Source organism: Tympanuchus pallidicinctus, unplaced genomic scaffold (assembly GCF_026119805.1).
Source record: "Tympanuchus pallidicinctus isolate F22 unplaced genomic scaffold, pur_lepc_1.0 scaffold1, whole genome shotgun sequence".
NCBI lineage: Eukaryota > Metazoa > Chordata > Aves > Galliformes > Phasianidae > Tympanuchus > Tympanuchus pallidicinctus.
This window is the reverse complement of record NW_026294618.1, coordinates 83,841,020-83,913,108: the sequence shown is the minus strand read 5'-3', so window position 1 is coordinate 83,913,108 and position 72,089 is coordinate 83,841,020. Positions and strand designations below refer to the sequence as shown.

At 43.6% G+C, this 72,089-nt stretch overlaps 1 protein-coding gene and 1 long non-coding RNA gene across 3 annotated transcripts; one reads left to right on the top strand and one right to left on the bottom strand.

Annotated features, from left to right (window-relative positions):
• Window positions 1-44,266: 44,266 nt before the first annotated feature.
• SIX2 (SIX homeobox 2) lies at window positions 44,267-48,085 on the bottom strand. The gene is made up of 2 exons (XM_052684394.1): window positions 47,441-48,085; window positions 44,267-45,353 (listed from the first exon to the last, which is right to left on the bottom strand). The coding sequence occupies exons 1-2, from the start codon at window positions 47,998-48,000 to the stop codon at window positions 45,050-45,052; spliced, it is 864 nt and encodes a 287-aa protein (XP_052540354.1). The 5' UTR covers window positions 48,001-48,085; the 3' UTR covers window positions 44,267-45,049.
• On the top strand, window positions 48,083-62,715 carry LOC128081293 (uncharacterized). 2 transcript variants are annotated; one of them, XR_008207147.1, is made up of 3 exons: window positions 48,083-48,245; window positions 55,427-55,607; window positions 62,519-62,715. It is a non-coding gene; the product is annotated as an uncharacterized LOC128081293 (long non-coding RNA). The 2 variants fall into 2 exon arrangements; XR_008207142.1 differs by having other exon boundaries at window positions 48,086-48,245; window positions 55,484-55,607.
• Window positions 62,716-72,089: the final 9,374 nt, after the last annotated feature.

The following is a 72,089-nucleotide window of genomic DNA, read 5'->3' as shown; positions in this document are numbered from 1 at the left end:
TATCTGCGATCTTTGTGCCGCTATTAGCAATACAATACGCATTGATCCGCGCAGGAATGATTCCGGATGAATTAGTCCCACAAAGACTCTCCCCCGAAAAAAAAAAAAAGAAAAAAGAAAGGGAGAAAGGGAGAGAGGGAGAGAGAAAGAGAGAGGGAGAGAGAAGGAGAGAAGGAGAGAAGGAGAGAAGGAGAGAAAGAGAAAGAAAGAGAGAGAGAGAGAGAGAGAGAAAGAGAGAAAGAGAGAAAGAAAGAAAGAAAGAAAGGAGTGCATTCCCTCCGCTCCTGCACATGCTGAGATCAAGATTTCTTCCTGGCTGCTAACAGTGATTTTTGGGGAGGTGGAAAGAGGGACAAGGGACTTGGTCACTGAATCTGGGTCAGGAGAGGAAGGCAGCTGTTGCTACCAAAGTTTTCCCTCCGGCTAATGACTTGGTCCTACGCTAGTGAAGTCTCTAAGACTTGTTTCTATCTGCAGGTCGAGAGCAAATGTGGAAGAATCTCCGAACGTTGCACCCCTCCGCTGTGGCCGCAGATGACTCAGCCGCTCGATCCACGTTACCGAGCGCCAGAGCGAGCCGCTCACCGCATGCACTGGGGCTGTGTGTTAGGGGACGGATTTCCGAGCTGCATTGTTCAGCCCGACGCTTCCAAAATAAAAAACCTTCGCACCAAAATAAAGCCCGAATCTAGCCGAAATCAATACTGATCTGGAACCAATCTGTTCCTGCTGGCTGCGTGTGGATCCCGGGGCTGCAAGTGCTCGTGATTACACCGAGTGGGAGGGTCATTTCCTAACAAGGGTGCTCACTGTATCTGAGCTCCAAATTATCCAGAGAGGACAGATGGCCCTTCTGATCTTATAATGAGAGCAGGGAGTGATTATCGGTCTGAACCAAAAAAATGATGCTCTGCTGACATATTTTCACAGTTCTGAAATCTGTGCTTGCACTTATGGCTCGCTTCATATCCCTCTTCGTTTAATTTAAGCATCGTTTGGGATTTTGGAGGGCTGTGTGAAATCCGTTTATTTATCTCTGTCTGCGCGTCTCCGCCTCTCTCTCCGTGTATCTATCTAGGACATGTGTACAGACACAAAACAAAGGAAAGCGAAAGGTCACTTCACAGGAACTCTTAAGCCAAATCACGCTTGGCAAAATATTTATATATAAATATATTTGCCAATAATTAAGAAGCCCAGCTGCCTCTCGGATGCCTAGATTTTCTGTTTGCTTGTTGGCACTTTGCTGGGTCTGCTGCATTCCATCCAATTACTGCAGCACACAGGGAGGCAGCCCGCACCCCAGTGCCTGAAACAAAAAATAAAGAATGCTTGTGTATGCACGTGCATATATAAATAAAATTAAAGCACGAATTAAAATACATAGCTATGTATTTCAAAAGTGTCTGTGGCAGAGAGTAGGATCCTCTATGGAGGACAAATAAAATGGCAACGGATGGGAGATAATTCTTCCATTTGCAAATTATTGTGGATTTTCAGCCTTAAGATAGTGTTGTAGTCCGTCCTTACCCAAAACAGAGTGTTCCCTCGGGAGGCCCGGGTGTATTTCCGAAAGCCCTCCGGTTCCTACCGTGAGTGGGATCCGTGTGCCCAGATCTCCGAGAGGTGAGCTGGCAATTGCAAAGAAGTTTGATCAGGTCAAACAAATTACATCGGGGGACTGTTCCATGGTTACACAGTCATTTCACCCTCTTATTTACACTGTAATATTGCATTACCCTCTAATTGTCGCCTATACTTTTCACTCTCCAAATACGAAAGACAAATATTGAATCCATTTGGGGTTGCAGCACTCTCAGGCGGAACGGGCAGGCAGGGAGTCCTTTAGGCGTGTTCGTGCTGCCATCTACTGCTCGCACACCTGACAGCGGCTCCCTCAGCCCGCAAACTTTTCCCTATTTTCATCGCTCCCACAAAGAAAAAATCGTGCGGCAAACAAGGAGAGATGCAGATAAATAGGAACAGCCTGGCTGATGTTGCCAGCAGCACACGAAGGTCGCCTTACCGTTCATCGTGAGCTCCTTTTTCTTCACCCCTCTCCCTCCTGTTTGCAGAATCAAGTTCTAGATGTAAGATGATTTTGTGCTGGGTACCTTTTATTTTTATTATTATTATTTTTTCGTGTGTGTGCCAAGAGATTCCAAATACATATAGTTTGGGGAAAAAGAAAAAAAAAAAAAAAAAGCAACTAAAACAACACACCATATGATTTGCAGGAAAAAAAAGTTTTAGATCCCCTGTATCATCAGTGTCATCTATGAAGGCAGCTATTCCAAAGCTTTCCCTTTCTTCCTTATCAGACCCCATACGAATCTTGCCCCAAGCCCCAGAAGGAGGTGTGCCATACCGTATAAGCAGTTGTAGTACTTGGCGTGTACGTTGTCAATTCTTTCTGTTAAGCACTTTGTTTTCACAGCAGAAGCATTTTTTCCCCGAGGTATCATCTCAGTTGATTGTCTGTTTATTTCCAAATGACTGCTGATTTGAAATAATGACACCATCTAGTGATTTTATCCCATGAAATACACGTGGTTTATACAAACTCCTTAAATGCTGCGTATTAGGCTAAACAGATAGAGCAATATTTATCATTTCCATCTGTAGTTTGCCTGGGAAAGATCCACAAAGTGCTGAATTATCACTTTAATAACAGCAGTCTTTTAGGTCCCTGTGAGCCCTCTGGTAAAATCTCAGCAACATCTCCATTGCAGATGCTCACTGTGTAGCAACTGCCTCTGTGCTGAGGAGCAGTGTAGGGTCCAGCAGACACCTGAAATCAAGCATCATTTTCCAGAGTCCACCTGCAAAACCTCACTCAGGCAGCACTGTCTCAGCCTCTTGAAAGTGCTGTCACCTCCATGGTCTCATGGTAAACGAAACTATGCAAAATCTCTTACTTTCCATGTGACAGAGACCTGATGTAAAGAGAGAATTCCTGACTGAGAGCATTGACTGTACTCATCCCACTAGAGCAGTGACTTACCTAAATCCTAATTCTTTCAATGCCTTTTTTTGGAGACAAGTTTTTTGGTAGCATTTCTGAGCTTCCTTTCTTTCTCTATTCTTAATTCTGTCAGACTGGCTCAGCCAGATTTCTGCTCCATCTCCTGGCTTCTGGGACACCTGTCCTTTGGTACCAGGGCTCACCATGTAACTAAATGTCAGAACCCAAAGTCTGAAACTCCACTCAGCAGGAGAAGACCGACAATGTAAGTGCTGCAACTCTCAACTTAAGTCACTACACATTTCTCTGAAGGGTCACAGTTGAACGGCATGTTCCTCATGCAAGGAAATGAGCTCAGAGAGGAACAATTACATCTGACATCCTGCAGCTAACCAACTGCATTAACAGCATCAACATACAGATTGATGACAAGGAGGTTGTAGATCCCCATCTCTGGGTGCATGCAAGGCCAGGTTGGATGTGGCTCTGGGCAGCCTGGTCTAGTAGTTGGCAACCCTGCACATAGCAGGGAAGTTGAAACCAGATGGTCATTGTTGTCCCTTTCAACCCAGGCCATTCTATGATTCTGCGATTCCTCTGATTTTGGCTTCTTTCCTGTCTGACACTATTGTGTACTACTATCTTTTACATGATACAGGTCTCACAAAGGATACGCAAAGAACTACAATTTATAAGTCATATAGTCTTAAAGTAGGATCAGAAGTATAATGCTCCCTGAAGGTGCACACTGGTGCTACATCCTCCATATGCACACACTTTGCCTGTTTTGCCAAATTCGTTTCAATGACATTCAAGCAGAGGAGCATTATAGTGCAAGGTGATGATTATCAGAGTCTTTATGAGCTGGCAGAGAGATCCATCTATCTCTCTGTATAGGAACTGCTGAGTCACGGCCTGAACCTCTGATTGATCACCTGAGGTGAGCCATGAGTCAGCCAGAGGAGCACAGGTGAAGGCAATTCACCTGTGCTGCCGGAAGGGGTGGAGCCTGGCACCAGCCCTCCTAGACCTATTTAAGAGCTGGCTACGAGTGGGGAAGGATCTCTTCTGGAGATCACCTCTTCTGGTGTTTTGTGGGTGAGCTCAGCATAAGGGTAAGCCTTCCATTTATTCTCTTTTGTTATCATTGTCCACTTTGCTTAACTCTCTTGATTATACTGTGATTGTAACATCTTGATATCCATTGATTATACACTCTCTAAGATTTCTGGGTGCCTCTCCATCTTTAAGTGTTGCTGTTTCTGATTAAATACTACAATGACAGCCACACCTGTGGGAAGATGTGACAGCTTTTTGGCTCCTGGGAGACTTTAGCCAAGCTGGCCACCCTGGTAGGTGCCTGATGCCTGCCTTTCTCTTATTGCTGATGATCTGAGTTTAGATGCCCAGAGATTCTCTCAGCACATTTGAACAACATCATTACGCAAACAGAACAAGATACTTAAACGTGTTTAGAAGGACTGCTGAAAACTGCTGTGACGCATTTGTAGCACACTCTGCTTTCCCAGTGCGACATCCACATCGCTGCTGTGATCTGTGATCATTCATTTTTTAATCCAATAGTCACTTCCACTTCCACTTGCAAGATACACTAATGCACTATGATACAGTGTACAGCATACACTGGCTGCGTGCATTTAACCTGCGTGTTGCTCTCAGATACCTGTGTCTCATAGGTTGAACAGATGGCTGTCGATGTTACATGATATCTCTGCTAAATGCCTCCCTGCACATGAGAAAGCTATTTTGGGGCACGATAACATATGATCATGTAGGTCCTCTGCGCCTCAGATGCAAGCACAGTTTTTGGAGAGGGAACACAGCTAAGACACATTCTCAGCTTGAGTTGAGGTGGTTGAGGAATGTTTGTATCATTTTATAATTGTGTCTGAATGATTCAGAATTCATGGCAATGGACTCTGCATTTAGACTGTTGGTTAGCTTTATGTAAAAAAAAAAATTATGCTTATTTAAGGGAATCATTTTTTTTTTTTTAAGTGATCATGAGGGACCCTGAAAATCCTACTGGGGAAAAAAAAGTTATTGTTGTTTAAAATAATGCTCAGCATGTGATACTGTGAAGCATCATGAGTAGTCTGAACAACACTGCATCGCTAGCTCACTGTAATATCATTTCTTTTTTTTCCAAGATGGTTTTCAGTACTTCTTGTACTTACATGTAACTGCTACTTTTAAGTCAATCAATGCCAACTGTACAGCATAATTAGAAGATTTTTAAACAGAGGGGGTTTTATTCTATGGAAATGTTCACATTTCAAACTGTTCTTTCTTGACATCAAAAAGGCAAAATTCTGAAACTTTAGAAATTCCATTCCAAAATATTCAATTTCATGAAGACTGGAGCATTTCACGCTGTTATGGCTTTCTTTTGACGTAATAATTTCAGATTTTCTACTCTATTAATCTGAAATATTAAAACCAAAGGGAAAAGCTTCAACAACTTAGAAATGAAATGTTCCAGTATTCTTTGCAATTTTCAGAAACCAGTTTTGAAATTGACAAATTATAACATTTTTCACTAGTTCTAATTATCAGGCGCTAAAGTGGATAGAAGGAAAGGAAACTGACTGCTCTATAAAATAATAATTTACACTGACACTGATCACTCTTATTATGATGATTTATGTGCTAAAATATGTGTATAAGTTATGAAACAAGGAAACATGCTTTTAATTTAAACAGTATTCAGAGCAGGACTATTGAGATATTGAGATCTTAAGAACTCCTTAAGCATTATTTGGTCTAAGCTGAGATACCCCCAATCAGATAAAGCACAATGCAATCAGTAGGATTAATTTCTCTTATTTATTTTGATTTGAAAAAGGAAGAACAGTATTCTATTTACAGTCTAAGGATGCTCTTTGGTGTTTGAAACTATAGTGAGGTTAGGTAGGCAGTAGCTTTGCTATGCTCTTCCACGCATAAATTGCAAACCCTACTCCTGGTGTTGAATGTCTCCTTGGGGATGACTCTGACTTCCCATGTGCACAGTGTTCAGTTAGGAGTCTCACTCCAGAGAAATGTATTTAAATAGTATCTCCTGAAGAATCACCAATCCAAGTTTCACGTTCCTAAATCCCTTGTAGAGCTTTGTACCCTGATGCATAACTGCTCAAGTGCTCAAAAGCTTTTCTGAACATTTCCTTCAAGTTATATTCAGATAATTTCAAGTATTTTTCTGTCCATTCACCTGAATGAAATCTGGTGAACCATTTTCTACTTTCTATGCCTGTACCTGTGGGAAGCATAAAATGGAGCCTGTTTTTCATAGGAGACCAAAGCATATCTGTACTAAATTTGATGCTGCACACTGGATAGCTGAATTTTAAATGAATGTCAGTGATATGCACTTTCAGAAAATGCTCCATGGCCTAACTTTCCTTCAAATATACTGAAGTGGCATCTTGTCTGCCATCCATCAGTTTCTGATGGGGTTAATTTAGCCCTAGCAATCTTAAGCAGAGTAGGAAATATTGTGCATTTTAGAGCTTAGACTTTGACATAATACAACATATACCTTGTTAGGCAATCTAGGTAATCATGTGTTCTGTGGCCTTCAGATGTTCTTGCTGCAACACAGAGGTCCATAAATATTTAGAACAGGGAGTCTATGGCCCATTTATGCCTATTTTATGTAGCACTGTTTTTTTTTCCCGAGGTTTGCTATTTCATGTATGACTGATGACTGCAGCATTTTGATTTTTCAAATAGGAAATATCTGTATTTTTGTCTACTGAGTTTCTTGTAACACAGAACCATTGAGCTGATCAGATGTACTCCGTTTTAATGTTTACAAACTGGAAGACATCAACAAAGATTAGCTAAAGAAAAATAAAGAAATAATATATGACAGTGTTGAGAATGATTCCCAGAATTTTAAATACTTGTTAAAGGCTTTGCTGTATTTCACTTCAATAAACATCATGCTCCAGTTACTACTTGAAACCATAGGGGCATTATCCTGTGCAGCACTTATCAATATTTTAACATGTGAAAGTCAAATGATGTTGAAACATTGAACTATATTTCCATCTGTGCAAGCTAAAATGGTACAAATGCATTCCATGTAATGGAATACTATATCCCTAGTTACTTTCTTACAAGTGATACCTGATTCCTCTGTATTTTTTGTAGTTGTTTCCATTGTTCTGATGGTGCCCAAAGGGAGATTGTTTTTTAAAGATAAAGATTATAGCATTTAAGGAGTTTTTTTTTTTTTGTCGTTGTTGTTTTTGTTTTTTGTTTTACCTGACCTGATTTAAATCCAGAGAAAACAAATTCTTATAATTTGTAACTAATTTCCACTTGCCTTTGCCTTGATGTTAAATCTGTCTTTACACATGCAATTGTTGTGAATGTGGATATTGGTACTGAAGCAAAGACCATGATATTGGCTGAAGTATAATGGCAGGGAACAGCACAAATACAAAGGCTGCTCCAAAAGTAATGCCTCCCATTTTTACTTTGTGATGTTGGCCCATGGCGGTGGTACAGCAGTAGAGTCTGAATCTTCCCACCAATATTCCGTTACGTTCTGTTGTTGTGTGACAGATGGCAGCAGAGGGGCAGTCTGACACAATGATGCCTGATGTGGAAGTGCATTTGGAGTGAAGGTGTGGAATTGGAGTCCTTCGTGTGGAAACAATTTCATCCAATGATATTCATAGAAGCTTGCTGAAAGTTTCTGGATGCTGTGAGCACAGTGAGGTGGTGGGTGACTCTTGTTCATCACTGGTGAGAATGCACAGCTAATAGTAGTGAAAATGTTGAAAAAAAAATAGTATTTTGTAGCTGAGAATTTGCTCTATCAGCTATTGTTATTGTGCTCTTTGTATCTGTTATAGTTTTCATGGAAAAAAAATCAGAAGCATTACTTTTAGAGCAGCCTACATACCTGGTTCCTGTAAGAGATTCTGGGATCTTGGAAAAATGTTTCTTTCCCTTTTTCATTAATACAGTGTCATATGGCAATCAGGACTATGACTTTCAATCCCTGTCCAGCAATCAACAGAAAGTTTATTTTCTTTGGTTTCATATCTTCATACACTGACCTTAAATAATGTACCTTGAATACAGCTGATCAATGGTTGTAATTTTCCGGGGCTTTGCTGACTCTATTTATAAATATTTTCATTCTCTTGGCAAATATACATACTAGCAGTCTTTTACTGTTGTTCAGCAGCGTTTCCAGCAAGGGATTTCAGGGTGCTTCCCACCTACCTGGAACTGGCTTGATCCATTAGCCTGTCAGTAGCTATAAGTTAACCCAGTAAAAGAGGTAAAATCATTTGTTCCATAATGTTCTTCTCACTGTGTGCTCCTAGAACATCTGCACAGCTGGCACAGTTATGAAGCAGATACCATGTGAGAAGAGCTAGGCTAGATACTCACTGTTGTAGGATAATCATAGTGTTGGAGTATGACACGATTTTTTTTTTTTTTTTTTTTTTTGCAATGTTCCACTTCTTCCATGAGTGCTTGTAGGCTGGACATTTTTCCTTCTTGCTTTCCATTGGACCCTGACATCTGCATTTTCCATTAGCCTGTCTGCCTGGCTTCCTCTTTCGCTTTAACTAGAATAGACAGTGTTGTTCTCTGTCATTACTGTGACCCTTTCTCAGACAGTTCTTTTGCTCTTAACTCTTTGGATTAATTGCTTGATGTCTCCCTGTGTTCTTTTACATAAGCTGCAATGAAGGCAAAACAGGTAATGAGAAATGATAGCGGTGACTGGACATGAGACAACATCTCACTCCTATCTTCCAATACAAGCTCAGTACCAACATTCATGGTTTTGTGAAATTTTTAATCTAGAAAACCAGCATTTCTGGAGGTCTGAGATCCCACCCATCCACACGTTGTCTTAATGTACTTAAAATGCTAGGTGAATGCAGTGAGCCTGCTTAGAAATATCACACTCTTTCATGTACCACAAAAAATACAAATCTGCCCCATGATGATGGATGAGGTTCAATGTAAGTAAATACGAAGCCATTCTTATGGAGAGGAAAAAAAAAAGCAGTTCCTGTGCACTCACAGCCTAAATCTCCAGTATATCTCTGCCATAAATAGTTTGTGTTGTTTTGAGCCCCTGCTCTCTAAAAGGTTATAGAAAAACTGAAAAAGATTCAGATAAATGTGACAGAGGTGGTCAAGCATAAGGAGTAATATTGTATAAGCAGTGAAGCTGGAAGATTCAAAGCAAAGAGAAGAAAATATTTCCTTACACAACAAGTCTGGAAACTGTGCAAACTTTCTGCTGCAGGATGCTGTGAATGGCAAAACCCCATCTTGGTTCAAAGAGAGATAAATGAATTAATGAGCTGTCCACCAAGATACATTGAATGCAAATTATTTTCTGTCTGTAAGTCCATGAGCAGCAAACTGTTTGCTATGGAAGTTTGCACTCTTAGAGACAAGTTACAGAACTGGGTGGGAGTTTGCTCTGATTCATGACAGCCACTCTTACCGTTATGTTAGAGTCTGCATTTCCCCATAAAATGATAGCTAGCCAGCAGCTATCCATTCCAGATAAAAATGCAAAACCATATTTGAGTCCCTTCTCTTTGAATCTGGCAGATGGACCAGGCTCTTCCATTGTGCCTAGAGTCATGAACAGCAGAACACATACTCAATCTACTGCCCAGACTCCACTCTAAATGAATTTGGTTATTTGCCAACCAGGAACAAAAAGATATTTTGAATTTTTTAGTGTTGTTGCAAAGGGAATGATGCCTTGAAATGCTGGGTACGTGTCACTTCCTGATGCATTCTGTAACAATCTTTCCTGTGAAATGTGTGTTTTTTTGTTTTTTTTTTTCCCAAGTTCAGATGAGAGAAGGACCCTGTGTCTTGTCATCTTAATTTCACTTTCTGCTTATAGAAACTGTTTTTAAAGAGGTAGGTGGCTGCTTTGGTCAACTATTCTGCGAGTATTAGGATGGGCTCTGGGACACAAAATGTAGCAGAAGGTTAAGCGGTTTCTATACATTTGGATGACTCTTAGTTTGGCAAGGTCATCCTGCACCTGGAAAGGCAGGTAGTAAAATAGCAACCTGTTTTTCTACGTAACATATGGTATCTAACCCCATTGGAGGCTCGTGCTTGGCAAGCAGAAACACTGCAAATTTGATTTAGGCACATATTCAATAGTAGTCATATGGTTTCCACACGCTATGCTTTGGAGACAGGCCAGTGTGCACAAGCATGGGGATATATAATACCAGTAGTATGGAATTCTATTCCTCTTTTCAGTTTTCACTAAAAATTAGGTGTCTTTGTTAGGGAACACAAACCATTCCTTCTGACAAAATAAACCCAAACCTCTGGCCCTCCATTCATCTTCCTTGCATGCATAAAACACGTTATGAGGTCTAAAGGATCAGAAAAAGGACAGAAAAATGCAGTCATAGACTGTCTTCTTTATTCATGTTTAGTTCAGTTCATAATTCACTTCATTATTTGTTTCAATAAATGTTATCTGAAGTTCAGAGGTATGTAGCAGTCCTAAAACAATGGCAGCTGTAAGGAGTTGGCATCTTTGAAAATAAGCCACATTACACATCGGTGTTTGAGGTTTTTTTACCTCAGCTTACCTGCCTAAAAAGAGTAAAATGGTATCTGCCACTTGATGTGGCTGATGCACTGTGGGATTAAACTGGTGACTGGAAAAATGTTTTAAATTCCCATCTGAAAGACAGTATGTATTTGTGAGGTGTTACTGTGTTTAAACTATGAGTAATAACATGCAAGTTCAACCTCACTGCACTATGTGGTGCAGTGTGTTAAAGCAGTGTGTTAACCTTTTGGGTGGAATAGAAGTTTTGGTTCAGGATGGATTAGTGATCTCTCGAAATGCATTAATATATTCAAACATGACCAGACTGATGGATCTGTTTAGTCAAGAGACAAGCTGCCATGGTGTCATTGTCACAGGGAGCAGGAAAGCAAGGAGACTGTGTAAGGGCTAGAGTTGAGACTGCAATTACAACTACTGTCAAACAATTCAACAGCTCAGCAGTTCTTTCCCCTGCTCATCTGTTTGAAGGCAAATGATTACCTGAGATAGCAATTGGACTATTCAGGCAAAGCTGTATTTCATGCTACTTTGTGTGCACCTTCCTGCCAAGAAATTCCAAAAAGAATATACTTATTTTCCATTCTCAGATTTGGAGTTTCATCCATTTTGTTACTGGACTTGAAACTGGGGCTCTCCACTGGGTTGAAATGAGCGTTGCTAATAAGCTAGCCAAGATTTTATCAGAAACATCATGAAGAATAGTTGTGAGCTATTTGGCACATGAAAATTTCTGTGAATTCATACATGGAAAACTATGAGTGTATTTGGGAACTGTGGCTCTGGACACACTATGAAACTCTTCTACTGAACTCAGACAGAAATATCAATATTCAGTAACAGTTGTTCACGTAGCTAACTGGCATGGAGGCTGGCATGAGGCCTCAAGGTATTGAGGATTTGTCTATTCTCTGTTGAGATTTCAGACTTAGTCCTTCCACCACCTAAGCAGAGTATTTGTTACCATGCTTCCTTGAGGTAATATCCTCATTGCCACACTGCTGAGGTTAACCAAAAGTAAAATTTATATTTGGGATTATGCAGTAAGATTGTTATATTACACTTGGGAACTGGCATAGAAACTTGATATACAGTGCTGGCCCGGTTATTTCTTGGCCTTGGTGTCATTTGACCTTACATCCCCATAGTGTTTACCACAATTTGGCCCCTATGATATGAGAAGGAAAAAAAAGAAAGAAAATTCTAGAGAGACTCTGAAATTTGCATTCTTTGATTCTTTAAATTGGAAAGAGAGAAGACATGAAGAAGGCTGACTTCTTGTGTTCAGGACAGCCTGCTGGTGAGAACTGCACTCCAGCTTTAGACTCTTCCCAACACAGTGATGAGACTACCACTGGCAAACATAGTAGCTCTGAACATGTCACTGCAGGGCAGCAAGGTGAGTGGGTGCTCCTAGACCTGCTACTGCATCCTGTTGTATTAGCTGACCTGTAAAAGAACAAAGTGTCCAATTGCTGTGCAATCCCCAAGGCCCAAGAGGAGGGGCAGGAAGGAATGGTATGGCTTTCTGATGGCTGTAAGCTCCAGGGAGTAATTGTGTCTTCCTTGGTTCATGTGATAAGGAAATTCTCCTCAAAAGACAAATCTGTGCCTTTTCACATACACATTATGATGATTCTGGTTTACCTAGCCTACAGGTTCTGGAGGTTGGAGGCAAAACTCTTTCCATAGCACTGAAGATTAACTCCCTGAAACATTCCTCTCTCGGGTTACTTAGTATCTAAAAGGTGACAGAACAGGTCTGCTTGTGAATGATCATTGTTAAATATGCTGTGCAGAAACTCGCATCTGGAACAAGGCATTTCAGCATCTCCCTCCCCTGGAGAGTCAAGAAGTCAGAGTAGCGCATATGTGTGTGAAAAATGAAGGCACATATCAGTGGCACGAGATGAGAAAGGGATCTTCCACAGTTACACTCGCCAACAAGAATGACACTGACATTTGGCACTTCTCTGATGCCTTTCAGCTGAGTATACTAAAGAACTGTGCAAGGATAAAGCCTCTCAGCAAGAGCTATGCTGAGAAAAGCAAACTAGATGGCAGATGAAAGTCACAAAGATAACCCTTCCTAAGCATTCCAGGTTGGGGTGTGGGTGCCTGTATCACAGGCCTGGATGTTTTCTTCTAGTGCATTTAATTCCAAGTTTGAAGTAGCCCCGCTATTTTGTTCACTGATTAGGAAATAAAAGCCTAACAACAGAGATTATATATAGATAAAACATTTGAAATAATTTAGCATATATGTCTCTCACTACACAGACTGTGCACAAACAAGAAACTGCCTTTCTCTCCCTCTTTCTCTCTTCCTTCTTTTTCTTCTCTTTCTTCCATCCTTTCCCAAATACATGCAAGCATGCTCACAATGGGTAATACTGCAAATTGTACAAGTACTGCTGAAGTACAAACCTTAGTAGTTTTTGATTTTCAGAATATCCTTCTGTATACTGAGATCTTTCTACTTTGAATGTAAATATGAGTACAGATCATTTGCTGAGAGAGAGCAGGTAGCATTTGAAAATCAGAACGAGGGATTTCCAGCTTTCCTTTGCTACATGCCCTGTGACAGTACGCTGCTCCTGTATATACAATGGAGCTGACCATGTATTCAGAGGCACCTTTCTGCACAAACTAAGTGCTACAAAAGCACTTTGCACTTGTTCTTCATACTCTATGCCTGGCAATTTTGAGTATAAGCTGCAAATCAGTCAGCAGTGTTAGCTTCAGGAGCATGTACTGCACCACTGCGCAAGTAGGGCTGGCACATGAAGCCACCTCTCAGGGGACTGAAGGAGAAGCCGCAAGCTGCCATTTGCTCTTCTTGCCACAAGACAACTATCTGCTTAAATATGTAGAGAAAATCTCCATTTCCTTGTGTTCTTATGCCGGTACAACTTCAACATGATGGAATATCTTGAAGAACATCAAGTTACTTTTTGAACTGGAATTTATGGAAGATTTCTTATTCCTAAGGAAATGAATAGCATTATTTCAAATGCTGTAAAAAAATGTTCCTGCAAACAAATCTAAACCACTTTCATCACCTTAAGGACCTGAAGTCACTTCTCTCCACCCCTCCCCCTGCAAAGACTACTGATACCTGTGGGCAGGACTGTAGTTAGCTGTAACGGGGCATGAGGAGTCTGCACAGGCACACAGGGTAGCTGTGTCCTTAAGGCACACTTTACTCAGGAAGCTTCTTTGTGAGCTTGCTCAGTTATTTCATATCATACCTGCGCTGAGACCACTGCATTTCAGGCTTTACTCTGGTGGAAACTGGGAAATGATGTTGAGGTTTTGTGCAATGCTGGCACCTCAGCAGGCTACCCAGGGCCCTGTAGAGAATCAGAAGACAGACAGGAGACTGAAAACAGTGGTCTTAAAGTAGTCACCAGAACCACCTCTTTTACTCAGAATAGTTTAATAATTCTCCCCTCAGTACCACCTACACAGCATTTAGAAGATTTAGAATGGCTTTCATAAGCTTTGGATAACCTTGCTGAGGAACTCACCCCAGGTTCACTGTCTTTGTAAGTAGATGCTGAGAAACTGTGCATTAGTTGTCCACTCTGCTAGTCTTTGTATATATTTTCTGCCATTCTTGATAGCAAAAACGTTATTTACACCACTTCCCAGAGCAGCTTTCATCATATCAAGAATATTTTTGCTGCCTTCTCCAGATGCTCCCTTTGAGCAATACTATTCTTGTATTTCCTCTTGTAATGACCCTGAATTCCCCTGTTTCCCCTGAATTCCCCTGTTTTAGCAAGGCAAATATTTATGTTCTTAATTTCCTTCTGCAAGTATTGCTACATGCCCTTAGACTTCTATGGTGGAAATATTGCCTAATGTTTATAAAACTCATTTTCACCTGCTCTCTAATGTATCCAATTCCAAGCATATTCACAAGCATATTCTAATTGTACATCCAGATTTTCCCCGCTGTCCAACAACTCTCATTTTTAGTGCCTAGTTGAAGGCTTCAGTTCTTCACTTTTTGTGGCATCACCACTGCACATAAGTGGCAGCGAGGTGAAATCTGTACTGATACAGAGGGACTGCACAAAGGCAGTATCAGAAGCCAGACTTCCCCGAGCTTTTATAGGAGCACAGTTTAATTAAGGTGAGTTAAAGGTGCTGGGCAATGAAGCTCTCAGTTCTGGCGTGAATTTTATCTACAGCGATTAGGGAAACATTTCATTTGAGCTATTTTGGCATAAGAGGCACTTGCTAAAGCTAAATGAATCTCTTATCCCCATACAGCCCCACTCTGTCTGTGAATCTGCTCTGACCAGCTGCTTGTACTTATTGCCATGCAGCCTGCCCTATTTATGCTTCATTGTGTTCTGTTCTGCATAGATTATTTATCTTTCATGTTGCTGACGTTTTTTTCTACAAAGACATCATTAATATATTGTTACCTGACATAAACACACTCATGAAAACCCCAAGAAAGTATGCAAACACAGTTGTTCTAATGACAAAGCCCCATATTAAAAAGAAAGCAGCTTTATTTTATTGGAAGATATGGAAGGATGTAATGTAGCAGATTAGGTAGTGACACATGAAACAAATGGGCTAATTAATAGCTCATCATTCAAGAGGGAGAGTGTCAGCAGACATAGTTCTTTTCTTTGGCTTTTATTAATGAATTTGCTGGTAGCACCCACAGAAACGTCTTGAGGATTGATATCAAAGGGAGACAACTAGATTAATGCAGATGAAATGCTATGTGCTTCAGAGGAGTGTAATGCATTCCTCTGTACTTCTTATGTATCACAGTATGAAACTCACTCCTTAATTTGCATGAACTCCGTGCAAGGTTCTTGGTCTTTCTCAAAAAATATTAAGACCTCAGTGCTTCAATAACCTTTCTTTTCTTTTCTTTTAAATGAAGGGCTCAGGGTCATTCCTTTGGTATCAGTGTCTCAGTGTGTCACCCTCTAATTCTCACTCTGAATAATGCTGCCCAGAGTGAGAAGAGAAGCCTGCTCATGGGCCTCACCTTCTCCTCCACCTTGTACTTGTTCCTTGCAAAGGCTCTGTTTTGACCCTCCAAAAAAAAATGGAGGAGATTGTTGTCCTCTCTCCCAAGCAGCTGTGATCATGTCCAAGCATTCATTATCCCTGGTAAGATTTTAGGACTCTTTCTTTCTACCTAATTTCTGTTACCAATGCTATATCTCTTCCTACTTATGGCTGTGGAAAGGAGACTAGCTAAGCAAAGTCCAGCCAGGGTGAAAGACAGTCACTTACCAACAGGATTGTGAAATTCCATCAGGATTGTATCCAGCCCTCATTATATTTTAAGGATAAGTGTGTTCTGAATTCTACTTAGCTTCCTTTAAAAATAAAGCCAAAACCAATGAGGTATAAGTATATCCCACCACAATTAATTTATGTATCTAACCCTGACCGCAAGTAGGGTGCACAATAATTAAGAGAGAGAGAATTTATTCAGTTTTCTGGAGCTAAACATGCAGATTCAATTTCTCATTTGAAATCAAATGTGATTTGGTGCATAAGCATGTTTAGAAATCTTTTTGGGAACACATTCTAGAGACCATACAGGTATCTAATTCCAGCTAAAGTCAATGGAGCAGAGCAGCAGTTTGAAGATCTGAAACTTAGGGGGATTTTCAAAAGTGCCCAAGGTACGAATTTCCTATTGCAGAATACTTTCTAGCTGAGCTCCATCGAACAGAATTCGTTCTTTGCTGTCTATTGCTATGAAACACAAGGATCGATTCATTTGACACGGGCTGCACACGTCTATTAAGCTTCCTCTCTCAGGTTTTTTCTTCAACTGGTTCAATAGGTGTCTAACTTAGTGCTTACAAATGCTCCCCCTGAGCATGCCTGCAACTGTTTATGAAGACACTGATGGAGCTGAGAGGGACCTATTAGAAGTTTTTCCAGACTTTACTGTTCCACTTGAAAAGCTAATAGCAGTGTCAGTCATGAGGTTATCCAGGATCCAATTTTATTTTTTTAAAGAGCTGACGGAATATAGCCAGCAGTGAACTCAGAAAACCTATTTCTGACACAAATATCAGCACAGGGAGATGAAAACTAGCTCAACATCAGACTTTTAAAAAAAAAAAAAAAAAAAAAAAAGAACATGACTTAACAAGAATACATTCTTATTAGCAACCAGTTGTCTGTCCTACAGAAAGCAGAGCATGCTAATATATGTAACTATAAAGACAGACTCCAAAATATTTAAGTTCTCGAGCAGAGGTGTTGACAGTTAAATTGAACTTCTGGCAGGCATTTCCAGCATGTAAGGGAGCAAACAGCAACTCTACAGCTTTCAAAACATTTACCAAAGATAATAATTACAAAGCCACATAGTTTCAGAATGACTTTCATTTGTCAGGACAGCTAACAGCAGTGAGGAGCAAAGCCAAGAGAAAAGCCAAATGCTTACAGGAAAATACTGACAAATCACTTGATACAAAGTCAAGCTGCACAGTATTACAGGAGAACACAGGACCTGCCATCTAATTGCAGCAGCTCCACACTTAATCTGTCATGGTGACCTGATGTGGGAAGAACCAGGCTACGGTGAGATTGTACCAAGGAGTGTGGTACAGTCTTGGGGCAAGATTTCCAGCTGGCAGTATCTCTTTACCCTATCATCCTTTCCTAAGCCTGAGTGGATATGGATGGGATTGCAACATCATCCCAGGCAACAAACTCAAAACATGTGGGTCTCAGTGCCAGGGAAAAAAAAAGAAAGAGGCAGAGGGTACCTACAGTAGAACAATGGGAATAACCACCCACATGAGAATGAAAGTGTCTGAGATTTCATCCTCTTCATCTTGATGGGAGCAGTAAAGCGTACTGACCAGTGGGTTTGCCTTGGCAAACCATCCCATTTCTCCTGCTGCCTTCCCTCCTGCTCCCTCTGGCCCTTCCTCTGGCCTTGTTCCTTTTATTCTGCAGCAAAAGTGACTGCTGGCAACCAGCTATCTAGAGCCAGTGCACTACTTATCTAGATCTCACTATGGCCATTGGAGCCTGCTGGAATTAGCATGGGATCAACAAGACATCTCACTTCGCAGACATGTTTGCTAAAGCTGAGCTCATAATACTAGCTCTGGGCTGTGCAAATTTGATATGCCTTTTCACTCATAAATGTTTTTTAAAAAGCAATCACATATCATCCCTATTAATTTCTGTGCAAAATAAACATTATATCTAAATGGAGGAGGAGGTGAATAAACTGATTTAGGTTAAATAACTCCTAGCAAACGTTTCAGGTACAATTTATGTTGTCTGTTGAATTTTTCTTTTTTCTTTTTATCTCTGCTAAACCTAGAGCAGTCTTAGTGCTCTTCTGCTTTCTGTCCTGGAACAGGTCCAGAAATAGCAAAACACCACAGAAGAGGCTGTTCTCAGAGGAGGTCTGGGAGTACAGAATCAGGAAAGAAAGAAATTTTATGAGTAAATCTGTTCATATTTATTTTGTGCTCTGATTATGCAGATTAAGAATGTTTCAATAAGTTTGTGTTATTTGCAGTGCAGAAAGAAGAAAGCCAGGATGTAGGTTCCCTGGACATAGGCTACGCTCAAGATCTTATCCTTGAGCATAGCTCATAGCTACAACAGCTGCCACCAACTGCAGTAGCTGCTGAACTAGGGAGACTAAATGTTGAACATTGTAATAGCAAAGGATATTATATGTGTGTTGTCCAAAATGCAGTTCAGTAAAGAGCGTGTAAGATTTTTCCAGTCTTGCATCCAGGTCAGTGATTTGCTCTAGCGTACCTTTGCATGAAGGATGTTGACGTGTTACTGCAGTACTTCCCCTTCTCTACATTAGTAAGTTAAAAGGAATATTATGCCATTTAATTTCCATACTTCTACTCCTTTATAGTAGTTCTAGAAGTGTACAGTACAGATAGATGATGTCAGGGTCGTTCTGGAGTTTGAGGTAGAAACTGTTCTGGTGTTAGTCCTTACAAAAAGAAAAAAAGTTTTGGTTTGCAGAAAATACCCAGCCTCAATGCAAGTGTAAATGAAGTTGAAGATTTGGTTCATTGAACAGATGCCAAGGAACATAAGTCAATCACAGTTCTGTTAACTCAGCTTTTCTGTGCTGAAACAGAATTATTTACTGTGGGGTTCCGTGGGTGCAGTCTGTACTTCTGTTGTTGCAGGGCACTTCCTATGAAATGCCACTGTAAGTATATGTTGGCAGATAATAAAAAAAGCATGGCATATGGTCAGATTAACTGACTCAGAATAGTTCCTAAATCCAAAATATCTCCCAAGATATTGCCATTCAGGAGTCCTATATTTCTGAAGGGTTTTCTAAAACTAATTTTATCCACAGAAGGCCAGAGTTATGAACTCAGACGTGTAATGAATTTGAAAAAGAAGATGAAGACAGAGAAATAATAAATGGGAGTAGGGGCAGAAAAAAAACGTGGAAGAAAAAGAAAAAGAAGTTGAAGACAAAAAAGGAAATGCAATTCTCCCCTAACCGTGGATTCCTGGACATGAATGGAGGCCTTTGATGGGTCTTGGACTGGTCAAATGATGCTGACAATATTGAAATTTTCTGAAAAAGCATTCAGTTGTGATGGGGACTTGAGGAGATTACCTTTCCTATCATACAAATCTGTCCTTTCAGATATATTAAATTGCTTTTAGCAGCAAAGAACGGTGATCTTCATTAACAGCATTAGGAAAATTAGTATTTTCCTCTAGCATAGAGTTGGCTGGATGAATTTGCAATGACAAAAGTCCACAGAAGCTGTCTCAAAGGCTAAAACACTTTTTTTTTGCTATACTAAGTATTTCTTCTTTTCATTTTGTGTAGATCCTTTGCAAATGTAGGGGAGCATATCTCCAGAGATATGGAGATGCTGGGTCTGCACACACACACAAGAAAATCTATCCTTGGCATAGCATTGAAAGATACATTTCAGATACTATACTAAGCCTAATTGTCCATGCTCTCATATTGTTTCTGTTTGCTCCCATGATGAGTACTCGTCTCCTTAAATAACCTCAACAAGCTCTTGTCATTGTTGCTATCTCTCCACATTCACCCAGCACTGAATGATCAATCATCACCCAGCCTCAGTCACAGAGACTCTGTGGCTTTCTCTCTCACACATGGAAATGATGAGTTTTAGGGCAGACATGAACACTGTGGGCTTTGATACCTCTTGCCAACAAAATGACCATCCAAGCAACTTTTACACAGCCAGTGTCCAATGAGTGAAACGTACCCTGTATACGTGCTGATGGGACTGGTGTCAGATAAGCTCTACAGGGCACATTCCATCAGCATCTGAGCTCCCTTTCATGAGTTTGCTGTCTGTGTGACTGATTGGTCTGATATTAAGGCAGCTTTGGAGCCGCCCTTAGGACATCCCCTGGACTTGGTGATGCTTCTCTTCTAATTATTTCTGGAGAATTACACAGATGGATTGTACAGACGTAATTAGACTTACCATAGATTCAAGGAGTATTTACGTGTTGCATGAGTTCAGAGGGCTGTGCATATGGCAGGCTCCTAGGACTGGTATAAACAAGCTCACATGATGACCATAGTATATGACATAAGAATTCTATTTGTTGTCCCACATCACTGTATTTGCTTTTCCCCTTCTTCTCTTAATTCTCACATCACCCTAGGGTCTTCATACATGCATGCTGTGATAGATTTTCTTTTTAACTTCATATCATTATGACATTAGGATTGGGAATCCACAGGCTCACACAGAAATAATTGATGCCATTTGCATCTCACATTCTAACAGATTTATAACAGGATCTCTGTAGACTTGCACTGAAATTGTTTTCCCGCTAAAGTCTTACAACACAGCAGCAATATAATGACATTTTAATGGGATCCCTATAGACTTCCTATGAAATTGTCAAGAGAAAATAGTGGCGATGTTAATTGAATTGGGAGTTAACATTGTTAAAGTAAAATGTGAAAAGTAATTGCTATGCAAAAAGAAACATGCAAATTTAGGTGCTGATCCTGTGAAGATGGATACATGTGAGTAATTTTGCTCATAGAAGCAATACTCTTGGAATCTACATCTTTAGGGATCAAAGTTAGGACTTAGAAGAAACTAATTCATTTTCTCTTCTGCTTTCATATATAAAGTAGCTAACTCAAATGCATCAAAGATTTGTGTCTGAGTTGTGACATTTCCTACACACTTCTGTGCAGATGTTAAGCAGAAATTACCTGAAAATCTTGGCATTTGACATCATATATCTCCTAACTCTACATAAATATAGTAACAGTTTCTTAGCCAGTAAAGCCCTTGGGTAAAATCTGAGGCTGCAGGGAGTTCTGTCTCTGGCTTCATCAGAGCTAGCATGCCATTCCCAGCAACACCTTCAGAGGGATCCCAGGCACTATGCTTAAACACACACCTGTTTTGGATGCTAAGCCTACAGATAAGTCTGTTCTTTTTAATCTTTGTGTTTTCTGAGACATAAGAATGTGTCTGAGTGAAGGTTTTCTCATTTTTTCCTGGTATGATGAGAAACACTGCAATTCTCATGCCAACATGTGAGTGTCAGACTTTGGAGTTCAACTATTTCACATTTCAAGAGATTGCTGCAAAGGGCAATTCCACCTGACCATGGGAAACAGGATGAATATCCTAACATTCCTGCTTTTCCTATAACATTATGTGTAAGCATTACAGTAATACCTATTGACTGTTTTTAAATTGGTCAGAACAGAGTCAAAACCTGGCAAAATCAGAATTCCACCTCATCAGAAGGACCAAAAATTATAACATGCAACATACTCAGGTCTCTCTGGAAATAATCTGTATTTTACTGGGGATATTTCTGGGAGGACTTCCTTAGAAGTACAGATGCACGTCAAGAGGATGTAAGAAGATTGATAGTGAAAACAAACAGTTAGTAATGATAAATTATTCCCTTTCTCTTCAGAGAATCCTAGAGTCGTTGATCTGCTATGGAATCCATGCCAATTTACTCTCTGATGAACTAAAGGCTAAAGAGTAGTAGCAACCTGATAGGTGGTCTGATAACTCAGGAGATTAGTACAGGCTGCTGGATGAACACTAGAACAGTGGTTTGATCCTGTCTTCATGGAAATCAGCTCAGACCTTTCAATAACAACTTCACGTCAAATAAAACCCAAACTAGGAACTGAGTTATTAGAAAAAAGATGCAGAGAGAACAAAATACATTATATCTGGGTTTGAAGTCATTATTCACCTGCATCTCAAATATTGCATGCATATCTGACAATTTCTGATACCAAAAAATGAATGCAGTTCAGATAAAAAAAGGCAGAGAGAGGGTAAAAAGCTAATGAGATATGGGAAATGGCTTCTGTTTAAGTATAACCTGAAAAGACTTGGGTTTGTAATAAGGACTATAAAATTGTGGAAGTCATGGTGAAGATGAAAACTGTTATGCATTCATCACTTCTAACATCACAAGGGCATGAAGACACCCAGTGAAAACTAGCCAAATATAAAACCAAATGAAGTATTTTTTTTCCCCCCACAACACATGTCCAATCTATTTGCTGAAAAATGCAGTAGATGACAAAACCACAAAGTGAGTCTAAAAAAGATTATATGTCCGCAGGGAAGATAGGTACAGTGGGATCTTTCAAAAATGATGGTCCAGATGCCACACTGAGCTCTCAAATTCTGTTATCCAGAGGTGAGTAGATGCACAGAGGAGAAGAACAACATACACCTACCTTAACTTCTACACTTAAGAATTCATCTTAACATCTCCCAGCATAGGGAGTTCATTGTCTGAGGTCTTAACTATGTGAATTTGGCTGTGGTGGGACTGAGTGCAGCTGTTCTCAAGTCACACAGAGTGTTAGTTAACTGAAATAAGTCATCAGTCTCTCAGCAGTGGACAAGTTGTCTCCCTTTCTAACAAACACTCCAAGTAGCACCTCTCTGCCTGTCAATTCTGAGCAATGAAGACTTCAGAAAGTGCAAAGAATGACTGACACTGGGACTCTTCAGACAATCTTGGGATACTCCGGTGTGACAGAGAGATGCACCTAATGGTGATTGTTCCGTGACAAAATGAATTTCAGCAGGTTTATTCAGTCTGTTGCTGTTCCTTACAATTCAAGTGCACAGTGCCAGCACTTAACTAATGGATTCTAAAATGTCATTTTACTTTTTCAAAATCGTATAATACTATTTAGAAAAACTGTTTTCCTTCTGGCTTCTCTTTACAGCTAGGGAAAAAACCAGACAGTGAAGCCAGCCATATCTTCCCTCAGACTGCTCCCCAAATGCCTAGAGATGAGCAGATCTGACTAACTCAGCTGGGCTTGACCTCCTGGCCAAGGATATCTATTTGTTATAGGGTGTGATTGTCAAGTTACTTATTCCAGTGTCTCCACTTCTGCAGTGCAGAATCCCTGGGTGGTCCATGAGGCCATCGTGAGTGCTCTGCACCTGGGGCTGCAGAAAATGTTAAGAAGTAAAGCATACACATGACTGGCTTGGTGGACTGTGACCAGTTGGTCCAAAGTTGTGGGAACCACCAAGCTAGCTGTAATCCTTTAGGGGCCAGAGTCCATTCTCATGTATTCAGAGAGAGACCCATAATTACTTCAGCTGAAACCAGATCAGGCACCAGAGCTGGACAAGGGACAAAACATTAGGTTGTTTCATTTCATTCTGACCTCTTTTTATGGCAATAACTGCTAAAAGGAAAACAAATGTTCATAGGAATCTGCTTTGTTCTGCCTTTACATGTGGAGCACACAAGGGGCCTTTTCATGCAGAAAAATGCATAAATCACTCCTCTAGTTTTACTTATGGGAATGCAGCATTTTCATTTTAGAGTAATACAGCCAGTAACGAGATGCACAGACATCCAGCATAGAAGAGCAGGGATTTCAGGGGAAAAAATAAAAAGGGAGATGATTTAGATATTAGCCAAAATGAAGCGGGAACCTCATGAGGAAATGTGATTATAGGAATTATGCAGAGAAAGCATTTCATTTATAAACATACAGGCCAGACTCTAAGCAGCTATAAATAGATGCAGTTCTATTCTCTTTCAAGGATGTACTACAAGAAGTCAGATCCAGAATCACCCTGGGATCATTTAATTATAGGCTGCTTCTCTACTTTTTTTTTTTTTTTTTTTTTTAAATTTCTTTTCATTGGTTTTACTGATCATCAAAACATACTCAACAGAAAAAGAAAATAAGTATTTTTTTCTACAGAGTCATTTTCTGTTGGATCAGCGAACTATCAGAAGCACTATGCAATGCAAAACCACTAACACAGATACAGGGAGGTAGGTGAAACACTTAGCAAGGGTGAGAGAAAAGGTGGAAGGAGCCCACAGCTAAGATGATAATATAACAGCCTCCTAGTGTTAAGCAACTGAAGACACAGTATTTTGGCTATTTTGGTCCAAACAAGAAAAGTGACACAGCACATAATCAAACCAAATGATCTAAGGTACAAAGTAACTTGGTAATCTCACATTATTTCTGCATCGTGCCATCATCAGTGTATAATCAATAGATATCAAGATGTTATAATCACAACATAATCAAGAGAGTTAGGCAAAGTAGACAACGATAACAAAAAGGAGAAAAAGTGGAAGAGCTTACCCTTCAGCTGGGCTCACCACAAAACACCAAGAGAAGCAATCTCCAGAAGAGATCCTTCCCCTCTGGTAGCCAGCTCTCAAATAGGTCTGGAGCCTGGCTCCACCCCTTCCGGCAGCACAGGTGAATTGCCTTCAGCTGTGCTCCTCTGGCTGACTCATGGCTCGCCTCAGGTGATCAATCAGAGGTTCAGGCCGTGACTCAGCAGTTCCACACAATCAGCTATATTATGTTTTGTAGTATTGCAGCGCATGTCACCAGAGCAAATGTTTCTATATATGATTTGTACTTCTAAGTCTTAGAAAGCAGTTTTATAAGACTTTTGGTTGATGAAAATATATAGCTTATTTCAACAGGAGTTAGCTGTGGTTACTTACAGTTGCAGTTGGGTATTTCTCAAAATTATGAATGCAATGCCAATATACTAGAAGAAAAACTTTTGATGTAAGTTTTCAATTTTAATTTTCTTTTTAAAAAATATGATTAGACAGTGAGAAATAACATGCATTGTGAAGCTGTAGAAAAAATACCTTTGAGACCAGCTCATGTTTCACTAAACAGTTGCAAGAAATGCTAAACTCATTAGAAATTGTTCTAGCTTCACTATCAAATGAGAAGGCCAAAAATTGCTAATTTATGGTAGCCCACACCCACCACAGTTGTTCCCCAGTACATTTTGGTCTGTGGTTTGTAGCTGCTGACTATTTATTGTAAACCATTCCAGAATTAATTGTAGTTTGTTCCACATTTGTAACTCATCTAAACGATATGGTTCATGCCTGCGATAAGGATATTAAAAGCTACTGTGCTGTTAATGGTTAGCAACAAAAATGCAATCATGGCATCTCACCAGAGGATTTAAATAAGTGTGTAACAAATTAATATTGCTTTTTTTTTTTTTCCATAGGAAGGTACTTTTCCCTCATTAAGGCTTGTAGGGTACATTGGATACAAAAATAAGAGAAATATACTCAAAGAAAGAATGGCAGATTGATCATGTGTGGTAAACTGCTTATAAGATTGAAATTTTAATACTGATATTTTCATCACAGAAACCAACTGGGAAGTCTCCAGGTATTTTTGTACACACACTTGCTTCCAAGGGTTAAGCATCTAGGTCCTGCCTGTTCTACACTGTCTCACTAGCTACTGGTGAGTCTCAGTCGCAGTTTTATGCTTTCAGATACTGTACAGTTAAGACTCACGAAACAGCTATGCCACACATTTATGTTTTTTCTCTGCCAGAGACCTGAAGTGCTACTTTGACGACTTCCCTTAGGCAAACTGTAACCCTTATTTCCTCAAGTGGAAGAATCTATTCACTGTATCTCTTCTGCAAACATTCTGGCTGTTCCTTGAATTGCCTAGCTCTCCCAGATGTAGTAAAACATCCCTGATGAAAAATTTTGTGTAATTAGTGTGTACAGATATCCTTTGGAGAAGATACTAAGAGAGCTATCCAGACTTCCCCAGAAGGTCTGATATAAAAATAGCTAGGGTGCAGAGCAATATAGACTCACTTCTGTGCTCTATCTTGGAGTGTTGTGAAAAAGATCTGCGTATGGAAACATAGATGGTGTCCTTGCCCATGCCTTTGAGTCTCTCAATCAGCTGTTTTCCTTCAGGGTCTATAATATGCTCTATACAATATCTATGCAGTCCCACAATATCTAAATTCCATACTGCTTTTGAGTCTCAGCTCTGTATCCATATAATTGCTGTATGGAGCATGCACTCAGGTGTTTTCAAAGTCTGTCCCCTAGACAGGTACAAGCGGGTTGTCTTTGGGGAACACTGATTTTCTTTGTCAATCCATTGTCTATTGCATAACGTTTCCGAAAGGGCTTGGAGATGACCAATCTGCCTTAAGTACGCAGAGATAATCCATGCTGTAAATTAGGTTATGTTTACCTAATGTTTAGGGGAGAACAGGGTACTACTTCCACGAGAAAGTTTATAAGTTACGTATGATAGTATAAGCTAGTAGCTCACAAGCCCTAATTTCCCTAAGCCCTAAGAATAAACCATGTAGATGGGCTAATAATCTGATCAGAAGCCCTGCCTGAAAACCACTTGGAAGATGACGTAAATATACTCAGAGTGGCTGTTGAGAAAAAGTTCATATTTGGCCCTAATTGTGTTTGGAGTGGGTCATATGTGACTGTAATGAATTGACTAGAAAATGTCATAGCTTAAATGAGCCCTAAAGTAAAACAAACTCATTCCAAATGCACAGGGGAGGAAAGGAAAACGTTGTTAGACAATGGATGATCTCACACAGATTCAATCTCTATTCTAAGCAGAACATGGCATCTCACCTTATAATGGCAGTCCTGAAGATTTAGAATAAGTTTAGCTTCGAATTATACTCCAAAGATTTAATGCAAACCTGCATTTGATTCAATTACTCATGCTGTGGTAGTTAAAACATGCATCCTTCTTGACAATGGTTTGATCAAAACTGGCAGGCAAAATACAAAGAGCAATGTCAATTAAACTCTATGGGTGGAGAGGAACATATAAAATACAAACAAGAAGGAGCAGAATGTAAGAGATTCTTGCCATCTATTGTTTAGCAGTGCTTGACGTGTAGTTCAGATGGATGCTTCATCCATGATGTGATTCTATAATAAGATTCAAACAGGAAATGCTTTATTTTAAGGCACTGTGTGTCTGCTCTTTCAGGTATAAAGCACTTTGGGAAAGCATGGTTTAAATAATGAAGTATGTCACCTGCTCAAGGTAAAATTCAGTTTTTGCAACATTTTCCAACATTTACAAAGAAAAATCACTGTGAGTACCAAAGGAACATAACGTAGTGAGGTGAATACCATGATTTTAATACAACCTACAGAAATGTTAACTCATGAAAGTATGTCCAAGGCTCAGTTTGGCAAAAAAAATGTAATTCAGACTATTTTTTTTGTGACTCCTTGGTGGGATGGAAGAAAGCTGTTGTCTGGAAAATCATACACATGCATTTTCAAATTACTTTTGAACTTGTAAATTGGGGAACAATACACCCAGTGAGTTTGGAGTCAAGTGCCACAATTGAAGTAGATGTAAACCACTGTTCTCAGCAGAGTCTGGGGGTTTCTGACTCCGCACTGACACCAACTCAGGCCTCATATGCAATTAAAAATAGCACCCATACACCTTCCTGAATAAGGGAATAAGTGCTGCAGACGTTGATATGTAGAAAATCTCTGTGCACAAATATGTACATTTATATGCCTAGATGTAGGCATATGCATGTGGTTTTCTACTAGAAAAACAACCAATTGCTTTAATAAACTGCTTTCTTTCTGAGATCATAATAACTCTTTCATGCATATGTGCACACACACAAAGGGATGGAGACAACTGGATCTCTAAATAGAAACGTACACATTCTGGCTGTTTTTGGCTTTGCTTTTCTGTCCAAGCCTCCCAGGCAAATGGCAGAAAGACTCTGACTTTTTCCAAGAGAGCCTCCAGAGGCTTATTTGCCTGAGTACAGGCCTCTCACAAGGAGCACACATAGCTGAGCTACCTAAAAATCTACCCTGTGTCCTTTCTGTCAGCCTGGTTGGGTATGTGAACAACATTTTTTTTTTTTTTTTTTTTGAGGTAGGCTGAAGAGTTATGTCAAATATTTAAGGAATATCAATAGTGCATGAGAAGTGTGCACAATCGTGGAAGAAAAAGAATGAAAAACGATAGGAAACACCAGCCTCAGGTTTCCTCAGCCCCAGTGAGCACTTGAACAAGGCTTCATGATGCATGTCACCTCTCCTGCCATGCCTGTAGGACACACTGCATGTCTTTATTCCTTGTGTATGCTATACTGCCTCATCTGTAATTATAAATATATGTTTACTGTCACTTCAAAGCCTTCTCTTGGCAGGGGTGTTCACTTTTCAGGGATTTTAAATCTTTGACATTCCTTCTTCAGAAACTCTGGAGGAAGGTGTGATAGCTTCCTGCTGACAGTTACTTTTGTTCAAAGGGACTGCCAGAGAAAGCCCATAGCAATGCAGTGGGGAAATTGACTTTTGCCTCTTTCATTGGACATGCATTGTCTTCTATCACATGAGGCCATTTTCTATGCTTGGCTGTTATTTTACCTGCAAGATATTTATTTATGGGTACAGAAGATGGATTTTGTAAACATGAAAAGGTTAGCAATAGTTTAGTCTTTTCACCAGGTAAGTCTGCTGAACAAAATTCCTCCTGGCTGCACATGTTCATTGCAGATATATCATATATATCATACAGTTCAGCTATGGAAGCTGGAACTTTGCTAACCCAGAGATTCTATTTTGTATCATTTTCCTGCAAATTGGCACTTTTTGGGTTGTTTTTTTAGAGGTATCCATCTGTTGGTTTATTTTATTATTATATTACAGTACCATCTAGAGGACCCAAATGGGATCAGGGTTCTACATAGTAGGTGTAGCACATAGTTACCTTCTGGGAGACAGAGTGCATAACCTGAAGACGATACAACAGAAGGATTATTAGTTCTATTTTACATATTTGCATACTGTAAAATGTTTGGTCAGACAAGTAGTGCAGACCTGCCAAATCTGTCATTTTGGATGGGACTATAATAATTTTAATGATAGCTTCCTGCTCTATCTGGTTTCCACTAGGACTCTACTGGATTTCTGGATGTCCAGCAGCCACAGAGAATTCTCAGACAAAAAGGCTGTTGTGCAGATCAGCACAATGCAGACACATTCACTTACTTCCTTTGGATGAACTGAAAGGTATGGAAATAAGAGACAGATCTGGAAGTGAACAAGGTCTGCTGAGTGTTAATCACAAGGCTATCCTGCCTCTTTACTATTCATTGGTCATAGTCACCCGAAAATGAGAAAAACATTGTCTGGCAAACTTTCATCTTCTTTGTAAGGGACTCATATTTCTGAGAGACTTTTCATCATGTAGGATTTATGAAGATATTTCTGAGAGGATGAGTTTCCAGACCTTTAGCCCTTGACCTAAAGAAAACATTTTCATAGACTTCTATTGAAAATACCATAGTGTAATGTCACTGAAGACAGCAGTAATACAAATGTGAACTCATGGCAAATTTGGGCCATGATTTAGAATTACTGTAGGGAGCAGGAATCTATAAGCAATTTGAAACATCTTTACTTGGTTGAGCATTGTTCTCCAGGGAAAAAAGCAAGGCAGCAGCTGATCCTAATGGAGGTAAACTAAACCATTTGTACAAATGACCAGATTTAAGTTGCCTTATGTAGAAACAGCAGCACTTAAATATAGGCCACATTAGCTCCAGTGGGATGATCCGGTGCCTTTAAATGACTCAGAGACCAAAACTACAGTTCATAAGAGTCTCTGAATGTCGATCCAGAAAGCTGGTGAGTTCAATTGGAGAAGTCAACAGCCAAACTGTGAAACGTAATAGATTCATGGGAGAAAATCTCTGTCAACCCTTTCTGTTTCAGGACATGAGATGCATTCATTCATCTGGGAAATAGAATGCTTTACTGATGCTACGGGCAAAGGGGAAGTCAGTGCCAAAAAAAAGTCTGCAGCAGATAAGGTGCTAGATTTTCACTTTGGGATATATGCATATAAGGCAAAATATCCACAGGACATTACCAAGTGGAAGAGGTGTCAGTCTGCTGCCCCAGAACCTCCCTCCACTTTATCAAACATCCACAGCAGTGACACATTCCTCATAACTGTTGAAACTGGTTTGTTGCATAACCGGGAATGCAAAAGTCACAAGGCAAGGAAAGACAGTAAGAGCAAAGGTAGCCCTGCACTAGAGGCAGAACTCTCACCTGGGAGTAGCTTGCCCTTTGCTCCTGTATGTTCCTCTCCTTGCCCTTTTTCTGCTCTATTGGCATAAACAGAGCCTGATGGGGTGCTTTGGTGCACAGCACAGAGATGCCCTGAGGTGCTAAAAAGCAGGCAACTTGGACTTTTTTCTGTCCATACATCCCTGACCCAGGCTGTCAGAATCTAGTTCAAAGAATCTAGACTTGCATTTTCCTTAAGTAGTCAGAGCAATAGAAATATTTATACTGCAGCAGGGTTTAGATATTCCAGGGTTACATGTCTTAGATTTTCTGAAATCCCTCTCATCTCCATGCTGCTGTCAATAACACTGTCACCTAATACCCACCATCTTGGATTTAGACTGGCACTGAATTACAAACTCACTCCATTTTTCTTCGTGAAATACTTCACAAATGCATGATGTGACATAGATATCAGTTCTAAGGGGACTTATCCTCCCAGTTTTAACAAAGGTACAAAACTGTCGGTCACACAATAGAAAGACTAACATGATCTATTGAAAGGGAGAGAGTGAGTACTTACCTCTGTGTGTACCCCTGTTCAGACTTTTAAGGTGTGCAGTTGCTGGACTAGAACAACTCTTCCTCTCATTCAATGGCCGTGCTGGGCCTGGCTTGGCCCTTTGGGCTGCCAGGGCACACTGCTGACTCATGTTCAACTTGCTGCCAGCCACAACCCCAGATTCCTTTCCAGGGGGCTGCTCTCCAGCTCTCATCCCCTATTCTGTACACATATCTAGTGCTGCCCCATTCCAGATGCAGAATCTGACACTGGCTCTTCATAGACTTAATGCTGTTGGTGACTGTCCAGCCTCCCAGTTTGTCAAGATCTCTTTGCAAGGCCTCTCCATCCTTGAAGGAGTCAAAAGCTCCTCCCAGTTTAGATTCTTACCTGCTCTTATTTGTATCCGGTGAGAACTGTAAATGTTCAGCTTTAAAATGTTTTAAAGTTTTTTTCTATTAAGGGAGCAGGGGAACTCACATCTGAGGAAAAATCTCTAGGATGCTGGCAATCTGAGCTTTAGAAAAGGAGATATAAACAAATAAAATATGTTCCCATTTTTATTTTTTTTTATAGGCTATGAGACTGGTCTTGAAGAAAGCAACTGTCTGAAATTCCTACAGCCCAATGCAAAGATACGCATTTTGAGGTGTTGAATCAAAAAATGACCCTGGGCATTTGTTACCCTAGTGACCCTGGACCTAAGGTCCTCAGACTTCTTGATAGCTGGATAACAGCAAACTTAGCTCTGCTCACATGGCCTGTAAGAGCAAACTCCAGCAGCTGGCTTTGTGCCATAGTACCTGTCCCAGTGGAGGTTAAATACTGTGTTATAAGACTGACCTACATATCACTACAGAAGAAGAGAAATGTTCCCTGCTACAGTTTCTGCCAAGTGCAATAGAGCTCTGATTGGACAGATGAATGATGGCAAACGCACTCCTAACAAAGCCAATGCTATTAAGTTAGAAAATGAGGCTGCTGTCATGTATGAGAGGTGGCAGAAGCATTTCTAGCTTAACAAGGTCTGACAAGACCCCTTCAACATGCTCAAGTGAAATCATTGTCAACACCTAATCAGTTAAACAGGTAATGGGTTATTTTAAAAAATTTAAACCATAGCTGCATTAGCTCATTTGGAAATAAAGAACACATGATTTCTAAAGATAATGTGAAATATTTTAACAGTTGTCACATTTACCAGGTTCAAGCAGAAGCCACTTTAACTTGAACAGCTGAGATGTGTTCTCCAGCATGGCGGTAGAATGTAGGGCGCATTGCAGATCCATGGACAAAGGAATTTGCGAGCTTGATCAGTCACTGCCTGGGCTTGCATAACAGGTGGGCTCAATGAAATATACATGAATTGCATCTGTTTCTGCTTTAAAGACCACACTATGCAATGGGAACTGTCACCCACTGGGCAGAAACTGGGTGATAGGATGAGAATCTGGCACTTTAAAGAGCAAGACACAAACCATTTGTCTGGTTGCAAAGCTAGTGAAGCAGGTTGAGAAGGATGTGAACAAAAGACTGGTCTAAAGTCTCCTTTGACTCTCAGAAGTAAACTACAGAAGCTAGAATCATACCTATCAATCTCAGATCATAACTGGATAGCAGTGTAGCTCTTCACTCTTACATGTTTACTGCAGTGAATTGGAATATACCTCTTACCTTCAGCTCTAGCCTTCCCTAGCTATCAGGAATAAGGCAGGTAGCTGTAGGATAATGATGTTACAGGGTTCTTATGTTGTTCACCTGCAATGAAGGCAGTGCCCAAAACAAGACCTTGGGCTGGGTGGGTGCCACATCTAATAAACTAGGCTTTCCTAAGAAAAAAACGAAAAAAACTGCTTTAGAATACAGCTCTGAGAGCTCTGAGTGTCACTGCCTATCTAGGCTGGAGATGCTGATGTTGTTGCAGTGATCTGCACTGCACTGCCGCCAGTTCTCAAGCCCTCACTCCTATCTGTGCCAAGGCTGCCGTTGTGCCTGCCCTCTCCAGCACCAAGTGCATCGGTGCCTGCATCAGGCCTGACTCCCCAGCACTTCCTGCTCTCTCTTTTTATGGATTTAGGACATACTGCTGGGCCAGAGAAGCTGCATTTAGACAGTGTGGTTTGAGCGAGGAGTCACCCCACTGAAGCGTGTGCAGTCACCAACCACGGCTGAGGAGGATGTGAAGTGAGAGCTCCACCCGAGCCGTGCCAGCTGCCAGCAGCCCTCACCGTGATGCTTTTAAACAGCACAGTCTCCGAGCGCTTTGCCCTTAACACCACACTTTAATAAACCTTCGAGTCTCATTAAGCGTTACCATATCCTAGAAGGCAGTCTTTATTAATAGGCAAGGAGTACGGAAACGGTAGCATTTATTTACGGTACGAACGCAGGTCGCCAGGCGCCTGCCCGCCAAGGGCCAGCAGGTGGCGCCGCGGGCCCAGGCTGAGAATCAGGTCTCCTCCTGCGGGAGCCAGGCGGGGTCCGGCCCGCTCTGCACAGCGCTACGACCGCGGGTCGGTGGCGCTTGCGGGTATCTTTACTGAGGGGGCCGCAGCAGAGCGGGCTGAGGGAGCGGAGCGGTCGTGAATTGGGGTGGGTTGGGACGGTGGGCTTTGCGGGAGCAAAGGGTGGGTGAAGGGACATTTATTGTGAAAAATATTTGCGTTATGCGTTTTTGATGAATGCTTTTCACTCCCATGAGAGTTGTTTTGTTTCGTGTGCCTCGGAAGCGGTTGTTAAAGAAACTGAACTGGAAAAAGAACACAATGACACTGACTGGAGTCCCATAGGAGACAGTGCCGAAGCTGCCGAGTGGCTAACATGTTCCAGTCAGCGTGAGGAAGCAGAGGACAGCTTGCTGCTTCCAGCTGCAACTAGAAACTGCAGAGAGCAACAGCACCTGGGAGCCTGGCATGGAAGAGATTGAGTGTGGGCCACCAGGACCATCTTGTACGTGGCAGACTGGCGAACACCTCCACAGCGGCACGTGTCAGTGCTAATAACAGATTATAGAGACTGTGCTGTTTTGCCCTTGTTAGCACACTTGGATAAGTGGGTCTGAAGTCCGGTGTTAGGTGGCATGGAGCCCCTCCCAGCAAGATATGGAGGAAGGCAGGCCAGCTACATAAAGACAGAGAGGAGAGACACTGAAAGGTGAATACTGACCACTCTGGCCTGTAACCATGGCAAATGGATTGCTATTTTTAAGAGTAGCTGAAGAAATGAAGTGCTTGACTATTGAATAAAGGAAGGATGAGTTGGTGTTAACAGAGCAGACACTAGTTTTTGGTATGAGTGTAGAAACTTCTGTTGTGGTATGTTAATCAGAGTTATTGTCTTTCCTCTGTAGCATAACAATAAACCCAATACAATCTTTGATTTATTTTGCTCTAGATGCTCTATATTTCCTCTAGATTTCCAGGAGCTATATCCAGATCCAACATCAACACTTCTCTAGCCTGCGATTTCTGGTTACCGCAGATGGAGTAGGGTGGGGTACTCTTCTTCTGATAGGTACTGAACTACTCAGACTTCACCAATTGGTTTGTGAGCTGTCCAAAATGCCACACTGAGTATTTCAACTTCATGCATTTCAAATGGTGCAGGCTGTACTTCTGAAATCCTATATGCATAGAATTCCTAGATGGCTCTCAAGACTATGGTAGAGAATTCTGGCAATAGTGAAAGGTAAAATGTAGATTTATGGATTTTCAGTGTGAGACAACAAAACAGTTCAATCAGCAGCAACATTCTGCAACAGGATTGGCAATGCCAGCCTTAATAGAGGAGTTCACACTTCACAGGTAGTGGAGGTTAGATTTGATCCAGGATGCTATAAAATGCATTTGTGATAGTTTCACTTGTCTTTCCTCCATGATCAGGAAATCTATAAAGGATATTTACTTGGGAGACTTGATATTCAAATGAGCTTTAAAATGATTTCAGGTGAATGTTAAGTTATTGACAGCTATAACAGTTATTAGCCATACACCCTGTCTCACATCAATCGCTGTAAAGTACCTGTAAGTCAAAGCCGTGTCAGCAGACTGATCAGAATCCTGTTGGTCACTCTGAGTGCTCTTTCTGTTTGTGCTCCTCATATAGCAGTCAAATTGGCCCACTCACTTGTTGTAAGGAGTTGGTTGCAGGATCCCAGCAATACAGTATCCCTCCACCACCTTCCCCTTTAAAGCATTTTCATTTAAATCCCAGATTTGGTTAAAAAAAAAAAAAAAAAAAAAAAAAGCACTGTTTTGACAAATCAAGCATTTCAGTGCAATCCTGGGGAGTGAAAATGAAGCGTTGTCTTCTGCCACCTGTTTTAATTGAATGAAACGTACTTATTTGTAAATGACAGAAAACAATTGATTAGATAAATATCACTGTCAGTGGCCTGCATTTACACAAAGTAAATGCCTTTTTGGCCCAGTGTGCCCTTAGACTAGATACAGTTCCCACAAAGTTAAAAGGCAAAATTAATTACTATTGTGGCACAAATACATGCCATGATACTTTACAGCTGTCTCTGCCTTCCATCCTCACTGCCCCCCCTCACTCCCCTGCAGCAAGCACTACTCCAGCTGGAAACTGCTGCACAGGAGGTTTGCACCTGAGCAGGGAGCACTGGGACCAGTAGCCTCTTGTTTCCAACACCATGAAGGAGAAATGCACAAATGCTGCAGATGTTCTTCTGACCAACCCGAAAATCAACGTCATTCACTCCTTGGAGAGCAGGAATTTTCAAGAAAAGAGGAAACATTAATTACACAAATGTGTCTCTTGATAGACATGAATAGGAACAGGTTTCACAGAAGAAATGTCGGTGAGCGCTGGTGGGAGTGGGTCTGTGCTTGATAACACTCAGCCATCCACTGCAGTTCCACACTGCCCTGTCCCAGCTCTACGTTGGATGCTCCCACGCACTGGGTCTCTGCTGCGTGCTGGGTCACTGGCTGTACAGCAGTGCTGAGTCACTGACACAATTTCATCTCTGCATGACATAACAAAACAGGGCTCGGAGATTCCTTTATAATGCCACAGATAGACATAATCAGATGCTGCAAACAGCTGTAATCAAACACAGATGTGATCTGAAGATTCCCAGGAGGGCTCTGGGGTCCAGCCAAACTGCATGCACTGCAGACTGAAGGCAAGCTGGAAGCGCAGCAAAGGACTCCCCTTCCTACCCCTGGTTCCAGCTCAGCAGGTTGAGTAAGTTCCCCAGGGCACTGAGGGGCAGCAGGGCTGCCTGACAGGGCCATCACCCCTGCAGTGCCTTCTGCCTCACACTGGCTGCATGGCTACAGACACTGCTGTCCTTGAAGTATTTTCCTTGTAGCAGATGACCTGTCAGGACCAGCTGGTTTTTGCTTGTTTGTTTTTATTTTTTATTTTTGTTATTGTTAGCAAAAAACTTGTGTTTTTTTTTTTTTTTTTTGTCATAAATTAATCCTTTCACTGCACTTGGTGGTGAATGACAAGGTGAGTTTTCTGTAGCTAGCAGGCAGGGGAATGAAACCATTTCCATTCACATAACAACATCTGTTTTGGAAAAGATTCACTAAAGGTGAGCTGAGGAGTGAGAAAAGTGAGGGAGTAAGTGCTAGAAATGAAGGGTAGGAAGAAAGCATCTTTCCTTCCGTGTCATCTCTGTGTGTGCGGTGCTGCCTTTTGGCTTCCATTTGTTCCCAAGGGCTTCTTTTCCAGTATCTCCTGCTCCCCTGTCACACAAGAGGACATTCGCTGGAGGATACTGGGGAAGGCAGGTCAGGAGGGGAACAGGGACAAAAAGAAGAGTAGTTTTACAAGAAAGAGCATTGACCTTTGTCTGCTCTTAGTGCCACCTAGCACAAGACCCAAAATGGAGATGTGTGGTTGGTGGGCCGGGGATGGCTGGACTCATTCCAAGGAATTTTTGACTAAAGACTTTCCTCATTTAAGATCCTAGAATATGGGGGTGGAAAAATCCTCGAGATGTACTTATCTAAGCAAATGCAATGTGCATTTCTATGACAGAGAACTAATCATTTCTTAATGCTATGGGCTTGATCCAAAGTCCATGGAAAAACTCAGTCTGACTTCACAGATCCTTAGGGTGTAGGTGGGAACTTTGCCATTGTCTTCAAAAGGAACAGAGCCAGGCTTCTGCTCTTGGCCAAAAAAACAAATGCAAGAAGTCACAAATGATTTTCAAATGCTTTATAAATAATTTATTATCTGGATTTTTTGCAGCTACACTGTTGTTAATAACCTTAAATCCCCTTAAGTCTACATTTTAAAGCATATTATATGTAAATAGAAACATTATCTGCTTACACTGTGTAAAAAAGTCATGATAGAAAAAGTGATTATATGAAAATTGTACAGATCGAAGGCAACATTCTAAAATACACCGTGGAGTTATTTATAGTTAAGACTAACTGTTCTCTGGTTTGCACACATGAACACTTTGCCTTTGGGAAGATCTCTTGTATTTCACTTCTCTTACACAAGTGAGTAACTGTGGCTATGGCTTAAACACACAGGGCAGGAAGGCACTTTTTCAGTTGGTTATGCTAAATAATTTGAAGACAACATGAAAAATATTAATATGCTAGCATAAAATAGCTACTTGCCAAAGTCTGTATTGTCTGCAGAAAATACGACACTTTCAACGACTTTTCTATGCAAAAACATTTTAAGGCATTGAAACTGTTGAAGAGTTTTGGAGAGACCTCTTGAAACAGACAAGTCGTTTCGGGTATCTGTTAATATACAGTGTATAGAGAGACATATTTCTAGGCAGGAGGTGGGGACGAAAGAAAACAAAACCACCCACAGCACTGTGAGCAAAACTGTTAGCTTGACCTAAGACCACGAAAAAAAAAAAAAAAAAAAGAAAATTAAAAGAGATCGAGATTCATACAACTGAGATTTTTTTGGCATCTGGTTTCTTCAACTTCTGAGATTTCCTCTCTCTCTCTAAATCTGTGGCACAGGATCATCCGACTTTGACCCGAGCCGCCCTTGTCCCTTAGAGCAGTCCTGGGGCAGTGTGACTTTCCGCCGCCTCCAAATTCATCTATGGATGCTTCGAGCATGTGGTTTGCGTTCAAGAATTCCCCGTAAATATAAACAACCGTTACAACTCGAGTACATTTAATGACAAAAATGTGCTAATGCTGCGCCGGCCGCTCTCTCCCTGGCGCTTCGCATTACATTCCTTATAAGGGTGCTGTCTCGCTCTGCCCGGCCCGGCCGAGCAGGACGCGCCCCGCGGATCGGCCCAGCCCTACCGGCAGCACGGGGCTCGGCGCTCAGCCTCGGACAAGAAACACGGCTCTGTGGAAGCGCAGAAATGCTTTGCCGCGGGAGAGAAAGGGCTCTGGTGGGCTAGGGGTGAAGCAGAAGGATCCAGCCGCAGCCTGCGCGCAGCTCCTCAGCCGGAGCCTCCCCGCCTTTGCGCTGAGTCGCATAAAATAAAGCAAAGGGTTTTAGCCCCATGCAGAGCACGTTGTGGAGAAGGCCTCTGCCAGCTCGGTAACGTGAAACGCGCTGGAAACGAGAGAGCAACCCCGTCTCTCCTCCAGTACCTCTTGCTCCTCTGAGCCGCTAAGATGATAGAAAAAAAAAAAGATAAAAGGGAAAATAAAAGGGAAAAAAAAAACCTAAAGTAAAATAAATAATAAAAGAAAGTTCTTAAAAAGAAGGGGAAAAAAAAAAGAAAAAGATAAGAAGTACACCTTTGACAGGGACTGAGCAGCGTGGACGAGGCAAAGGCCGGGAGCTGGGGCAGGTGGCGGCGGCGTCCCGCTCTGTGCCTGCGGGACTGCGGCCGGGGGCAGGCGGAGTACAGCCCTACGACACGGGGGGACGCAGGGCCTCGCACGTCCTCCACCCTTGAGGCCCCCGATCTGCTGCGAGACAGGCACCTGCCCCCGTAGAGGAAGTGCTTTTAATAAGCGCAGTGATGACCTCGGCCGGGGTGAGAGTCAAGTGCTTTAGCACACCCGATCGAGATCCTTCCTTCAAGGACTTCTCTGCCCCAGCCGCCAAACCCCGTATAAAATTACAGCTTCGGAGCTAGAGAAGGGTTCCAAAAGCGTCCTGGAACAGCGGCCGGGCTGAGAGTGGCTTTGGGAAAAGCTGAGGTTCTGATCCGTGCTGTCCCCTCCTCGGTGCCCCCCGCCCGCCCTGGTACGTCGGTGCTCGGCCGCGGCGGAACGCTGCCCCTGACCGGGCTCGGGGGCATCTGGGAGCTGCCCCGCAGCCATCGCAGTGACGCGCGGGGCTGTGCCGGCTCTGCAGCGGAACCCTTCGGGGAGTGTGAAGAAAATGCTGCCTTGCAGTCACCGTGATCCACGGTTTTCATTTAGTATTATTCAATCAGGATTTATCTGTGTTTTTTTAGGAGGCTACTTTTCCAAGACTGTTACTCGATACTGATCCATTAAATCATTCCAGCTGAGAGATTAAATGTATGATTTGCAACCAGCTGGATTTCTCAAGTGGTATCTTCACCTCCCTTCGGAGACTGAGCAGACCGACGAGAAAACACTTTGCTTTGGCATCGAAATCCTTACATTTGCCCGAAGATTACCACACTGGGTTCATTCAACTCCGACAGTATTCTCTTCCTTTCTCTTCACCGGATTAGATTTCCTCCGGCCATAAAATTCCTCCGAAAGCGAGATAGCATCGAAAGAGCATAGCATGCCGACGAGCTGATGGGCAGCGGCTTCAGCCCCGTCCCGCACAGCCGCCGTACCCGCTCGCTGCTTTACATTAATGATGAGGGAAGCAGTGCCGGGGTGAATATCCTCAAGGCGGCTTTATTCGCCATCAGCCGGACAATGTAATAAGTACACTCGATTAAGAGCAATAAGGGCAGAGCGGGAGGGCCTCCAGAGTTGCTCCTCAAGGACAGCACCTCACAGACGGGCTCGGAGCGGATCGCCACGGAGTACCGTGCATGTGAGGAACAGCGTCTCTTTTTCTGAAACGGCCTTGAAAACGGCCGAGAAAAAATACATATATAAAGTCCCTTGGAAGCTGGGAGAGAGCTGGGGGCCTTTCCCCAGAGCCATGTCTCGGGGAAAACTTCCCCATCTGCGGATGGGAAAAGCGATGACATACTCCGGGCGCCCCGGGGCTGTGCCGATCTCCTCCTCACTCTCCATTTCCGTCGAGGGTGCGCGGACACAGCACACCTCCGGCCCCACCATTTCGGGGGGCAGAATGGGGATGGAGTCACCCCGCACGGCTCTCCCCCGCAGCCCAGGGCTGCCGGCATCTCCCCGCCCGCGTCTGGTTTCTCTTGAAACTCGGAGGTTTCCCACCAGCCTGCCCATGCAACCGTTAGTGCTGGATGTGCGCTCCCCGCAGCCTTAGGAGTGGTGTCCCAAAGCAGCTTCTCGAAATTTTGAAGTCCCCTCCCTACCCCAGAACTCGCCGCAGTCCCGCTGCCCTCACGGGGTGTAGGGCAACCTGTAGTCATCAGTGTGTCCCCCTCACAGTGTGGGGACAAAGCCGCTGGGCCCGGCCCCGGAGCTGCCCACGGCACCTGCCGTAGCGGGGGGTCAGAGGTGCGGGCAGCGAGCCGCGATCGGCGGAGGGACAGCCGAGGGCAACGAGCGGCAGCAAGCGGAGCGGAGCTCTCTCCCCTCCACAGCCGTGTAAAGCGGGGGGGGGGGAGGCAGGTTAGTTGTTCCCCTGGAGCTGCATCGCTGAGGGCAGGGCGATCTCGAGGTAGAGCAGCCACGGTCACAGCCCCGCTTGTCTCGGCAGAACTACCAGGAAAAATGTGTTTCTGAAAAGCGGGGCCGGGGGTGTCTCATGTTTCAGCCCTTTCCTCTTTTTTTTAAATCCCCTCGCTGTTACCAGCCGGCCCTGACCATGCCGATACCCGACCGATCCACTGACAGTCCTGTTCAGACCCCTCGAAAGCGGTGACTCTAACAAGCGCCTCGGCTTCCACGCCGAAGCCTATTTTTGGAGAACGGAGCAATGAATATTCCCGATGAAGGTGGCTTTCAGCGGTTTCTTTGCAAAACCTATATCCCTTTTCTTCCCTCTCGCCCCCTAAATACACACGCACCACAGCGAGGTCTGCATTTTTCATGGCGGGACAGACAGGTCTCTAAAAGGCATGTTTGTTTTTCCTGGCTGCTTCAAATATGTATTTCCTGGAGGGCTTCGCATCTAATGGGGTCATCAGAAGCACATGTGCGATTTTCATCTTTCCAAGTGTTTTCTCCTCTCCCTCCTTCTCCTGAGCTGATGTCACATCACCTGCCCGTTTGCCTGACTCCCACCAACCTTCTCCATTTCCCTCTGAGTCATCGACTTTTTGTAAAGTCACGATTTGTAGCTTGGAGTGTATCTGATTAAATATATATATATATATATAAAAAATATATATATATATTAAAAAGGGGTGGGGGAAGACAATAAAATAATAATAAAAACTCTAAGAACCCTAAACCACTCAATTCTCCGTTTAATTAAACTAGGCAGCATGTATTCTGTCCCCAAACAGAAGCGGAAGGAGAAGCCCCTGAGCCCCATTCCCTCAGCAGGGTGGTGAGGAGCCATCCGCCCATCCCTGCTCCTGACTTATTTAAGAGTGTATTTTTTCAAGCCCAGCGTTGCTCTCCTTCAGACAAACCCCTCACCTTCTCCTTGTGTGCCGAAGCACTGAAAGTTCCCTTCAGTCTATTTTTCTTGGCTGCTGGAACCGCAGCGTTTTGATTCACCGAGCAGGGGAAGCGAAGGAGCTCTGCAGCGAGGGGCAGCGTTTTCATCGCTGTCTCCCTACGTTATTTGTCATGCTCAAGTGAAGGGCTACTGAAGAGCCCGCTGACACCGGGCTGTATTTATTTCTCCTAGAGAAGGCGCGAGACCGTATCTCTTTTCGTACCGGGGTTGGTTGAGCCCCCCAGCACACACGGAAGCTGCCGTCGGGCCCCAAGTGCTGAGCCAGGGGCAGGGAGGAGAAGAGAGGGGTTTTACCCCACAAGCAATGCGTCAAGCAGGCGACTTGCCTTCTGTAGATCGTTCTGAATGTCTGCAGAATGCCTTATATCGTGCCCATGGGGAAGGCTTCTGCTGCAAAAATCTGCTCCCAAGCCAAGCACTGTGCCACCCCACAGCAGCCCGTCGGGTTGCTCTGTGTCCCCCTGCACGCAATGCGGCCGGGATGGCTCTGTCCCCGTCTGCAGCCCTTTCTCCCGGCCCTCCTCAGTTAACAGCCTTGCACAGTGCTGGGCTTCCAGCAGAACGAGTCTGCTCGAGTGCCTCGTGAATATTCAGCGCTCTGCTCTTTGAGGGAATTACTCCAGTTACAGTTCCGGGGGACGCAAAAGCTGCATTCATTATATAAGTTGGTACGGGTTTAGTCTGAGGGCGAATATCACATGTATAAACGCACAGATTTGTACGTATGTATATATATATATATGTATGTGCTTGTGTATGGACGTATTCAGGGGAGCGAGAGCAATTCTCAGGTAAATCTCACCGCCCTGGAAGAACCGCCCTGAGGGGTTGGAGATCCCATCTGTGCCGCACTCGGAGTCGCAGTGAAGTGACACCCACCCAGAACAGCCCCCTATCACTACCCTCCATCTGCCCCTTATGTTTCCATTGCACAAAAAGGAGTTGCAGAACCACGGCATATCCCAAGCTGGAAGATGTCCTCGAGGATGGTCGAGCGCAGACTGCACCCGATGGACGCTATGCTGCAGGGGCTCAGCAGTGGCGTTTGCTCTAAGCTCAGGGGCACCGGGGTGGATTTCAGGGCTGAACCCTGCGGTATCCGGGTTGGCCTCTTCCTCTTGCCCCGCGACATGCGGGTACGCCCTGTGAGCAAACCCCGCCGGGATGGGATCTGCCCCGTGTAACACAACGCCTCTGAATCAGAACTAATCTGGTTAAAACCTCGGATTAGTCACGTCGGTTTCGGCATATTCCTCTATCGGGAACTTTTTTTTGTGCATGGAGAATCGGAGGGATTTGGGTTAATTTACCCAACATCGTTACTAAGGCAAGGCCGGCCCGATGAGATGAGTTGGTACACGCCGGGTGTTCAGGTTGCGTTACACACCTCCAGCATCTCGGCCTGGAGCTGTGCGTGCCCTTAATGCTGGCTTGACCTCATTTTGTTGTTGTTGACTGCATCATTTCGGTTTCAGGCTGCCTTAACTAACTGCAACAACTCGCACCCAGATCCCACCTTGTTTCCATACCGCCCTTTTAGACCTTCCCCATCTCGGCTGTACTCTTCCTATCAACTTGCTTTTTATTTTTTTTTTCTCCCCTCCAATGGACACAGCCTTACTTTGCTTCTGAGGCCACGTGTTATTGACCTGGCTGCTCTGGTTTGCTTTGCCCATCCCACCTTTCACTTCTAGCCCTAAAAACACAAAATTGCCTCCAACCCACATCATTCACTCTGTGCGCTTATTGAAGCACCGTTCTGAGAGAAGCGGGGCCTGCCACAGCCCCAGGAAGCAGTGATTTCTGTACTTGCAAAACGTTCATTTTCCAAGGACCACAATCCATAGTTAAAATTATTTGATGCCCCTCAGTGGAAATAAGAGAATCCACTTTTCAAACCTCGAGCCATGTGCCAGTGCTTCCGTATGCTCCCACAGCAGACAGCAAACATGCTACTGGAAAATTAGCCCAAAGAGCAGAAATGGGAGAAACCTCATCCTGATTTCACCACACTGCCCGAGCACTGCCCCCCTCTGCAGTGCCACAACCCCTTGCCGGCCCCACCGCACCCCCATAATAGAGTCCTGGAACTATAACCACTTCCAGGAGAGGGTTGTTCAGTGGCTGACACCCATTCATACCTTTGTTTCTGGAGGCTTTGCAGAGGCCCCCAAGAAATGTGCCTACAGCGGACACCCACACGTGCTGAGGCGCTAAGCCAGGCCCCGATTATGTCAAATTAGGACATTGCCCACACGAAACTATGCCTCACTGTAATTTCAGCCAACGTCTGCAACCTGGGCACGTCGTCTGCTGATCCACACATATTTCTATACCACTTGAAGCCATATCATTTTCTCGGTTTATTTTTCGCAAGAAATTCATTTAAAGTGGGGAAAAAATAATAGAAAAAGAACAACAGCCCAAGAAAAACCGCCTAGGAACGCTAGTCTCTGAAGAATATTTCAAACGTGACATATTTATGCTCAAAGGTTTGGTAGCAGAAGTGAAACCCCTGGGCAAAGCTCAGTGAAGCTACGGGCCGGTGGATCAGGCAGCACTCCTTACGGGGTGTTCAGGTCTACCTAGCACTGTAAGGAAACCCTTGATTTAGAAGGAAGCAAAATCGTGGGTAGCCTAAAAAAAGCCAAGAGGACGAGAAAGAAAAGAATGGCGCATTCCCGTTCCCAGCACCACCCCCACAGGAGCTGAAGAGGCGTTTGCAGAGCGGCAGTGCGGCAGCGGGGCAGGGTCCGGCCACGCTCCGCTAGGGAGCAGGTGGCAAATGCCCCGAGGGGCTGACCCAGGCACTCCCCTCTGCCCCCGTCGCATTCCCTTCCCTGTCCCTTCGCCTTCCTCTCCCACAGTGCGCACTGCGTCACCGCCACGGGACGGACTGAAGGACGGAGCGGACCCGATGTTCCCGGTCCGTGCGTCCACCCCGTCGCGGCGGGGAGATGAGGGCATGCTCCGTGGGTCGGCTGAGCCCGGAGCATCCCTAGGGCGAGTGAAGCAGCCTCACGTCGGGTTAGATTTCTAAATTTTATTATAAAATAAAAGCAGAAATATCTTCCAAAGAATGTATTCACATAATATAAACAATAAACAAAACTAAGGTCGAGTGACTTGCGGTTGATACTGTCGGTTAGGTTTAAACTTGAGCAGCGATCTTTCTTCCCTTCCCGAACCGGGCCGGGCCTCCCCTCCTTCCCACCCTGTAAATGGCGAAAGCACCACACGGCTGAGGCTGAAGCAGCCGTCTCTTTGCATAGCGTCAGCTACAAGAAGGTTACAGAGTCTGCCTAGTGCGTGTTGCTGCTATAACTTGACTACAATTTTTTGTATTCTTAGTTGCGGTTGTACATCGTACACCTGCAGCGGATACATAGCTACAATAGGATAACGGGAGCGATGCGGGACTCCAACCGGCATTCCTTCCCAGCCCTCCCCCCCCCCCAAAAAAAAAAAATCACCGCGCTCCTCTATGCGTACGGAGCGCGCCGGTAGGTGACAACACCGAGAAAGTCGTGAGGAGCTGCGGTGCGACCCGGAGGGACAGCCCCGGCCCTGTCCCACCGCCCCGAGCCCTCCCCGGGGCTTCTCACGGCGCTGTTGCCCACGGCCCGGACAGCGGCCGGGGGGCGCGGCACGGCTCTGCCGCTGAGGGCTTTGTCATCGCTTACAGTCTCTGATAAGATTAAGAGGGAAAAATAAAGGAGGAAGAAAAAAAAAAAATCCCAAAAACCAACAAAAACGGAGAGAGAAAAAGAGAGAGTAAAGGAAGTGCGAAGGAGGGAGCGTGTACGCGGTTTTAAGAGCCCAGATCGACCAAGTTGGATGACATGGGGTTGAGGATGGAGTCCTGCAAGCTGTGGTGGTGCATGGGGTCGGCGCTGGGCACGGGGATGGCGCTGGGGCCCTGCGGGTGGCCCAGGCCGTGCAGGGGCTGCAGCCCCGGGTTGGAGCCGAGCAGCAACGCGGGGCTGGAGGAAGTGTGGTCCGGGGTCCCTGACGGTGTCTTCTCGTCCTCCGAGCTCCCCAAAACTGTCTTATTCCCGTTCATTGACGCCGAGAGCGGATTGTGACTGTTGGAGTTGGAATTCTCGTTGTTTTCCCTAGAGGAAACACAAAAAGGAGGGAAGTCACCGGGTGGCACCGCGGGAGCGGTACCGGGGGGGCAGCCAGGAGGTGCGGAGCTGCACGTTTATAAACTGCGGACCTTCGGGGCCTCAGCATCCTCCGCAAAGGTCTGAAGGCCTCCGGGCGTGTCGCTCGGGGCTGCCGCTCGCCCTGCGGAGAGGTACTGAACCCGAATGATATTTTCTGCGCCCTTCTATCGCAAAGAATTACACGGCGCTGGGAGGGAGCAAGTGGGGAAGAAGGGGAGGGGAAGAAGAATGCAAAGTAAAAAAAAAAAAAAAAAAAGGCATCTGACTTTACAACTGCTCCCCGAGCTGAACTGGAGCTCAGCTGCGGCTTTCCGCGGGAAGGCCGAATGGTACTCCGCGTTAAATCCCTCCTTTTGCTGAAGTAAGCGGACATTTCCTCCTTCGTCCTAAGCATAAAACTCAAAACATCGCCCAATAAGGAAGCTCAGGCAGAGCCCACAGCTCTCTCGCCTCTCTCCGATCCCTCCCGCCTCCCCCCCCGAGGCGGCCGCTCCCAGCGAGCAGAGGGCTCAGCGCGGGGCCCCGCTGCTGGCGAGGGGAGCCGGTCCTGGGGCCGCCTACCTGGGGCTGCCGTTCGTGGGGCGCGGGCTGTCTCAGGATTCTGCACCCGGGAAAACACCCAGAAATGGCTGGAGGCTTGCCAAGCCCCTTCGAAATATGGTTTTTTTTTTTTTTTTTTTTTCTTTCCCCCCCCGAAATAAGAGGGGTAGGACGGGGTGGAAGTGACCGTACTATCAAGGCTAACACAACTTTCAGACATAGTCCCCGCAGACACAGCTCTGCTTGAAATTCTGAAGGCATTTCTAGCGTATTCAGGAGCTTCTGTGGGAGCTACATTGCACTGCGTGCAGAAGGCCTGAGCCCGCAGGGTTTGCTCAGGAGCACCGCACCGGCATTGGCTGCTCGCTGAGGGCCGCGGGATGGGGCTGAGACTCTTTATGCCAAAAAAATAAAAATAGAAAAGAGAACTCTGTTCGAACAAGTCGCTCGAGTGAATGGCAATCCTATTTTTCCCAGTGCCTGGAGGGTAATATTAGGTGGAGCGTATTTTTCAATGTCAAAAATTCTTATTTGTCTCTGGAGACTTTTAAAACTTGATTCCTCTGGAAAAAAAGAAAAAAAATTAAAAAAAAAAAAAAAAAAAAAGGAATTGACTAAGCGTAACCTTCATTTCCTTTTTTCCTTCGGATATTCGAAGGTGAGTCCCTGCTATCAGCAATAAATGGGATCTCTGACATGTAGTAAAACCAACGCTTATGGGAATTTGGGAGAAAATTAAAGCCTCGGCGCTGTCTGTGGAGACACACGGAGCAGCCCGGCGCAGCCATTCCCGAACCGCGCTGAGCGGACGCGTGAAAAGTGGTCCCCGAGGCGCGGACCCGCGGGCGACTTCTGAGCCATCCACCATCGCGCGGCCAGACCGTGAGGGTGAGCTGAGAGGGGGCACAGCGCAGTCAGGAGACGTTTTGCTCTCCCTCGAGCCTCCGTCCCGGGGCATGGGAACGGCTGCGGGAAGTCTTCCCGAATACCCGAGTACATGGGCATTAACCTCCGCCCGGCAGCGGATGATCCCTCCGATTCATTTAACGGGAAAATCACAGCGCCAGAACTACGATCGTTACGGTCATACCTATATCTAAGTACGAATCCATGAGTACTTCGCAGGGAAGCGAATACAAACTACAGCGTAACGAGCACGTAAAGAAATCAATCCCTTCGGTCCCTGCCTCGCGCAGGGAGCCGACAGCAACCTGCGGGCAGCCCCTTCCCCTTCGGGCTTCGGAGCCACTCGGCTCCGCCGTCCCCCAACCCCGGGCCGCCCACAGGGACGCGCTCCGACGGCTGCCGCACGGCGCTACTCCCGGAGCTCTCCCCTCCTGGCCTGGCCTCGTCGAGGCCGTCCCGGCGAAAGCGCAGCCGGGATGGGGAAAGCCGCGCGGGCCTCGCCGACACTGCTACACCACTTGGGCGGCCCTCGCAGCGCGGGGCGGCATCGTGGGGGCCGGGGAACGCGGGCGCGGGGTGAGCCGTACCTTTCCTTGGCCTCGGCCGCTCGGTCCCGCTGCCGGCGGTTCTTGAACCAGTTGCTGACCTGCGTGGTGGTGAGGCCGGTGGCCTCGGCCAGCTCTCGCTTCTCACGAGGGGACGGGTAGGGATTGTGCGCGTACCACTCACGGAGGACGCTGCGGCTCTTCTCCTTGAAGCAGTAGCTGGTCTCCTCGCCGTCCCAGATGGAGCGGGGCAGCGGGAACTTGCGGCGCACCCGGTACTTGCCCACCGCCCCTAGGGGTCGCCCCCGCAGCTTCTCCGCCTCGATGTAGTGCGCCTTGAGCCAGAGCTGCTGCAGCTTGGGGTGGTTGTGCGCTGAGAACTGGTGGCTCTCCAGGATCTTGTAGAGCTCGCGGAAGTTGCCCCGATGGAAGGCCACCACGGCCTTGGCCTTCAGGACGCTCTCGTTTTTGTGGAGGTGCTCGCACGCAGGGAGGGACCAGAGGAACCGCCCCAGCCTCTCGATGTTGCCGCCTTGCTGGAGCACCTCGCAGACACAAGCCACTTGCTCTTGGGTGAAGCCAAAAGTCGGGAGCATCGACATGGTGAGCCCTGCCCCGCCGCGCACCCTACGGCCGCTCGGTGGGGCGGCGGGCAGTGGCCGGCATGCGGGGCCGGCCCCGGGGCAGTGGCGCCCGGCGGGGCCCGGCGGGACTCACGGCCCGGCGCGGGGGACCGCGGCCATCGGCGGAGCCCGGCCCCGGAGCGGGGCGCGGGGAGCTGCTGAGGAGCGGTGCTGGAGTCGCGGAGCCCGAACGCGGAAGGCTTTTTCCCGGCCGCCTCCTTTTTGTAAGTCCGAGTTGCGAGAGTAACTTTGTGCCTCTTTTGTCTCCTATCTGCAGCGCTCGTAGCGGCCGCGGCTCTCCCACCCCCACCCCCCTCGGCCGCCGGTTTGGGATCTCCCTGCTTCCCCCCCACCCCCCTCCGCCGAAAGATCCCACATAATATAGCGGTAAAGTCCCGCTCCCTCTCTCCTCTCCCTCTCGGAGTTTTCCCCCCTTTCTTTCTTTCTCTCTCTCTCTCTCTCTCTCAGCCCCCCCCCCCCTTTTTTTTTTTTTTTTTTAATAATATTATTCTAAGCTGGCATGAAAAGTGATTATCCGCGCTGTGATTGGTCCGGTTATCTGACCCGGGGACTGCCAGGAGAAGACAATAGTTTTAGTCAAATTATTTGCCATGGTGACGCTGTCAATCAGGGGTAACCCGATCTGTTTTGAGGTGGCTCCCCGGCTGGGTTGACAGATTGCTCAGATCCACTCCGAGGCGGCCCCGCGAGCTGAGATATTGGCTGGCGAGGGAGAAACTGCCGCCGGGATTGGCGCTGCGGGCGCCCGTCCGGAGCGGGCAGTGGGGAGCGCTGAGCCGCCGTCGGGGCTCCGCAGCCCGGGCTCTGCTCGGCCCCGGCGGCTGCGCAGGGAATAACCGGGCGGGCCCTCGCTGAAAGTTTCTTTCTAAATGCACTTAACACCCTGTCGCAATAGGCTTTATAGGGAAGGGACCTCTAGGGTACAATAGGGACCCTGTTCACCACCGGAGTACCGTCACAGGCCAGCACTACCTGCCCTCCGGGCCCCAGTCAGGCATGGCCGTGGCTGAGCACAGCCTAGATGACTGCAGCCCCGCTAGATGAGACTTTTCTGCAGCAGAGCATTTATTTCTGCTTCGGTTTTAGCAGCGTGCCGGGGTGTTTTCACCCAGGGGCACGGAGAAAAGTTAAAGGCGCTTCCCGTGGTGAAGCTGTCCCGCATCGTCCACGTGTGCCCTACGCACGGCAATTTTAGATCAGTGCCTGTGTGGTGAGGGGAGGACCTTTGCCTCTTCCAGTAGCCCTCGGGACACGCAACGAACGCGGATGAGCTTATGCGGGCCGAATGGGAGCGGAGCGGCCAGGCAAGGGTCCCCCAGGTGTCTGCGGACTTCTCGGTCGGACAGGAACTGGAAGTCCCGGCTTCGGGCACTCGAGAGGAACCCCTCGGCCCCAGAAGTAGGACGCTTCTCACTCTCCTTAATGCTTCGATTGTGGAGAAAGAACAAGAATAACGAAACCAAGCTCTATGCCATTTACAACCCCAACTGGAAGCTGTCTGCAGCTGTGGGTTCCCGACGCGAAATCTTTTTGACACCGCCCAGCTGCACCCCAGAGCTCTACAGGCTGACGAGGCAGCAGGCTCCCATCCCCACAGCCAGACCCCCCGGCAGGAGCCGGGCCGGGCACAGCTGCTCCCCCGGGGAGACGAGGGCGGGCGGCGGCGGCGGCGGCGCGGCTCGGACGCTCCTGCCGGCTGCCGGCCCGGAGCCGCGCCAGTGTGAAGGGCGGCGGGGGGGAGAGAGAAGGAAAGGGGAGGGGGAGCAAGTCGAGCTCCTCCAGCCCCACCGCATCCGGGACGCTGTGTGGCTGGGTTCTCTTGGGTGAGCTCCGCTTTGGAAGCCGCACGCCCTCCTACCTGCCCGAGACGCTCCCGGGGGTTGCTGTGCAAAACTGTGTAAGTCTCGGCCCGGGAAGCGGAGCTGAGGGAGGCTGCCTCTGCAGGGCACGGGGAGACGCAGTGCAAAATCGTTTCAAACGAATTCGGGAGTGTCAGTGTCGGCTCAGCATTGCCCCCTCTCACGGGTTTCCCTCCGCACCCCATAGAGAAAAAGCAGTCCGGGTCTCGGCGCCGGCCGACTTCAGCAGGGCTTAAACTGTGCTCGTTCTTTAGCGAACGCGACCTGAGCTCCGCGCTCCCCACCCGACCGAGAATTGCTCGCAGCTGCGGCCGCAGAGACTCTCGCGGGGCGGGAGAATAGACTCTCGGAGCGCTCCCCCGAGTACGCATTGCGAGGGGAGCTCCTAGCCCGACCCCTGCGCTCTCATTAGGAGCAATTCGGGAAGGAGAACGCGGCTCCGTCCCGCGACCGGGACCGTGGCAAAAGACAAAAGAGGGGCCCGGGCTGCCCCCCCACTACGCTGTGCTCTGTCGCTGTGCGTGTATAGGGGGTATACCTGACTCTGCTTCCTCTCCTTCTATTCCATAACCACAGCACTTGAATCTCAACGGGAGCAGCTGTTCGCCCTAGCTAGAAAGGAGCTGGCAAAACCTGTTGCATGAATATAGAGCTGAGAATGTCTCTTCTTAGCTTCCTACACGTGAGTACGGACCCTATACCAACCACTTCGCAGGCGCTGCAGGTTCGGGCTGCGCCTCCGGCATCGCTCCCGCACGTCCCGCAGGCCGGGTAGGGCAGGGCCGCCCCTTCCCCACGCCGCGCAGCAGAGCGGTGGCAAATTGGTGACATCTGGCCCCGAATGCTGTGGAACCTCTTTTAACTTTAGAGAAGGAAAAATCTTCCTGAACATGTTAGGAAAGGGAGCAGATCCCGACTGCAAAACCACGGCGCGGGGCGAGGCCGGTTGTAGAGCCTTGCGAGGGAACGAAACGACCGGGCGAGGAGCTTTTTGGTGTCGGCGAAAGGGCTCTTTCGCTGCAATCATACCGCGGAGTGAGTGACCCGAGCCGCCTGCTGATCGTGTCCTCACCCCGAGGGAACTTTCTGCCGGGTCGCCGTCGGCTCTCCCCGTGCAGCAGCAGTCAAAGGATCTCCCCGGGCTGAGCGAGGCTCTTGTTTGGCACAGGAGCCCTAGCTTCGTCCCGGGCCCGTTCGCGTCCCCATACCCGGCCTCGGCCGCGCTCCCTGCCCGAGTGTGACTTCACTGGAGCGTGCAGGACTGGCGGTGCCAGCGCGAATCCTTGTGAAATCTAAGTGAAATAAACCAAAAAGCCGTTTTTCTCGTAATGCTCCTTTTATTGAGCAGGGCGCGGGAGAGCTGAGGGGAGGGAGGGAGGGACGCCCGAGCGTGTCGCTTCCAGGAGCCTCTCTCGCTGCACGTAACCGGTTTGTGTCTGTACGTGAGTGCCAATACAATGCCGAAGTTATGTGACAGTCTCCCTCCCGGCTGTGTCTCCTCGCAGCCGGCCGCAGGTCTGCACCGCGCCCTTGGCAGATGATGCGCCTTTGCCCGGACTGCCACATCCCTCCTGCGTCTCTTCCCACAGCCACCCGAGGAGAAGGGTGCAGAGGGCTTTCGGGGCTGGTAGAGAGTAAAATGCTGAACCCCGAGGTGTTCCTATAGCCGGAACAAAGCACATCTTCCTCACGCACGTCCGCTACCGTGGAGAGGATTGTAGGGAGAGCAAGCAAGTGCTCCACGTTCGTGGTTTTATGTTTCTTTCTTTCTTTCTTTTTTTTTTTTTTTTTTTTTTTTTTTTTTTTTTTTTTTCATTTTCCTTTCCTTTCCTTTCCTTTCCATCAGGACGCAACATGTATTCCCTTCTAAACCAGGGTGCTCTAACTTGGGTGAAAACCTGCTGCTCCTTCTTGCTTTCCATGGATCACAACGATCCTTAGCAGCACCTTGGGCCTGCATCTTCCCCCTGAGCACCCCTCGGCCCGCCCTCGACTGCCCCAACCGTGCCCCAACTCACGGCCATGGCACATCGTGGAGCATTTGGGAATTTCTCAGCCTGAAGCCTCGGGTTTTCTCTCCCGAATTATTTATTCACGTTGCATATTTACTTCAGCTTTTTGTTTCCGAACAAACCGGAGTCTGTCCCATCACAGATGGCCGGAGACAGACTGAGATCCCGTCCCGACGGAATATGAAAACACGGCGAAGGATCACCGCGAATAACTCAATTAAGATGAACAACAATAGCTTGTTGTTCTGTGATTTGGGGCGAAAGGGCTCACTGAAAGCTGCCTGAGTGCGCTGTTCCTCGGGGCGATCCGCCGAGGATTCTAGATCCGCAGCGGGGCACTCGCTTATGCCATCAAACCCGCTTGAAATAAAGCTCCGGAGGCGGCGGGGTGCTGCGGGCGGGGGGCCCAGACACGGCCCTGCTTCCCGGCCGAGCAGCGCACTCCCTCCCATTGCCTCCGTTGGTGCTGCCCTTCCTCATTACCTTCGCATTATCCCCTCTCAGTCTTGGGTGCGGGGCTCAGGATTTTCACTTAGTCCTACCAGCAGCACCCCGACACACAGTGCCAACGCGTATTTAGGGATCCCCGTCTCACAGCTAGGCTCGGGTCCTGCGGAGAAGGGACACCGCTTGGGGGCGGCCCGGAGACAGGGGATGTGGCCCCGTCTACCCTGGGCCCCGCAGGGCCTCGGATGCTCCTCGGCACGGGGGGGACCTTCAGCAAAGGCACGAGGCTCGCAGACAAGACAACAACAGCAGCAGGCACATATGGTTAAAATAAGGAAAGAGAGCCTTTCGCCTCAGGGGATTGGCACTAACTAGCCAGAAATGCAGGGTACTGCATCCAAAGTTCTGGTGGGCTTCTGCAGGATTGACAACTGAAATCATGCTACAAGCATCACTTTGACAATATTTGTAAACTTCGTGTTTCCCGGGATCTTCTTGATCAGAGCTATACCAGGCTGGTATGAGCTCAAGCCACGATGATCTTTTTTTTTTTTTTTTTTTTTTTTAATTCCTCCTCCTTTCCCCTCTTCCGAGTTGATGAATAGCGATCAGGTTTCTTTTAATGGCTGCCCCCTATTCTCACAGCCTCCCACAACTAACCCGAGAGCCGGTTTCCTCGACCTCAGTTAATTCCACTGATTATTCCAAGATGATGAGGAAAGCACGAAGATTGTTCACTGCTCCTACCGATTTCAAGCATTTTTGTTACCATCTCCATCCCCGGCTCACGGGGATTTAACCGGGCTGCATTTTTAGGATCGGGCTGCCCTTCCCCTCCCTTCTCAGCTGATATCCTCCTGCTCGTGGCTCACTGCTCGGTGGCGGCGCAACCCTCGGGCTGGGGCAGTGGTTGGGGTGTTCCTGGATGGGGATCGGGGGTCGTCAGAAGGGAAGCAAACCTCGGGTCGTCCCCCGTCGTGCCAAGGTTTTCGTTTCCCCCATAGAAACGAAACCGGCTCCCTGCCGCGGGCTCTGTGGAGGCCGTCCAGGAGGGCCTCTGGGGGAGATCCACTCCAGAAGTCTCACTAGAGGGCTCTGATACTCAGCTCCGACCGCTGCTCGGTGAATGCAAGGCTCCGTTCTCACTGTCTCGCAGCCCGACAGCTCTCCCCCGCGCTGCCGAAGGTGCTCCGCGCGGCGTCACCACTTCCAGAAATGCCTTGTCTGCATCCATCCCATGCAAAAAGCGAGGATAGTGGCCCCCAAAGCATCCCAAGCTCCCACTTTGCATCCATGACGCATTTATCCTTGTCAAGAATCAGGGAACGATTGGTATTTACAGACAGGTAACATTTCTTTTTCTCACTAGAAGGAGGATCTTGTGTAAGTTCTTCCATGGTCTACTGAGCTCATTGTGCCTATAAATACACCTAGAATTTAATTCTGCAGGGCTGAGGCAAGCTGGAATGCAATGCAGCATTCACAAGCAACACACATGGATATGTGAATGTCAAAGACCAGAAACCAAACTACTCGGAATCTGTTTCCACTAGGGATTTCTTTCTTTCTTTTCTTTTCTTTTCTTTTTTTTTTTCTTTCTTTCTTTCTTTTTTTTTTTTTTTTTCCATTTTAAACAACTTCTATCATTTGCTGTTGTCAACAAATAAAACCAAACCAGCCTCTATCAATGAGATCGGAGGCTGTTCTTATGTGCAAGGGAAACTTCATAAAATGTTCCAATGCGTTCAATTTGTTTTAACTCCCAAGAATGTTGTAACAACCAATTACCAAAATTAGGAAGTGCAATTTGGTTTGTTTGCAATATTTTGCAATTCTCTCAGAAGCTTTGTGTACAGATCAAAACTGAAGCATAAAAGCTTTGTGGAAAGCTGGATAGTTCAGATAATTTAACAACAGTTTAAAGCCAATCCATTTTCCAGTGGAAAATTTGCTACTTCTGAACTTGTGAAAATGTTTTGCATTTGAGTCTTGGATTGTTTTGACCTCCTCTTTCCGGAATTAATTCAGTCTCTGTCCTTTGATTTCTTCTCCCCTTTATTTCATAGGTTCTTGAATCAGCTCAAGTGCACTGTGGACCTTTTAATTCTCAGAAAAGCTCTGTGATTTAAATGGTGTCCCATTTCATTCTTCTTTTTTTTTTTTTTTTTAATCATCAGTTTGATCTTCATTACAAACAGAGACTTTAAGACTAGTCAAATAGTGACTTTGTTGGTTATTTAAGATGCAGAAAAGGCCAGCCCAGTGAACATGGAGTTATTTTCAGGCAGTTAAGCCACTAAATCAGCAAAATCTAAAAAAAGGCTCTATAACTTGCTGGTTAAGGAAATATGTGCTTGTGAGGCACCATTCCCATTACTGTTTTCTTCAATAGCCCCATCATGTGTGCATGGTGAGTATATAGTGCTACCCTTTCCATTGGAAGATGCCAGTCCTGTTTACTAGAAATAGGAACTTAGTTTAAATATGTGTGCAAAAAGGGACTTAACTGAGTCTCACCTTACTGATACTCCATATTTCTTCATTCTTTTAACACAGTTTAATCATCACTTAAGCAGTTTCCAGTAGCTCTCTTCATTCTCCCCATAAGTTGCAGAGAAAACCCAGACACCCGATGCAGAGCTAAAGATTCCCTCTAGTCACAGAGAGCTGTAAAGTGGGATTCTTCTGTAACCACCTCTTAATGTTTTTCTACTACAGCTGGTAAACAAGTAGGAAAATATTTTTTATAGGGTGTGCGTATATATATATATATGTATATATACACACACATGTTTGTATGTGTGTTTATGTGTATGTATAACAGTTTTAATTAAGTTTTGTTTAATTTTACTTTAGGTTAAAACTGAGACCATCTTTTCTTTAGAACTAAAACACTGGGAGAACTACATGACAGCAGTACAAGTTAATAAGTATTAATTATTAAATTGTTCATTTCAGCCACAAGAGAAGAGCATAAGGAACAGGTTGTGAGATGAGGTAGACAAAGTCCACAAATAATTTTACAGAAAAAAAAAGATTTTTTTTTTTTTTTTTTGGTCTGATCAGCATTTTGAATCAAGTATAGTGATGGAGGAAGGTGTTGTGTCTGTGTTTGTTTTCAAGTGGAAGAAGGTTGGCAGCAGCATTTGGAACACACGGCATAAGTCTGGGAACCGGGCCTTACAGCCATCATAAAGAAGTGAGATTCAGCTTCCAAGAAGAGAAGAAAGTAAAGAGATATAATTGGGTGAGTTACATGAGTTATGATGTGAAAGCTATAGTGTAATGACCATGTTGAATGCACACACAGAAAGGGAAAGTGCTCAGTGCCAAATTGGATGCCAGATTTCTGGCTGGCAGAGGTGAGCAAGAAATTCAGTAAGGAGAGGGCTGTGTATGTAGGTGGTTCTCTTAACTCATCAAATGCTCTTTGAGACCTTTGACTACAGAGAACAGAGGTGGGATCATTAATTTAATGAGTCAGGGTAAACAGAATTAATAGACTGCAAAAGAAAAGAACACAGTGGCAGCTACATTCCAGAGGAGGCTGTAGATACCACAGTAGATTGCGGGGCTGTCAGAGGCCAGTCCAGTTAGTGCAGTGATTTCTGACCTTAAATGGGATGAAGTCCTCACCTGGGTGGGGGATTCCTGGAGGGTGAATTTAGTCCATAAGACATCTCTTCTCTATAGCTGCAGAAAGTATGAAGAAGCTGTTTCACGGGGAAAGGTTTCAGTTAGGGAGATTTTAAGTAGAAAGAGTGTGCTTGTGGGCACCTTAAAATTATCTGTGGCCAGTGGCTGCAAATAGGGAGAAGGAAGCCAAGAAATCTTTTTATTTTCTCACACTATTTCTTAAGGGTAAGAGTTCTATTTTTTTCCACCATCTAAAAAAAGGATCTGCATTTGCCTATTGGATCAATAAGGCATAGTCAGCTCCAAGATAGAAATATACAACATGATTACTTTCAGGTAATTAGAAGGTTTGTATTTTACTTCACATTCCTGAGAAATCTGTCTAGGCATTTCTACCTCATCTGACTAAAGCCTTCATGTAGAAGGGCAATCTGCCTATCAAAGAAATTGGAGGGAATATATAGACCCCATTTCCATCCAATCAAAGATGTTTTGTATTCACAGTCATTAACTGTGCAATTTGCATTTGTGTAGAAAGTAACAGAGGAAATATCCCAAGTTCATTATCAAAAGGTAATGAAGAATATCCCCACAAATTCATATGATCTGGACTGGAATTCTGAAGAAGTTGATAGAATTGGGGAAAAACAGAAGGATTTGGCATGAAGGAATGAGGAGGATGGGGTTTATGAAAGAAAAAGTTTGAAGTCTTCCAACTTCACTCAGGAAGTGTTAGTTCACTCAGTTAGGAAACTTGCACACTTACTGGCCATCCAGGATGGCACAGATCTTGTCAATATCAGCGGAGTAACATTTTCACAAAGATGAACTGCCACTGAGTCATACAGAAACACTTTTGCCTTCAACATCAGGCAGGTATTTTGGGAAGATAAGTCCCTGTATTATTAATTATGACACTTTAAAAATGATTCTGTTCCTTGGGGACAAGAAGACAAACATTTATCTCTGTGGTAATATTTCACAGAGCACTCTAAAAGCATCAAAGAAGTGAAAGATCTTGTTCCTGGTGTGTATTTCCTTTGGGCTAATCTTTCAAGGCTCCAAAAGGTGTTGAGATATGGTTGATGTTATGAAACCTTCAACACTAAAGCAGATGTACATAGTTCCTCTTTTGAGAAGTCTTATTCTGATCTCTGGAGACCCATATAGCGGTCCTCGCTAAATCATTTTGAGCAGAAGGGGAATGTGTCCAGAGCATTAAAGAAGCAACAATCTGTAGATGAGCATTATATATGGAGTTTGAGGAGGCAGGCACTTTTCCTCCTGTATTATAAATAAACAAGAAGTCACTGTGTAGTGTGTGGTGATGAAGGCTGATACTCTGCTGCTGAATAAAAAAATGTTATGCAAAGACTCAAACTATTTCCTTATATAGTCCTCAAGAAATAGGCTTTTTTTTCCTGATACATCTAAAAATTCATTGGCAAATATGCAACTGATCAAACCTCGCATGGATGCTAACACCCAGATGTGTGTGTTTGTGTGTGGAAGCAATCTATGGCTAACAGTAACAGAACTCTTGGATAGAGAAATCCTGTAAAAATACAGATTAGGCACACATAAGTTAAATGTGTCTAACTAACGTGCCAAGAATTTATAGTTTTATGAAATCTGTATTATGTAAAGGTCTTTTAATATTTCCTTCTAAAAAGTTTTCATTAATGTACAGAAAAGAGGATATGGATTTCTGTAATAAGCAGAAGAACCTCCCCATTTTATGTACAATAAATGAAAATAACCACATGACTTTGATTCCTTGGCTTCCCTCTCTCTCCAGACCTCCATTAGAAGTTAGTACTTGAGTAATCCAATCTTTTAATAATAAGTTATAAAATAAAACCATGCAATTTAGCAATAATAATGAATGGTAAGTTTGCTTGCTGGCTGGAACTCCTGATTGATATTGCCCAATATTTGCTGTGCTCAAAATCTAGCAGTACTGAATTTGACCATTGGGATTGACAATCTAGATTTACAACAGAGACAGAAAGAAATGCAAATGCAGATCTGAATTTTATATTTTAAGTGAGAAAGTATCTATATCTGAGGAGAGTCTTGTCTTGTTCATCTTCATATACTTCAGTAAATTATGAGGAGCTATTTTAAAATGAAGAAATGACAGAGGAGGTAAAAATCAGAAAAAATTCAGAGCTCAAATGGAGGGTTAATACTTGCAGGAATTCAAGCCTGCATTCCTTAAAAACCTTCCCTTTGACTTATCATCCAGGGGAAAGAAAAGAAAAAAAATTATCTGTGTGTACCTCTATGTCTTGTAATATATATTATACTTATGTGCACACACACTTGTATATATATATCAACTTTATTTACTCTTTTAATAAATATGGCCTAGCCTTTCTTTGCATCATCTTGTGAAATCAGTTGAACTTTTGCTGAAGTAAAGAGTTCTTACTATTGTTGCATCAGGTACATTTCTTTGACAAATAATGAAACATGCAATAGATTTGACAAAACTTTTTTTTTTATTATTATTATTATTTTTTTTTTTCTGGTGGAGCTATGGAGCATTTGAAGCCAGCAAACAGGTTCTGGTGGAAGGTTTCTATTGATACAGAATATGCTCTTTCACTATATGTAATTTTATATATACATAACATATACCTATAGGTTGCTCTGAAAATAATGCTTCCTATTTATTTCCATGGAAACTATAACAGCACTGCTGATAGAGGAAATTCTCATTCTCTACAAAACCTTTTTTTGACATAGTCTCCACCATTAGTTAAGCATTTTCACTTTTGGTGAACAAAAGCCTGCATGCCGTGCTCATAAAAATCTGTACCCATGGAAGTGGCTCACTGTTTCACAGCTGCTATGATGGCATCACTGATAGGAAAACGTTGCCCATGCATTTCATCCTTCATCATCCAGAGCAGATGGAAGTCAGAAGGTGCCAAATCTGGACTGTACAATATGTGTTCAGTAGGACACTTCAGACAATTTAGGCAATGTGCATCACAGTCTTCAAGCTGGTGGGTTTTTTTATATATTGCAAGAGAAAGGTTATTTTCTTTGGCCTGACTCTGAAAGGTCGAGCCTTCATTTTAAAAACATGATGTAGCAGTCAGATTTCTTGGTTTATTTGGGCTCCAGAAAATCTGTAAGAATCATCCCTTTCCTATTCTGAAAGACTGCACATCACCTTACCCACTGAGGGCTCTATCTCGAACTTTTTCTTTGATGAAATATTCACTTCTTGCCACTTCGTGGACATGGATTTTTCACTCTGGCTTGTAGTGGTGACACCATGCCTCACTCACTAGTAATGATGTAATCCAGGAAACTGGATGAAGTAACTATTACCTTCAGCCTTGTATTGTTCAATAGGTACTGAGAAACTTACACGTGATGCTCTTTCTGTTCCTGTTTGAGCATTTGCAGGACTCACTTTGTGCAGACTTTGTGATATTCCAAAATTACCATCATTATTTTCAATGCACTGAAGCTGATATTCAACTCTGTACTCAGTTCTCTGGTTGTAATTCACCAATTAGTGTGGATGAGATGATTGAAACAGTCTTCATTTTGTGGTGTGACAGCCATGCATGTCTGTCTGGAATGTGGCTTGTCTTTCATGTCTCTGTTGCCATTGCTGAAATGCACCATCCACCTCCTCACTGTGCCCACATCCACTGTTTGGACTCCATTAACTTTCAGCATGTGTCAATGAATGTCGAAAGATGCCATTTTTTTTTACACAGAGGAATTCAGTGACACACCTTTGATTTGCATGCACTTCCATGTCAGAGGCCATTTCTTCAGACTGTCCCTCTGTTGCCATCTGTCACATGGCAACAAAACAGAATATCTGTGGGAAATTTCAAGCTCTACGAACACGTTACCGCCTCTGATGTCGTGGGCAAACATAATAAAATAGGAGGCATTAATTTCAGAGCAGCAAGCTTGGTAGAAAGGTGAATTAATACAGATTAGATTTTCTGTAATACCTTCACTGAAGACTGAGATGAGTTTGGGTCATACATCAAAGCAACATGGTCACCTGAAGTGGTCTCTTATTTGAGAAAGGCTGAACCTTGCACACAAATATGCCTTTCTGTTTCTTTCCTCCAACACTGTATATTATCATGGGTAGATTATCACTGAGAGATCATGTTACTTTCTGGTATCTTATGACTGTGGTTCAACTTCAGAAACAAAAAAGAGTAAAGGAAAGCTGCCAAGTCCATTTGCTTTGTGTGACTCCCCACTTCAGATGCACAAGGAAAGGCCTTACCTTTTTAACCTGTGCAGCTGATGCTTGGATTTTCTTTTCATATATATGCTGCAAAAGTAAACCGCGGACTTGAGAGGAAACGAGCTTAATATGCCATGTGCTTCCTATTTGTTGAAGGTATCAGCACTAGAGCTCCCTCAGTGTGCTAAAACATGAACATTTTTACAGTGCAGCAGATTATGGAAGCTGCTCTTGATAAATTCCAGTAAACGCATTTTACATTCCTCATGCACCTTTCTGTGAATGACAGATTGCCACATTAAGTCTCTAAAGAAGTGCTTGACAAGGGTGATTCAGCACATGAAGAAAGTGGACCATGTGTCTGACTCGGTATCTCTACATTTCTTAACACATTTACACAGGACTGCAATGTTGTTCTCCCTTGTGTGCCAGAGCACGAAGAAGCTTCAGTGTAAGACACTCATTCACACCACCAGGTCCTCTGCTGAAATACACATGAAAACAAACATATGGATGTGTTTACCTCTCCTAAAAGTATAGGAAAAATAATAATAATTTCACTGGAATTTTTTCTTCTTGTCTGGGAGTTAGAGGAAAAGGTACCATGGCAGATAGACAAGCTTTAGAAGATGTGCTTGTTGGGAAGAAGGTTGTAGAGATTAAACAGCCAGCCCAGTAAGTACTAGAAACCTTTGCTGGAAAATAGAGCAACCAGGCTAATGTACTTTTTCATATTGTATTCTGAAGGTACTTTTTAGAAGAAATCATTTCAAAACAATGCTCAGTAGGACTCTGCTGGGCACAGAAATCACTGCTGGTTTTGTTGATTCAGTGGAACTGATGGGAGCAAAGTTTGAAGACATAAATATATGATTGTATGTGATTGTCTACATACTTAAAATATGTAGAATTAATTGTTAAGTGCACTCTAAATAAGGCACATAAATTTACCTGTAAATGCTAGAAGCATTGTGCCTGTTCAGAAACATTAACTGAAGAATTTATCAAATGCAAATTTTAACTTCTTTCAGATCTCTATTTTGTGGTTTCTTCTCCAGCATTCAAGGTGGATGCACAAGATTCCATTTCCAGTTTTGACTTAATGGCTTCACTTAAGAAAGAGGAGGAAAAAAGTTTTATGAATTAAACATTACATATGATTTGGGAAAGCACTTTCAGGAATTCCAGAAAGAAGAGCAGAAAAAAATTTGCTCAGCGTTAGTAGCAACAATGAATAGTGCTGTTACCATCTAAAAGCACACACTTTTCAGTTAGACTTGGCTGGTGAAATGTAGAAGCTTAATGTGGATTACACTTTTTAAATCTTTCAACATAAGAAAAATAGAAGAGATGTAGTGCGTTTTCATTTCAGCGTACTTTGAATGCAGTCTCAAGATAAATGTGAGAGACGGATTGTGTTTGTACCTGTGCCAAACATTGTCGTCAGATATTGCTGTTTTGTTTCATCAGCCAGATGAATTTACACTGGGACATCGATCAGGTACCTACATTTAAAAGAGCGCACTGTCAAATTAGGGGATAGAAAGAGCACATTAGGAGAGAGAAATTATCTGGTGAAAGATTTAAAGACTGACTCACTTGTGTTTTGTTTCATTAAATGTGGGGTAGTCCTCTTTCATTTTCCATTTAGTATGAACATTCATAGACTCCATTAAAATACTGGTTTTGTAACGAACTAGCTGACTTGGGACACGCATGAACCTCATTGGAAAAAACACACCTCACCTTCTTAAAGGTTCTAGATCACTCCAAAATCTGGGGCCCAAGATGGGCAATCCTACTGGCTGTCTTGGGGAGACACCTGTGTCCTCCTGTAATTTACAGGGCTGTAGAGTCAACACTTGGCTTTCAGGGGTTGGTGGTCTCCATAGGGATGAGGAAGGATTGGGACGGGGTGTAGGTGTATGCACTCCACAAAAGGTCTCAGAAAATGTTCTCAAGAAGCAAACACTCACACAAACACAAAACAAACAAAAAGACAAACAACAGAATCAATCAAGCAACCAGCTAACAAAAAGCTCAGGAAAACTGTGCTGACATACTCTCAGAATTTAATCCTGACTCTTAACTCTACTACGATACGTAGAGTTAAGGGAGTAACAAGTGGTAATAAAAGAGGGCTTGGCTCAGGCTGGAGTGCGAGGTGTGTAACAGGTTGGGCAGACCCACATGGGTAGAGATAAGAAAAATAGGGCTTTAGAAAAAGTTTCAAAACTTACAACTTACTGTATTTAGTCTTTGTTGATTTTTGTATTTCACCACAGATTGATGCTATTATTCAAGTCAGCAAAAAGCCCTTGTCACAGAATCACAGAATCACCAAGGTTGGAAAAGACCTACAAGATCCAGTCCAACCATCCACCTATCATCAATAGTTCTCACTAAATCCTGTTCCTCAACATTTTGTCTTTCAAAAAGTTTTGTCAAGGATTTGTTTTTAAATAAAGGCAGGCAAAATAAATTCTACATTCTATGTCTTTTAAGTCATTGCCTTCGTGGCAATTTCATACACATTCATTTCTAAACAGAAAATACTTCTGCTTTCCATTTGATATCTTTATGATACCTGTATATATCTCTGTAGGTATGGCCAGCACCCAGATGATTCTGCAGCTCACCTCCACTCTGCACAGCAAGACCAGGCCATTGCTTGTTCAGGCAAGAGCTACACAACGCAGAGACCTCCATGTGTTTTCATCTTCATGACAAGTGCTAAAAGTCAGTTGGCTATTCTTGCAAGGATCCATTAAGGCAGGATGCATTGGAAGAAGCATCTGGCTGTAACGGAATCTTTCCCCACACATCTTTCTGCTTGCTGCTCTCTAAGTAACAAGACATTACTGCTTTGTTGAAGTTGAAAGACACAGCAAACTACTAGGAGCTTTAGTTGTACCCAAAATCTTGGAAGTACCTAGAGGAAGTACCTTGCTACTCCAAAGCCAGACTTCATGGCTTAAACACACGCGTTGTAGAAAGTGCTCTGTATAAATTGTCAGCTTTGAAACCAAATACATCCACATCTAGCCTACACCGTAAATCAACCTTCTGTACTACTTTCCAGTCAAGCTCCATTACACAAGTAGCTTGATTTAATTCAAATGTTTTATGGCAGAGGTGTATTTTAGCTAAAATGATATTTTCACACAGAGGGGGGGGAATAAACAGGACTGCTTTACTAATGAAGTGAAGGGCTGCAGGATGGTAAGAGACAGGTACAGGAAGCGTAGGTGTGGCACCAAATCCCTATCTGGCCATTTCAATACCTGTGCTTAGTACCTAGGTATCCTTACATTCAACTCTGTAACAGCCCCACAACATATCAGTTTCCTGTGAAGGTTTTCACTCTTCATATCCAAAAGGACATTTCAATTAACGCATGCAAAATGTTGCCCCAGGACTTCATAGTGAAAAGAGCCAAAACCCGAACCTTCTTTTGTCCCCAGAAATATTCATTCATCATTAAAATTATTAGAGAGGAAATGGCTGAAATATGTCATTACAAAATTGAAGTATTTCCTTTGATTGTTTAAAATCTCTGATTTAATTTGTTTCATACATATTTTTTCCCTTTTACAGTGTAGAACACTGCATCTTACCATATGTGAAATGTTTCTTAAAGGTGTCAAAGTGACTTGTCATGGGTTTGGAATGAGAACTAAATTAAATGTCCATACTTTAACATACTTATATAAATAACGAGATATTCCAGTATAAACCATTCATTTGGCAGTCATTTCTACATCAGCAACTACAAAGTGCTATAGATTTCCTGCCTGACTTGACACATGCAAAGAAAATCAGGAAGGAAAATGTGTGTGTATGCGTATATTTTATAGAAAAAGACAGCCTCTTGTATTCTATTGTCATTAAAGTATTTCTAGCTTTTTTGGAAATAGTGCAAGAGGTTTAACAAAATGTTCTGCATTCACAGCAGAACGCTGGAGCATTCAGCTGCTTCCAACTGCACTCCAAAACTTGTTTCCATAATTTAGAAACAGAGAGGGTGGAAATGGATAACAAAGTCATTAATGAGCTCCAAGAATGATTTATTATGGGCGATATAGCGTCTTTGCTTTTAAGAAAAATACATTAAATAAAAATTCTTCATAAAATAAAAATTCTTTCCTATTGAACATTGTGCAGAATTTGGTTTATTAGTGTATTATATCACCACATTGCCTGGTCTGGCATTTCTCATACAAATAATGTTTCAAAGTGCTAGCAAAAGCTTGTGAACTACAGTGCAAACCATGTTAGGAATACTGCTTGTAGAAACACAACAGTAGCAAAGATCCTTCTGCTGGAGTTCTGGAGATAGTTAACACTGGAAGATCCTTTTATCTTGCATCTGCTGCACAAACTTGCATGACACTTGGCTAAATAATAAAAAATTATAACCGATATTTAGTTCCAATCTTTCCATCTGCCTAACTTCTTTATGCCAGTTTTTAGGTTGCCAGTCCTTCTCATGCACACACACATCCATGCATGCATACTCTGAAAGCACCAGTGGTCAGTGAACAATGTCATCTAGGTGGAAATATCACATAGCTATAAAACAACGTCCAGATTTGCTGGCAGCAGGTCTGAGGATCAATCCTGGACCTACTGAAGGGAATGTCCTGGGCCCTCAGACCAGAGGCATGCAGTCTGGACCAATGCATCCACAGACTTTTCTTACCAGTAGGGTCTGCTGGATTTATGTCTGGGACATTCTAGTTGGGGTGTGAGTAGAAAATTTTATTCTTTCCAGGCATGGAGTAAATGTCTGTATTCCTGCCTTTATATTTGAACATGATTCATCTCCAAAAACTCTAACCAACACCTTGGATGATCTCTGAAATCTCTCAGGAAGAAGTAATAGAAAAAAGCCAAACCATTCCAATGCTTGTCTATGCTGCGGTGACTTAAAACATTAAGGTAATATGGCATATGATGGTGTCAAAAGTTCATAAATGTAGCTAATAGGTATTCAGCTTGTACAGTTGCATGATAATGCAGAAATGTTTCTAATTAGTTATACGCACATTGCAACTAGCTTCAAAACAGTGGTTAGTTACTCAAAATCACAGACCTTCAACAAACAATTTGATTTAGTGACAGTCTTCACTTAATCACACCAAATTAGACCATTTGACATTTTTATTGCAACCAACAACTGAAACCTGTAGAAACGAAGCAATAATCTTGCACTGCACTCTTCACAACCTCAGTCTGTCATGAAGGGAAGAAATCTGTCTTTCTGTGGTACAATATGAGAAGCTGCAGAATCCCAGCAGGGGTAGTGGTTTGCCTTCAGCACCCATCCATGATCTGGTTGCATCTATAGCATACAGAAGTACATGATAGCAATACCCCTATGGAATCATAAAATCACAGAATTGTTTGAGTTGGAAGGGCCATTATAGGTCTCCTAGTAAAACTCCCCTGCCATGAACAGTGTCCTTAGCGCACTATTGCAGTAACACAACAGCATTTTTTCCCTTGCATCTGCCAGGGATAATTTACTGACAATTTATTATTCATTTGGCTGTGGGTTGTATAGATTTCATTAATTAAACATCAATTTCTGTAAAAATTTTAAACCTGTATGAATCAACAAGATTGCTTTTGATAGAAACCCCCTCTAACAAGCAGTCTCACCAAGTATTTCCTGAGCTAAGCTCTGCTTTTCTGGCTTAAGAATATGTATCAATAAGTCAGGGGTATAAATGTGCCAAAGGGGCTGCAATTATCCTCAAAACAAACATTGGAAAAAAAAAAAAAGAAAAAGACACAAGTCATTGAAAAACATGAATAAGGCACTTCAATTTACCTTGTCCACAGTGACTCCATTAAATAATGATGTATTTATTATGATTACAGCAAGGTTTGAAGCCTATTTTATTTTTTAACTGCTTAACTTTTGTTTTTCCTTTCTTCTGTTTACAGCATCACCACTTGAGGTGCAACTACAGTCATGTTGTACAATCATGTTTTAAACAGATTCATCACATACAGCCCAGTCCAAGAAAAAGCCCTTCAAGTTCCTGCTGCCTACCTCTAATGTAAACAGCTGAACACACAAGTGGAATACCGGTGGGAAAGGGTGATACAAGGTACTGAAGTAATCAAAGCCCCTACTCCACCATCACTTCTTCTGAACACTGGTCAGATGGTTCTTGTTTCAGAGGCCTTTGGGGTAAAAAGTGAATGGGGGAGAAAGACAGATTATGGATTGTCCGCTTCCATATTCTGATTCCAATATTGCAGAGAGGTAGAAGTCTAGGAAAACTCATTAGTTTATTCTATAGCCATATTTTTTTTTTAATATATTATACTCTGAAGACTAAGCAAGTCCCTGAGTAATATTTTGAATTGTTCATTAAACAAAAAACATTCTAAGAATGCCCACAGAGGTCACATATTTTCAAGTGTTAGCACTTCTTTCTTTACGGTGCTGTGCCCTTCTTTCTCCCAAAGTTTTATTTCTCCATTAATTTTAATTAGACTTTCAACATATTTCAAATACACTTAAAGTGCAGCATCCAGCTGGGAAAGGTTGCTGGCCAAAACTGGCCAGGATGTCACAGAGATACATATTCCCACATCATCCCATCCTTCATGTCTAAAATGTTGCAATTTCCATCCGACACAAATACACACACATAGAGACTCAAACACTCGCATGAATGTGTTACTGGAGAGTAGTCTTATGAAAAGATCTTATGTTAGTAAGACAGAATAGATAGAATAGAGTGGAATAGAGAAAAAGAAAATAACTCAGTTACAAGGGACCTACAAAGTTCATTGAGCCCAACTGCCTGACCACTTTAGGGCTAACCAAAGGTTAAAGGATATTATTAAGGACATTACTCAAATGCCTCTTGAAAGCTGACAACATTATCAAAGAGCTACAGTTACCCGAAGTTCCCCTTGGCTCTTATTACATTGCACAGTGTCATTTAGCAAATACTAGTGTTGTTGGATTATCAGTGCCAGGAGAACAGTGAAAAGAGGCACAAGTACCACTGGCCACTTATAACATCTGCTGGAGGGAATGGTGCCCTCTAAGCTGTGAAACACAACCTCGCAAACCAAAATGACTTCCTGGAGCCATGAACATCGTGGTTTTCTGGTGAAGCTCTGAGGTAGTGCTTCTAGCACTGTGGTCAGATTGGCTTTTCAGTGCTTGGGAAGAGTGAAGGCAATGTTATATTACCTGTATACCATTGATCTGACTTTGGACTAAGCAAGTTCAGGCTGGTTAACACGGAGGAGCCCTTCATGCATTCAGTATTCAAACCATAGTTAGAAATATACTCTCATGAATACCTAACACATTTTTCATTCATACTGCGATTTGTCAATCAGAGATGTGAAATATGAGTGGATTATTAGAACTATTTATTTATTCTAATACATTCTTCTGCATAAAGTGCTGGAAGGTGTTATTGGTTGCTGCAGCCCAATTCAAGGCCATGTTTAACATAACTTTAATGAGATAAGGCACACTTTCTGCCTGATGCTATAGAGAACTGGGACGGGACTGTGACACTTTCATGAGGCTGAACAGAACAGACTCTGGGTTTTCTGGGGCAGCACTCTGCATTGCTTTACACTGCAGTCTTAAGGGATGTAATTTTGTGTGGAGGTGGCAGGGAGGGGACTCCCCACTATGTACCTGTCCCTTTCTGACCTCTTGTGGCAAAGCTCTTTTCCCGTCCTTTCAGCTACCATAAACCATGCTTTATGAGGTGGAAATCTCACTCAGAGCACATTTCTGCTTTTCCCTAGCAAGGGGTGAGCAACAGAGCATTTCCTTCCACCTTTCTCTAACACCTGGCCAAGGAAGGAAGAGGCAAAAAGCTCCAGAGCCTTGTCAGCTCCCTTCCCTTTTCCTTCTACCTGAATGAAGAAGAAACAGAATCGGTCATAGCCCTACTGCCCAGCAGCATCCCTCCCCATCCAAGCCTGGGGAAAAGGCTCAGAGGAAAGGGAAATGTTGTTGGGGTTGCAGAGCTGGCTCGGACAGTGAGACAAAACTTCTTGCTGCATAAGTTTCTATATGGGGATGATAGCTCCTTTGGATGAAGTTGTTCTGGTTTTTTTCATACTACAGAAGTACTGCATGCCCTTGTCTCAGGCACTGAGAGCTTTATGAATCCTTCCAGGATCATCTCCCACCTCTTATGCAGACCTTGGAGTAGTGTTCCATTCAGAAATGTGAACATATGCAATTCCCCACTGTTCAAAACTCCTCAAATGAGAGCCAGATTACCTGGGATCATGAGAAAGAGAAACTGAACCATAGCTATAGTCTAGGTATACTCCAAGATCACTTCTACCCACACAAATATTTACTTCCAAGAGAGTCAGAGATATACATTCTGCAAGACACTGCATTATTTTCCAGTACTTGTAATCTCCTGATCGGTGTTGTTGATCTGATAGCTGCCTGAAGTATAGGTTACAACGAGTTATCACACTTTTCTGGCAGCACTGAGTGGAATGAAAAAGTAGTAGGAGAAATGATCAATTGCATGAACTTGGAATGGCAGATAAGAGGCAGATCCATTATTTCCATCTGCAGAAGGCAGCCATCTTATATCTCTATGATCTTTAGTACAGATAAAGGTGGAATAAATTTCTTGCCTTACAGAAAGCCCTCTGTCCCCTTGGTTCTGAGCATAAGCTCCCCTGGCTGCTGGAGCATAATATTGAAAAAACAGATTTCACTATTTGTCTATGCAATTAATCATATTCATTTTAAGCTTGTGCCTAAAATTCAATCCCATTTTAAGTTTTAAAAATGCTTTGTGGGATCAAGCCAGTGATTCATAAGCATATTTATAACTATTATTTCCCAATTCATTCAATCTCCAACCCATTCTTATTGGCAAAGAGAGGCCTAGAGTTTTCTGTTGCTGGTAGATTTGTACAACAACAAAGGTCTCCCTTCAGTTCCTCTCTGATAGGATTGGATTAACTATGTTACTGTTTATATTGCTGTACCTGCCAAATATATGGCAAAGTAGAAATGGGGAAAATTGTCCTGATGTGAACATGTGGACAATAGAGAATGCCAGAACAAATTTCATCTCTCTACCTGTGACAATTCCCATTTCATTTTGGTTCAGGACACTAGAATTTAAGATGCACAAACAAAGAAAATGCCAGTTTCTAATTCAAGATGGCCATTTCTTATGAAAAACACTCTGAGAATACTTGTCAGAAAATAATGTTACTTGGAAAGCAAACTGCATCATTTTTTTTTCTCCATCAGAGTCCTATTTGGCCTATTTTCAGAAAGATAAGTAAGACAGAAAGGAGACAGCTTATTTTTGGGGATCTTAGGATCTTGTCTCGGGATTAGGATACTAAAATGAAGGTTCAAATTTATGCTTGTGTTATGAACATAACAGAGTTGCAGAAGACAGACTACAGCAAGACAGGTTAGTATTTTTTTCCTCCTTCTTTCTGACTTGATGTTGCATGTGGAGAAATGCTGAAGAGTGTCAGTGAAGGATTAGAAAAAAGGTGAGCCTCTGTGTTGGAAAGCCAACTCTCTTCTCCCTTTTCCCATCCCATTTTACATACTCATCAGTGATGCTCTAGACACACACCTGGAAACTTCAGACTTGAACATATTATCATATATGGATGTACTTTAATTTCAGTGAAGTTTTTCTGTGGATATACTCAAGGAATTGAATCAAGCAGTGTCAGAAAATGCAAACTTATGTAGCCATTTCCTTTAGAGTATGATCACTTAAATAGCATGTTAATCTATTTTTCCCTGCTGATTGTAATATCGGTAGCATCCTCAGAAGGTGGAACTGAGAGTAGATCTGAGATTAGGGATGTATACTGCATAGGGAACATGATTAACTATTTGCTATTTCTCCCAATTTCATGGAAAAAAAACTGAACACAGTCAATACTGACAAACTTGTAGGCAAGAGTTCAAATCAAATCCTGAGAGCAACCACTGGACTTTGAATGGTTTGAAGCAGAGTTTGGAGCAGTATTTCATACTCATTTCTTACAGCCATAGTGGATCAAATCAGAAGTCTGTTTCGTATTTTCTTTGAATTATGAGAGTTCAAAATCCTGATCATAACTTTGCTGCTCAGTGGATCTGTATTCATTGGCATTAGCATTTCTGAACGGATTAACTCAGCCATTGTGAAAAACAGGTTCTGCAGTTTACTTAAAGATAAGCATGAGCAGCGTCAGGTCAAACATTTTGGAAATTTCCCAACAGAAAAGGCTCCTTGGTGGAAGCTAAATGTTCTGTAGAATAGCTGTGAATTTGATGAGACTATTGAAAAGAAGCCAGCAGGCATCCGACCAAAACCTTACTATTTTTTCTTCCAGTCCACCTATCTTTCTTCCCTCTCCTAGACAAAATCAGCCTCTGTGGGCTAGCAGAAGGAGTGGGGAAAAAAGGAAAAAAACCAAAATAACAAAGTGAGTTTTGGGCTCCTGGGCAGCATGTTTTGGGCTATTGTTCTGGTAGCTTGAACTGACAGTACCTGACTGTCCTTCAAGATGAGGTACTGTAAAAGTTTCAAATGTGTTTTCAACAACAAATGTGAAATTTTCACAGGGCTTATTTGTGTGAGTGACTATTTGTGTGAGCAGAGACAACCACTGTTTCACAGATCTCCAAACAATCATTACATGGAAATAAACGTCACTAGTTACTGAGCTATGCTAGATATGATCTCATGACATGTCATGGAAAGCTTTCTGTATAAACCATTTTCTCAAGGAAAATTATGCCACAAAAAAGAATAGCCTTATTTTTCATCATCTCTATTATTGTAACCATTATTAACTTGTTCCTTGATAACTTGATTTATGAAGTTTGTGACAAATTGCTTGCTTAATTGAAATATGTCAGGTTTCTAAATATTGAAGTTAATTATTCCTCCTTTTCCAGTGGAAACTGACCTTTGATTGTACAATATTAATCCACATATTGTATGAATTATGTGAAATACCCATTTTCTATTTAGAGAGAAGTATGCACGTGTTATTGTAGTGGAGTACAGTTACATAATTATTTTTAATTTAGGATATCAGTTTAATTAAATACTTGCAGAAACCAAGATTTTTCAGGAAATTTGCAATTACAATCAATTTGAATGTACTGCTACATTAATATGGTGACAAGCCTAATAATAAAAACTAACTAAGTAATTATGGGCAGGTGCTGAACAGATGTGTAAATAGAAGGTCTCTGCATGGAACTTTGTTATATATCATTTTGAAAAGCAAAAGAAACCTGTTATCCATAGCCATTCATATACGTGGTTATAATCAGTCACAAAAAAAGTTCTATGAATTTAGATAAATCATTTGAAAATGTATATGGCACTTATGCTTTCATTTTCTGTTTCTTTCCAGAAAGTCTAGTTGATTGAAGACTGCTGCTCTACTGTACTCAAAGTCTGCCGCAGTACTGAAATATATTCTTCTTTCAACACATTTATGATGAGTGGGTTTTGAGTTGGAATGATTTAACAGTCCAAACAATTCACATTCCATATTACAAGTTAAACTTTATTTAAAGAAGTGTGTGTGGGGGAGAAAGCTAAGACTATTTTAGAGTTGTTTGCTCAAGTTATTAAATTGCCAAAAGACCAATTCAATCTCAGAGCAGTTGGAAAACAGTGAAGTTGCATTACTACTATGATATCTTTTAGACGGATTTACAGGGTATTCTTTTCTTTTATTTCTGCAAGCTGGCTTATAAAAATACACCTTTTCAGGTCTTTTATTTTTGTGTGAGATTTCTTCTTGCGCTGCGTTAGAAACAATCATATCTGTGATGTAAGCACTCAAGAA

Coding starts and splice junctions, on each gene's coding strand:
- SIX2 (XM_052684394.1), bottom strand. CDS start 48,000: ATGTCGATGCTCCCGACTTTTGGCTTCACCCAAGAGCAAGTGGCTTGT. Junction 45,354..47,440: donor GCGGCCGAGGCCAAGGAAAG/GTACGGCTCACC, acceptor TGTTTCCTCTAG/GGAAAACAACGAGAATTCCA.